The following is a 72,089-nucleotide window of genomic DNA, read 5'->3' as shown; positions in this document are numbered from 1 at the left end:
GAGAAGGCCCACTTAGAACATGCTGTGGGGTAGGAGACGGCGACCAGATCAATTTTTGATTCGGTGGTTTCTTTACAGGGGCCCTGCAGCACCGTTTGAACATGGTTAGAAAATACTGCTGATCGGTCATTGAAACTTCTAAGAATGTTTGAGCCAAACATTATAGCAGAGCCTGCAGCCTGGAATGTACAAGTTATTCTCAAAGTTAGCTGGAAATCACACGCTTCTCTCTACAAGTGAAACGGCAATCCAAAATGACAGTGTCATAAACAGAAAGTCCACTGCTATTGGCCGATTTTAGCATTGTGAGCCGCATAGTCACCGTGGGTGTCACGGGACTCTGCAAAGTGGCCACGGGTGTCTTACACTGGAAGGAAGCTGCATGTTCAAAGAAAAAAATAGAAATCACAGGAGGCTCATGATTCGCGCTCATTAAAGAACGTAGATTCCTGCCTCCATTTCATCTGCATGCGTAGCTTTCAGTGAGCTTGCTTGTACGAAATACGTGCAAGAGCACTTAGAGTACATAAATCCCTGTAACTGCACTCATACTCGACTAATTCTAAAAACTTTTGCAGCAGTCAATTAATGATAAAATAAACTCCTATAATGAATTCACTCTATGAGTACTTAGAAACGTGTTGTAGGGCCTTTTCAATGTGCCCCTAAGTCTAAATGTTGCACAGAGGGTGCACAGACCACAGTACTATTTTCTCAGTACAATACCACACAGAAATGCTGTATGCTGAATACCGGCATGCAAGGAAACCAACTTTCCTCCAAAGTTAAATAACTTTTTCCTCAAAGTTCTTAAATAAACCTTAGGGCTTTGAATGCACTCCATATGCTCATGTATTGTTCCAATGCCGCAGAAGATCTAAAAATTTGTAATTTGACGTTACATAAAGAATTTCAGGAGGCATAATGTCACGAGGCTCCCATCCCAAAATTGCCAAGAGAAAATGGCTTTGCAAGTGGTAGAAACATACACATGACACACACACACTCGGCGTTAGCAACAGAGAGATAAACTCACCGGTGTTTGTGTCGTAGATGTCAACGCTGAACAGCCGCACCCTGTACCTGCCGAACCCACCATACAGGTGGATCGAGTTTCCCACGACAACCGTCTTACAGTGCCTCCTCGGTTCTGGTAAAGTGGCAACACTAACCCACTTCGACAAGACATGGTTCCAACGATACACAGCGGAGTTCCAGTGGCCAGATCCAATTCCGTATTCGCCACAGAGGAAGTAGGCGTCTTTCCCTAAATTTAATACAAAATAAGAAAAAAACATTAACTAATCATGCAAACATCTTGCCGTGTTTACAGTAACACGAGATTAAAACAGCTCCAGCTGGTACAGCCAAATGCCTCCATAATGATGTACACTCCAACCTCGATATAACAAACCAGGATATAACAAAATATCGGCTATAACTAATCAAATGAAAAATAGTCTAACAATGGATATATTGTTAAGAATATACTTCTATAACGAAATTTTATGTATGACAAACTTATTTTCGTGTATTATGAAACTTTGTTATAACGGGGTTTGAGTGTACTCAATGCCTTCACTATGTTACATTGTTGCAGAGCTATATGAAACTGACCGACAATTATGTCAAGGAAAGGGTCTGAGAGGGCATTTGTTGCTTGTAACTGCAGTGAAGTAGCTATAACATGTAGTGCAGTTAATCAAAGGCGATAAAAAGGTCTTCCACAATCGCTGCCTTGGTTAAACTCGGCGACAACTTATCTCGACATTGCAGCGAATCCTGTGAAGGCGAGCTTCTGCACACTCGTGTTGCTCCGCAAGTAGTACGGCAGCTTGCGGTTTATTTCGGTTTTGCTCGCTCGCATCGTTAACCCATTTAGAAGAACATGTACACGAAAAATATGAATAGGAGAAGCATTTTGATTGTTCAGTGTATATTATAGCGTCATATTACATGTATATTGTTCTTTGAGGACTGAACAGTGCGTTTGCAGTGCCAAACTGATGGAGTAGGCCATTGCATTAGAAAATAAGCGTGCTGAAAAGGTGGCACTGCCTAGATATTGAAAGAACAGGAATGCATTTTTGCAAAGTGAACAATAAGTGTATTTAACCTATGACTTCCCACAAGTGTTTGATGTGTAATACAAAAGTTGTGGGTTCAAGCTCTACCAACGAAATGAGTTTTAAAACAGGTCAAAAGCTTTCATGCCACCCTGTCTGAAGACAGATTTTTTTACGTGGAGTATGTAGAGGTGATGCCACCATGTTTGACCCTTGTTGGTGCTCCTCGCTGATTATTTATGTTCGCTTCGTCTTTGTGAGTGTGCTTGAACAACTGTATTTATGATTTAAAAGAGTTTGAAAGTGAGCTCATCGATAAGAATCCACCTGAAAAAATGGCAATACCTTACAAACGGCACCAGTTTTCTCGTGCATGTGTAAAGTAGCACTGTTTCTTTAAATGCAGAGCATTTCTTTGCATAGTGCAGACACTTTAGGCGTTTCTATCTACATATCTGTCTATCTATCTAGCTGCTTACGTCTGGTTGCTCTTGTCACCACCTCCTTAATTTAGTGTGGACCAAAATTACTACGGGAGTATAAGAGGGTTTGACGATTATGACTGTCTATTAATGACATGAATGATGCAAAAACCCCGTCGCATACAATGTCTAACCATTTTATTTGGACACCTGGAGATTCTAGTGTCTGAATTGGTAGCAACATGTTTGAAAAAGTGCCAAGCTGCACCGATAGCTTTATGAAGATGTTGTGTTGTGCTTAACTCTTTCGACAGTTTTCTAGCTACGTGCAAGTATTCTTACCATTCCAAGTCATTTCTGATTTCTAAACACCTGAAGCCCATAACCGTACACCATGGGCCACATTATGCGGGTATGGGACGCAGCTATTCGACATTTCATACCTACCGAGGAATGGCGAGAACAGACGCTAGTAATTTCACTGCGACAGCTTTAAGAAAAAATGACATCAACAGTGTTGACCCGATGAATGCAAAGATAAATGTTATGGTCCCAGTAGGAATCGAAGCCAAGCATTCTTCATAGCAATCAAGCAATCTTCCACAGACCCACGGGAGGTCTCAGAACAGCTTTGAAAAAAGACCATATGCAGGTAGAATGTTGGTCAATTGTGAATTGATATTGCAGTGCTGTCTATATAATGTTATAAACAAAGCTAAAATTTCAGTGACTATGTGTAGAATAATGTATGTTTTTTTTTGTGCTTTTACTTGCGTACTCCAGTTTTTGTACGCTGTCACTGCGTGCTGAACTGTAACCAGCTGGGAAGCCTAGTCAAGCTCAACTGTAGCCTAGTCAACTGTAGTTGAGTGCCATGCATCGAAGTTGGTCTACATAGCACTATCCAAGGCTACCATCCTCGCAAGCACAAGTGCTACAGTTCAGCTTTCTGCTTCTCGTGTTGGCAATACCTGTGTTGCTCTTGGCACCGTTACCGAATGGTAAACAAGCGGTTACATAAAACATATGCATCTCTTCAACATACAAGTCTGTGCATGCAACATTTGTAAATATGTTCTGCATCGTTTCAGTACGTTTCGCTCAGCAAAAAAATTACACCACAGTCACCTTCCCTCCGCACATTTCGCATGACATCAACTCCCACGGTACGTGGCATCTGTCGAATTTTCATATGGTGTTTGCAATCACGTATTTAATTTTATGAAGTTTAGCTGAAGGTTTCTGCTTCTCTCTATTGTGCCATCGCGTTCTTTGCCCACCATTCTCATTGCCCAGAATGTAGTAGAGCGGCAACCATTGGCATGCAAGACAAATGATACAATGGCAAAATCTGCTACAGACTACTAGAGAGGTAAAGAGCAGTTTCTTTGACATCATGCCCTTGGGTGCTCTAGTGTATTACTTGTCGAGTGAACTTAGATGGCCTTCCCAACCTAACGGCCCGTTTCTACAGCACCAGAGCAACGAAAAGTAGACGAGCAGGAAAACCACGCACCGACGGAGCACACGACAAATCCTCGAAGGGGCTCAGGTCGACTAGACGTCGGCAACGCCGAGTGAAACGAGAAGGCGTCCGCGTCGCTCCTCTTGGGCACGTACACGCACAAGTTGGGAACTTCGGGAGACTGCCGACAGAGCCAGGACACTACGACGCCAGGTCTCACGACCTGTAGTCGCGGTGTTGCCGTCTCGCCACCTCGTAAGACTTCGCGCCAGCGTTCCAACGAGTCCTCGTCACCGGCAAGGAGTGAATCGACGAAGGAGCACCACAGCATCGACGCCTGCTCGTGCAGCTGAACGCGTCTGACGCAGGACGCGACTGCTATCACTTCGTCGGCTGTACAGAAGACCGCGTTGCAAGTTAACCACTTCTCCGCCACGTCCCGCACGACTTCCTCGCTGGAGGCGTTCAGCGAGTCCTTGGAGAGTAGACACTCGACCAGAGCGTAGGGGCAGGTAGCCAGAGTCTCGTGCCCCACGAAGTCTTCGAATTGCCAAAGGAGCGTCACCAGGGCGGCCCGACGTAGCTGCCCGACGCCGAAGGCGTCCCCCTTACGCCACGTTTCGACGGCGTTGTCGAGGCATACACTGTGTAGCAGGTGCTCCGTGCAGTCCTTGCGGAGGTGTTCGAACTGAAAGACGCAGCCGGCCTTCAAGAGGCGGTCGACGTTGTCGCTCGACACCTTCACAGGACGACCCTCGGAGACGTCGATAAGAGCCCTCAAGGTCTCCGGTTCTATGTCTCGCATTTCTATCTCGTCACACGAGGACTCTTTCATGCCCGACGCGAACATGGCATCAAAGTAGCGAGAGCAACGGCGCAGCGCTTCGCGGGAGGCCTCGAATTTCTCGCCGCAGGTGGTGATGAGCACACGGTCAGACGCCATTACGTAGTGACGGGTGCTTACGTGATGACCTCACACGGCTCTAATGACAATTCACGAACAAATAACGCGAGGTGCGTCCAAAAAACAAACGAAAGTCGATGCACTGATCAAACGAGCCATTCAAAAACACGCCTTATGACTTCGGCTTGGCTTGTCCTGGCTGTCAGTTTGTCCGACTTCAACAGCTGGACCAACGCCTCCTCTAGAAAGATGCCTGAGGAATGGCTCGCGCTCCCGGCGGAGTTGGCCTGCCTTCAGTTTTCAACAAGCTTCGCGCAGTGGCGCTCGCGACACACACACACACACACACACACACACACACACACACACACACACACACACACACACACACACACACACACACACACACACACACACACACACACACACACACACACACACACACACACACACACACACACACACACACACACACACACACACACACACACACACACACACACACACACACACACACACACACACACACACACACACACACACACACACACACACACACACACACACACACACACACACACACACACACACACACACACACACACACACACACACACACACACACACACACACACACACACACACACACACACACACACACACACACACACACACACACACACACACACACACACACACACACACACACACACACACACACACACACACACACACACACACACACACACACACACACACACACACACACACACACACACACACACACACACACACACACACACACACACACACACACACACACACACACGCACGCACGCACGCACGCACGCACGCACGCACGCACACACACACACACACACACACACACACACACACACACACACACACACACACACACACACAAATAGGGCACTGTGGATATACAATAGGTATGATGTTGTGAGAGGACTATGGAAAGGGGTCATGGTTCCTGGGCTGACGTTCGGCAATGCGGTCTTGCGCATGAGATCAGAAGTTCAAGACAGATTAGAAATTAAGCAACGTGAAATAGGTAGGCTTGCTTTAGGAGCTCACGGGAATACACCAAATCAGGGAGTACAAGGCGATATGGGATGAACATCATTTGATGGCAGGGAGGCTAGCAGCAATATAAAATTTAGAGAAGCGATTGAGAGAAATGGGGGAGGAGCGTTGGGCTAGGAAGGTTTTCGGCTACTTGTACATGAAGAATGTCGATACAAAGTGGAGGAAGCGAACCAGGAAATTGACTGGTAAATACTTAGAAAACAGCAGGTGGCCAAACCAAAAACAACTATTGGTTACGAAGAAAGTTAAGAAAATGGAGACTGACATGTGGAGAATTGGCATGATTAATAAGTCCGCACTAAAGATCTATCGAACTTTTAAGCAGGAAATTGCCAAAGAAAGGATCTATGATAGTACTCGGGGTAGTTCTCTACTGTTTGAGGCCAGGACGGGAGTTTTGCGAACCAAGACATATCGGGCCAAATACGAAGGGGTAGACACAGTATGCAGTGCGTGTGGAGAGGAAGAAGAAACTGCCGAACACTTGATAATGTTCTGTAAAGGGCTTCACCCTATAATTCAGGATGATGGCGCAGAGTTTTTCAACGGACTGGGGTTTAGGGACAGGGAGGGAAAATAGACTTTAAGTGGGTACACTTAACTAGAAGGAGGTTATCTGATTGGTGGCTAAAGTCAAGGCATGAGTGAAAATTAAATCCTTCAGTGCAAAGTATGAATCCTCAACCTCACTATTTAAAGGAAAAAAAAAAAGACAAATCTAATAGTTAGTTCACTAAGTATTACGGCTAGGTGACGTTAGCCGCCGCCCGATCTAAAGGGTACAGCCACATCCATCCATTCATTATCACGGCGAGTGGTGGTACCAGCAAGGACACACAAAACTTGGTTATATATCCTTCTTTGGTAACAGCCAAGCGTTTTTCATCTGCGGCTTATAGGGGCGCGTCAGTCGAAAGTTGTTCAAGACCTGCAATTGTGCACTACTGTTTCGGAGGCTATGCAAAGTGTTGCGTTGTTGCACCGTTCGCCACAAGTGACGCTGGCGACCGAGAACATTTTCAAAATAAAAGAAAGAAAGGGTGTGGCAGCTTTTTTTTTTTTCTCATGCGGCAGGCATCTTTCTAGAGGAGGCGTTAGCTGGAATAACTGAACCGCTACAATTGGCCAAACAAGTGACAAAAGCTTGGCCTCAGAAAACTCACAATTACGGCTCTCAAAGGCCAGGACTCAATATTACATATTATACTTTTTGAAAACTTAATAAAAATTTTTATTTATTCTTTGAACATACAATAACATTTATTTTTATTCTAACTTTTACAAATAGAAAGATGATAAAAAAAACGTGGTGGAGAAAGGATTACTGCAGTCACCGGAACCACCATCTTGTTTTTCATTTGTGTTTTGTTGTGGACAACTAGCGGTGAGCGCGTGTTTTGTTGTTCGGTGCCCATTACCTGCCGTTTGTGACCCCTGAATAGGATTTCAGTGAATCTAAAGTGTGTCGTTTTACTTCGCTAACAGCATAGACTGTGCTGCGTTCTACGTTTACCGCTCGTGAATATACTTTTTAGGTTTTTCTTTTAATTTTGTGCCGGTGGCGTCCGCGTCCCTGCAGTGTGTCCGCTGGCAGCCTGGCAGTGCGTGCGTTTTTACTGAACGATTCCAAGCCGAACTGTCCCGTTACCTTTCTGGACAACGCGCGAAAGTGAGTTAACGAAAGGAAAAAAAAGACAACGCAGTCGGGCTACGCGTGCCTCATTTCTGAACAGCGTTGTTCATCCGTTGTGTGCTCGCGTGCTCATCGGCGGGTTCGCGCGCCTCCACCGAACCGTTCAAGACCGCGAACGCTCGCTAGAATCACCGGTGCTCAACTCGGTCACCAGTGTCGCATCCTCATGAACCCTTCGTGGAATCGGGTTGCCGAAGAGCGCCGTCAGAACGCGGCATCCGCACAAGCTATGATCAACGACCCTGCTTCAACCGCAAGAAGCGGCGGTGGTGGTGCCGACATCGCGGCAGTGACTGGAGGACCAGTCGCTCCCGCGCCCAGAGGACCTACCACCGCTGCCGGCAGCAGCGGCAGCGCCGATGATCAAGCCCGTCGAAAGCCGCGCAAGAAGCGGCGCAGGGTGGACGTCAGGACCGACGGCGACCGCGCCGTCGACGGCACCTCAGACCTCCCTGACGCCGCCGCCGAGAGCGACACGCCCGCCACGCGAACAACCGGCGAGAACGAAGTCGAGAACGAGGTCGAGAGCGATCAGGAAGACCTGAGCGGGCTGGAGGGAGCCGCGTTCCAGAGCCGACTTCCCTTCGACAAGATGACCGCGCAGGAGGCGGCCTGCTTTCCCGACATCGTGCAGAGCGCACTGCAGACGCAAAAGATCTTCCTGCACATCCGCAACCGGCTGCTCCAGCTGTGGCTCGAGAACCCCAAGCAGCAACTGGTGTTCGAGAACGCACTGCCCCAAATGGAGCCGCCGTACAACAGTGACGGCCCCCTGGTGCACCGCATCTTCTCCTACCTAGAGCGCCAGGGACTCATCAACTTTGGCGTCTACGAGAGACCCCGGCCGGGACTTCACAAGAAGCATGGCAAGGTCATCGTCATCGGCGCCGGAATCTCGGGCCTGGCCGCGGCCCAACAGCTGCAGCAGTTCGGTATGGAAGTACTCGTGCTTGAAGCCAGGGACCGTGTCGGAGGTCGCATTGCCACCTTCCGCAAAGGTGGCTACGTAGCCGACCTGGGAGCCATGGTGGTCACGGGTCTTGGAGGAAACCCCATCACCATCCTCAGCAAGCAGATCAAGATGGAACTGCACAAGATCAAGCAGAAGTGCCCACTCTACGAGTCCAATGGCACCACTGTGCCAAAGGACAAGGACGAAATGGTGGAGCGAGAGTTCAACCGCCTTCTCGAGGCTACGTCGTACATGTCGCACCACCTGGACTTCAACTACGTTCAGAACAAGCCTGTGTCACTGGGACAGGCCCTAGAGTGGGTCATCAAGCTTCAAGAGAAGAGTGTCAAGGAAAAGCAGATCGAGCACTGGAAGGCCATCCTGGAGCTGCAGGAAAAGCTCAAGGAAAACCACACAAAGCTCATCGAAGTACGTGAGCGAGTCGAGGAGCTGAATCGGATTTACCGAGAGTCGGCCGCACAGAAGCAGCGCGATGTCACTCAGGAGTTCGTCCACCGAAGTCGCATCCATGACCTAACACTCGTGTGTCGAGAGTGGGACCAGCTCCTCGAGCAGCAGAGGGAGATCGAGGACAAGCTCGAGGAACTGGAGTCGTCGCCGCCCAGTGATGTCTACCTCTCGTCTCGCGATCGCCAGGTCCTGGACTGGCACTTCGCTAACCTAGAGTTTGCCAATGCAACGCCACTCAACAATCTATCTCTAAAGCACTGGGACCAGGATGATGACTTTGAGTTCACAGGAAGCCACTTGACCGTCCGCAATGGCTACTCCTGTGTCCCTGTCGCCTTGGCTGAGGGGTTGGACATTCGCCTCAACACTGCAGTCAAGCATGTCTATCTCTCCGCTACGGGCGTCGAAGTCACAACAACCAACACACGTACCAACACAGGACTGGCCACGTTCAAGGCCGATGCGGTTCTTTGCACCCTGCCACTTGGAGTGCTTAAGCAGTCAATACTCAACAATCCCAATGTACTCAACACTGTACAGTTCGTGCCTCCGTTGCCGGAGTGGAAAGCAGCGGCCATTGCGCGCCTGGGCTTTGGCAACCTGAACAAGGTCGTGCTGTGCTTTGACCGCATCTTCTGGGACCCAAACTCGAATTTGTTTGGACACGTTGGTAGCACAACCGGAAGCAGGGGTGAACTCTTTCTCTTCTGGAACCTCTACAAGGCGCCCGTGCTCCTTGCCCTGGTTGCGGGCGAGGCAGCGACCATCATGGAGAACGTCAGTGACGACGTCATCATCGGCCGCTGCATCGCGGTCCTCAAGGGCATTTTTGGGAACAGCGCCGTGTCACAGCCCAAGGAGACAGTCGTGACAAGGTGGCGCGCTGACCCATGGTCTCGTGGTTCTTACTCGTTCGTGGCAACTGGCTCATCGGGCAACGACTACGACATCCTGGCCGCGCCCGTCACGCCCAGCTCGAACCACATGACACCGGCACTCCCGCGACTCTTCTTTGCCGGGGAGCACACCATTCGAAACTATCCCGCCACGGTTCACGGGGCATTGCTCAGTGGTCTGAGAGAGGCTGGGCGAATCGCTGACCAGTTCCTGGGATGTCCTTATGCACCAAGCTGCAACTAAAGTGGCCTTACTTAAACCTGTCACTGACCACAAATGCACCGTCATACACCAACACTTGTAAAACTTAACTTTTTTGTACAATGTTTGCAAAGTAATGAACCTTGTAACCCAACTGCTTTAGTAGCCCTTAAAAAGTATATTCTATAGTAACAACAGTGAAAGCATCACTGAGAGGCTTAGCTAAGCATAACCATTTCATCTAGACTTCATGTTATTATTAATCATCAAGCTCATCACAAGTCCGTGCCAGTTGTTCGTGTCCATTCTAATGTACCACATGTGCTGTTCGCATTTACAGTCACTTCAAATCATCTGCAAGTCCTGCTGCGCAACGCATTTTGAGCAAAATGAAATTTTTTGCCGTGACCTAGTGTGTCACGCTAATTGCTCAGGACAGCACTGCCTTTTTCCTTTTATCTAAGAAAGAACGGCTTACCCAGAAAGCACAATATTTTAGTTTAGAGCAGCTTTGTGTCATCTACTTCAATACATTGTCTGAGCTCATCTCACTCGAGTACTGCAGCTTTGTGCTTCCATTAAACAAAGGCATGCATGGATGTAAGGAAGAAACATAGTGCCTGGTTGCATGCAGTGCAACACTCACTGTGCAAATCATATTCTAGTTTCGTGCACTGAGTCTTCAAGTGGCATATCATGGTACAAGTATGAAAACATTTCTGGGCAGTGCACAGTTGCTAAACGTTCACCTCTTCATATAGTTTTTGATATTGTGTTGGCATGTTCAGACTAGTGAGAAAGCTGATGTTGCATTGGGAACAACGTTTTTAAATCGGTGCTGGCCTGTAAACACTGATTAAATTGCTTAATCTTTTAACAAGTTTTTTTGGGTGCATAAAAGCTTTTCAAAATCGCATGTATATTTGTCAATTTCTTTTTGAGTTTTTTTTTAACAAGTTTTTTTGGGTGCATAAAAGCTTTTCAAAATCGCATGTATATTTGTCAATTTCTTTTTGAGTTTTTCCCTGCCATCTATAAATGTACAGAAAGGCCAGGAAATGCTTTCTTGGAACCCGCCATATGGTGGTCTAGTGGTTGTTGTGCTCAACTAGTGACCTGCAGGTCACGGGATTGCACCCCGGCCATTGTGGCCCCATTTTTGGTGGAGGCAAAAGTGCTCAGGCCTATGTTCTTGTATCCGACATTGGTTACCGAGTGGTCACTGGGACCTAAAAATGGTGCAGTGTTCTGACAGTCTTTGTTGTTCCAAGTCTGCTGCGGCGTGTGCACTTTGAAGGTTAACAAAGGGCATACCTTTAGAAAATGTGTGCTCTTTCGGTATTTGGCTTGTGAGACATATTTTAGTGCACCCAGGTTAGCAGGTGTAATAATGGTAACTGTGAAACATCTCTCGGCGGCAACCTCAGAAGTCTGGAAAAAGCTCTGCCCACAAAACCACAGAACTCATCGTTCTTTTGTGTTTCAAGGTGGACTTCCCGGAGTTGCCAAGTTTAAAGAAAGTTTCCGTACACTGTGATACAGCGGAAATGAAATAAAATGAATGAAATATTGAAATGTCTCGAATCCGAATAAATTTCACTTTGAGGTGGATGGTGGTTTATTCGTTGTCTCTTTGAATAAGAAACGCAAGAATACGGTAGACTCTCAGTAAACTGCAATCTGTTAAATGGAGCTGCTGCTTGAACGGAACAATGCTTTTGACAAGATTGGTTTCCTTATTGTACTCTGCACCCCTGGTCATCTCTCATTGAATGGAACTCCAGTTAAGGTGGTTGGCCACCTTCAAAAGTCTTTTTTTCACGATATAAATTTTTAGGGTTTTGTTTTCCTTGCACGCCCAAACACTCACATATATGTTGCATCAAAAATTATCCTCCTAGCGTCATTAGTTTGCGAGTTAAAGCAAGTTTTCTATACCCTATGCTCCTATAGCAGAACCGAAACCACATTTCCAACTGTGGTTTCGGTTTAAAAAAATTCTAAGAGCTATGCCGCTGTCAAAGACATGTATAGAAAGGACAGTGTGCAGAAACTGGAATGTATTGTGCATGTCCAGAAGCGTGTTGGCTGTCGCCTCAGAAAACTGAAGAAGACAGTGCGTGGACTCGGTGGTAAGGGAAAGCTCACTGATGCCCTCATCATAAGGGCTAATGTGGGCAACCTTTTTGCAATGAAAAAGGCTACCCTTGCCAGTCTTTTTCATTGCAGCTCTACCGACAAGCAGCCGAGACACGGCCTGTGTCCACTTGGACCGAAAAGCTGGTGCGGATACCAAAGGGTTGAAGCATTCGGCCAAGGGAAATGTGTACACAAAGGAGGACTTCCAAATTATGTGCTCAACAAAGTTAAAACTGTCTACATTGATCTGTGCTCTGATGAACTTCTAATTAAGTGCCTTCATGGAAAGACTCATAATGCTAATGAGTGTTTTAATGGTCTAATATGGCAGCGGGCACCCAAAGAGGTCTACGTAGCCTACAGTAATGTTTGCCTTGCATGATGCTGTGGCACACTTTAATAATGGCAGTGTAAGCACCCTAGATATCCTAGGGAAGCTGACATAGAACCAGGGTACCACACGACGAAAGCTTGCATCGCCAGGGATCACCTGCGCACGCAGAATGCTAAATGCGAGTCAGCGGATGGGACAAAACAGGCCAGGAAGAAAAGATGAACAGCCATCCGAACAAAAGGAGACAATAATGCTTCCGCAGAAGGGCCCAGCTATGAATCTAGTGCATTTTAGGCCTGCATGCAAAGATTGTGACCCTTCTTACAAGCTCAGAAATCTTTATTTACGTTTTTCTGAAAATAACAATTTGCTCCAAATGTTGCGACGCAAACTGTCATAATGTATTTCTCAGCGTATACTTTGAACTGAAATTTTGCACAATGATATACAACATATTTAGCTGTGCAATGAACTAGAATAAAAGAAATTCATCGAATATTTTTCAGTTCACAGCTGTATTCTCTAACAGGCTCAGTCTAAATTGGCTCTTCTTCCCTGTTTTTTTTTGTTTTTTAGCATTACTTCCTTGATATTCACTGCATAATATTTATTCTAGTTCACTGCATAGCTCCAGCCATTAGTTACACAAATGTCAAAGCTTTACTGAATAAAGCCACCCGTTAGTCACTTATCACAGCTGGTGTGGCTAGCACTTTTAATGCAATTTTTGACAAAGATTATCTCCCAATAAATAAATATTCAATATTTTGCACTGTAAATAGCTGGGTAAATTAAATAAGACATGCTGGCTTTGAGAAAAAAGTTATTTCAACGCTGCCTGCCCTTAAAGATTTTTTTGTTTTTGAGTGGCCTACCACCTTCAACAAACCATATTTTTACTGGTCCCTTCAGGGTCTATTTGATGAGTCTACTGTACTATTTGTGGATGTCCTGGTGCAGTTCTGAACAGCACCTAAAAATGTATCGTGAATGGTGAACGTCTTTTAATTTAACGTTATATTTGCATCAGCAGCAATAGATGAGGAGCACCACACAAGGTGTAATAATATAATGCATGCACATAAATCAAATTCTTGTCTTTCGAAAAATACCACCATCAAGAAAAGGGAAGGACACCGAAGGAGTAGATTCCATGAAGAAACTGAAAAATTTCAGGCATAAGTAACATTCAACTTGCACAAGATTAGTGAAAATGCACGTTCATGCTGTCGTGAACATGCATGACCCTTATGTTGGTGACGCAAGACATCCCAACTATTGTAGTACGAAAAGTTGTTGCCAATGTGGCCATCATTTACTAATATATATATATATATATATATATATATATATATATATATATATATATATATATATATATATATATATATATATACGCATGATGGTATTTTTCTCTCCAACCTATCAAGAGTTCTTAATGAAATGAGTAGAATGAAGTGTTTGATTAAGTGCCACATTTTCCCAGACTGGTTTACTTTTTCCAACGCATGCCTTTCGTATGGTACTCAAGCTTGCTTTGCTTGTTTTGTTTCAAAACATCGCATAAAGTCTTGAGAAGTTTGTGCGCAGAAATGGCAGTCTTCGAGGTCATGCAATAGTAGACACTGCTATCTGATTTAATTCTGCAACTCATACAGAGAGGGCGCAATGCGTCAACAAAAGAGGATGTTTCTGCTTTTAATTGATAACTATAAAATGTAGCCCTCCGCTCTACTCCGAAATGCACAAAACAAGTGACATTCAGAAGTTGTGATGAAGGCAAGTCACAATAAAATTGGCATAACTTCATTAATTTTTATGTTAAATTCCAACATAATTCTATTTTTGCTCAGCTTACAATTTACCATTACAAAACAGTTTTACATTTCACATTAATATAATACCTAATTTTCAGTGTTGACAACAATCGCCGCCCCCGTATTAGTCTGTCATTTTTGCTTCTCCACAATAATTTTTTCTCGGTAAAACCAATGCTTTTATCAGACCTTTTGACACATTTCACAATCTAAATGTGGGAATACAAGCACAGACAATCACTTTTATATGCTAACGTTTCATGCTCTTTACAGGCACTGAAGATTTTATCATGAAAATGCACAGTGTACAGAAAACCTGCATCATTTCTCCCCTCTAAAGCTTTGCCTTCAATCAGGTCACATTTGCGTTGTACATAATATGTTGGTATGAATGAGTCTACCAACAATTCAAAAAGATAAAAAAAAATCAGTATTTAAGAAAACGCTGTTCTTCAGACGTAATGAATCACAAGTGCAGATCTATTGAATGGATACTACAGCTTAAGTCAATCCGTAGCTATGTAATTATTTACATGCATTTGCATTTACTACTAGTAAATACTTGAAAGTTATATGCCATTAATAGTTAGTAATTGCTCTACATTTGTGCAGAAGTAATTAGAAATTGTATGCACTTTTGAATTAGTATAATTGTAATTGGTCACCTTTTGTTCCTATGGTCCACATGTCTGACCTGAAGGCTCTTCTGCAGGTGTGTCCATAATCAGAAGTATGCAGGGCAGAAGTTGAAGCTTGGCTCATTGTTTTTAATCAAAAGGAATGTGATTCAAATATATGGAGAATAATGTCCCAAAGTAGAAGATACAGATTATTATCCTAAAGTAAGAAGTTCTGCAACAAGGAAACAGTGCTAAAAAGACAGAACACACGTGAAAGTGCTATCTCTGTGTGTCTTTCAGTGTTTGCCTTTCTTGTGCTGTTTAATCTTCAAATATGAATCAGTTCACCAAAGCAAATCACATTAGTAAGATAATTTCCTTTGATGCCTTACTTCTCCATGAAACTACAAAATGAACGGTGCCGTTCAGACTCGGATTTACATTAACCATTGCATTAGCCAGTTTCAATTTGTCCATCCGAGTTGCACAGTTCTTAAATGCAAAGAATTTCTTTGTGTATTGCAGGCACTTTGACTGTCTCTCTATGTATCTTACTGTCTGGGTGCTCCTTTGATCACCCCCTTAACTTGGGGTGAACAAATGTTAGTTTGGGAGGATAAGGTAAGACGGTTTGACGAATATGACTCACTGGTTATGACATGAATAATGTCACAGTCTTGTCCCATAATCCTGAAGCCTTTTCTGCCAGACGTGTGGCACATAGCCACAGGTAGGATATGTGCCACAGGTGACTAACAATTTATATCTAGTCCAACAGCTGTGATAGACACTTTACCCATAAACGTTGAGATTGGCAGCGTTTACCCAACGAATGCAAAGAATAAATGTCAGGGTCCCAGCAGAAATCGCACCACAGCATTCTGCGTGGCAATCAAGTATTCTACCACACGGCCATGCCAGCTCACGGAACTACTTTTAAAAGAGATCATAATGTTCGTGAAACGTCAATTGTGGTTGCAGTGCTGGCTATCTAATTTTATAAACAATACAAATGTACTCCTATGATGCATCCGTCATGTCGGGTTAACGTCAATTTTAGTTAGGCACCATCCACTAAAGTTGATTCATGTAGCAGTGTGCAGGGCTACCATATCCGTAAGCACCACCGCTTCATATCTAGTTACCACTTTAATGTTGGTAATACCCATGTTGCTGTTGGCATCGTTACCCAACTGTAAACAACTAGTTATACAAAATATATGCGGCTGTTTAACATATGTCTGTGCATGCCTTTGAACATATCTTTAGAGCCACTTTGTAACGTTTCGCTCCATAAAAATATTACAACATAGCCAACTTCCATCCACATGGCTTGCATAACATCAATTTCCAAGGTCCGCGGGTTCTGCTGAATTTTTTATTGTATCCTTTGTCCGCATACTCTGGATATTATGTTTTTGCAAGGTAAACGTTTTCACCATAGCAGTTCTTCTCTCTTACCAAGTTTTTGTGCACTCAATGTGATAAAACATACGAAAATGTCAAATCAAGCTTTCTGGGGTAACAACAGCCAAGTGTTTTTACTATGAAAAGTCACATATGATGTCATCAAGTTTGATGACATGCCAATGAATGCAAAAGCATTTTCATCGAATGTGTGTTAATGCAAAAGACTAAAATTTATAAAAGCACTGTATATCTGCCAAGATATTGTATAAAAAGATGCTGGCTGAGGGCCACAGTATATTATTTTTATGTCTTTGTACTGTAAAAAGTAAAAATCAACACCAAAGGTAAAAGTCTGTGAAAAAGCTAGAAATTGTTAAAGACCCATCATCTTTATGAAGGCATCGACATCACGAACCAGCCAGCGTCTCCTGTGACCTTGGTGCCTTGTTCAGAGCTCAACAGCATTTATCGAGAGTGACAACGCCGCTGTGTTACCTAAACGTGTTCAAGAAGTAGAAAATTGACAAGCTCTTGCCGAGTGATTCTAGAAATATCAGTGTGACATGAATTGGTATCATGTGAGAGCAACATCACTTGCAGTGCCAAAATGGTGATGCTAGCAAGCATACGTGCAGCCTGCTATGTTTTATGTGTGTTCCTCGACATTTTTGCGTGCATTTGAAACGATCAGCTGCGCAATGTGTACAGCCACGGCCACGTCTGTGTAGAGCACGTGAACCGCCAGTTTTTTCTCTGCGGGTCGAAACCTTGGGGCAGTATCAGGCCGAGACGTGGTCAGTCCGACAACTAGGCTGGGCATGCTCCTGATACATTACTTCAGAGCCTGAAACTGCCTCAAGGCTTCGGCCCGCAGAGCGAAAACCGGCTGCTCGAGCGCTCTACACAGACGTGGCCGCGGCTGTACTTGTAATGTGACGTATTTTTGTACCAACTGCTTATCCCATTGCAGCTGATACCGTAAAAGGGAAGATGTGGAACTGCTGCTGCTGCAGTGCTAGAAGCATACGCATTCTAGAAGGCTGTGCAATATTGTGTTATCTTACGTGGGCAAGAGGGTATGGAGAGCCATTTAATTTCTGATCTTACATCGGACACTGGGATGTTTTCATACAACACGTAGTGGCAGTCATCATATATGATGCACACACCTCCAACCCCGTGCCTTTCACACTTGCCCCCTTCCCCCCTGCAGTAGTCTAGCAGCTACTCAATTGCTGGTTCGCAGGTCGCGCGATCGAATCCCGGCTCATTCTCCATGGAGGCAAAAATGCTGTAAGCCCATGTGCTCAGATTTGGGTGCACGTTAAAGAATCCCAGGTGGTTAAAATTTCTGGATTCCTCCACTACAGCGTCTTTCATGATCATATGGTGCTTTTGGGATGTTAGACCCCACATATCAATCAATTCAATCAAGCCTTTCACAGCTCTTTCCTGACATCTCCGTGAAAGCTTGTTGCTAGAAGGCTGTAAAAGGAGCCATGCTTCATATGTAGACTTCAAAATTCAAATGAATTAGCTTTAAGTCACCTGTTCTTTGTCGAAATTTGTCACAGCATTTCTTGAAAGCACACAAAGCCTGCACATTATTCGGTTCCGTGTCAGGTTACTATTCAATTTTGTTGTCTGCACTCCTCTTTAAGTTCTGTCAACTCAACTTCATTAATTCTTTGTGCGTATAAGTGGCACTTTTCACAGCTAATTTTTCAACCATAAAATGCATCAAATAGCATTGCCTGCACAGTGTCAGTGAACCAGTTTATATCAGCTCCCAATCATTATGTAGGTTCCTGTGACATTTGGCATCATAGTCGGCAATACTGTGTAAATGTGTTTGGAATGAGTGAGCACTTCATACTCCTCACAATTTCTCACTTATTTAACACACACACGTGCACAGATAACTGTACACACATACATCACTGCTACTCTTAAAACAGCATAAAAGTGGGGCTATAAAAGTAAAAGCAAATAACGGGAGCTCCAATTAATTGTGACCCTGCTCCAATAGCAGCAAAATTCTACGTTACACCGATTACAGTTTACGTACGAGGTTAAAGGTCAGTTGGTTTGCGCCGCTTAAATAAAAGGTCTCTTATCAGCAGGCATTTTTCAGGTAGCAAGATAACACAATTACACTGTGGCAAGATAACACGATTTCCCTCGATTTCTAGGACCTATGCCCTCTTCCTATACCAGCCGAGATTAGATAAGCAGTAGGCACAAAAACACATTACAAGAGCGCTGTCTGTCGCACAACAAACTCGAGATACGCAGCCCTTTCCAGCGGGCTGTACTACAAAGCAGTCCTGATAACGGCGCGAAAGTGGCTCAACTAGAGTGGAGCCATCGCGTGCAGGACAGCGTGTATCAGCTCTGATACACGTGGCCTGGGCGACTACTTGCGGGCTGCGCACGTTCGCTTTCACCCACGACGCAGAAGGTTCAAGTTCTCAAAAGTAACACAAACATTCAGATATTGGAACCAGCTTCCCGACCACAAATAGTCGGTGGAAAGATGCCTAATTGCCTTGTTGACTAATTAATCAGCCAACTTCAGTCATTGTATACCTTTACTGCTGTCTTTTATTTCTGCGAGGACCTCTACATATTTACTGTATTTATCATTCAACTGACATGCTTATTTTCTCACGTATTACTGCTATAATGCATAACCATGTTAAATTCTCATTCTTTTTGTTTATTCTTGGAGTGATATAATCGTGCACGACAGCCCCTCCCCTCAGCAATGTACTGTGTACATTGAGGGCAATATAAATAAACATGCCCATGATCCAGAACTGGATTCTTCGCACGAGACGAACCAAAATCATGCGCAATGCCTCGGGAGATGTGTGTGCAATAAACAAAGAACGTCCACAACAGAATGACGTGACAGGGGCAACGTTTCTTTATTTGTACAAAAATAAAAAGACAGGCCAGGGACAACACGTCTGCTCTTGGATCGCTTGGGAAGAAAAGAGTCTCACGCGGAGAACTCAACATTATGCGAAGTGCACAAATAAACGAGCAAGGCAAAATGTCCAGCAATGGGCAAGGAATGCACAACCGAGAAAAAAAAATGCAGAGTTACAATCACAGACGCGACGTCGAGAGATTGAGCTTTTTCTCTGCTTCACGACGAAAACACGGGAATGAAGGAAAAAAGGTTGAGGCAGCATTTTTGAAAAATTCAACGAGTCTCCTTGTATCACTCGAGCAACCCTGCCTGCACTCACGATGCAATAACGAGGATTTGAAGGCTCACTCGGCGATAGTCATCTCTATAAACTCTGTCCAGTGGGCCAGGAACATTTGTATAAGAGGTTGTGAAATGTTAACAAACAATCTTTGCGAGCCTGCGTCAAAGCTGTCAATTGTTTCGATTGTGACAGCGTCACTAAAGAGATGGTACACGAGACTTCGAATCAACGCGTCAAGGCAACGAATTCTGTCCACGCTTGTGGACACATAAGTATCAGATTTTCCAGGTTATGGAGATCAGGTTTTACCAATGCATGCCATGAGTTGCGGTTGACGAGTTACAGGCCCTGAAGCTATAACTAAGGGATTTGCAAGAAAAATTTGCAATGGCATATCCCCACTGTGGCACTGTGGAGATTACTGCACATTGAAAGCAAGCCTGTTCTTGCTGTCAAAATAAACAAATCCACCATCACGGACCCCGTGTGTTTAAATGAAACAACAGACTCAGTTCCTTAATCAGACAAACTTGACAAATATCCCCACGAATTTTGTAACCTTGGCTACACTGAATCTTATTAAGTCATGCTGTCGAAGAAATCCCGCAAAAGCTGATAGTCAGCTATTTATTCTAATCGTCTAGCCGTGAAGAAAACATAAGCACACTTGCTGGTTAGAACATGACAAGTACAGTACCAAACCATGCGATGGTCAGTGTACCGTGAATGCCACCTTCATTCGCTCTACTTGTTCTGAATGCGTCATCTCTAGCAAGCATTACCAGCAGCGTTTTTTTAAAATACTTTTTGCATCAAAAACGCTTACTATTTTCAAAAGCCTTGCTTGAAGCCCGGCTTACAGTGCAAATGCAAAATTTTGTCACAAAGTCACTCTATGTGCACACAAAGAAAAATCCCGGCTTTTTACACATAAAAATGCCTTGTAACAAATTTTCTATGAATGCTTCGAGTAGCCTTGTGCGGTTCTGCTATGTTCACAGAAAATTGATTCGACAGAATGTGCTTATCCGCACAGTAAAACTAAGCGGTACGTTACAATGGCAGAACAAAAGCAAAAGCAAGTGCAGACAGGAATTAAAAACAAGCGCTGAGCTAACAATTACTGCAAGTTCACCACCTGCTCTGTGGATTGCCCTGCTCTCCTCCACTGTCACTTTTGCACTGCTATTATAACCAACAACAACATCACGGAGTTTTTTCGCAGCACAACTGAACACTCCAGCCTCTTCCCGAGCAAGCCACTTCTATTCTCTGCACACAGGAAGCGATAACACAACACTGCTCTATGCACACAGCGCTATTGACGGCCAGACACTACTACCATTTCTCATTCGTAGACACTACTACCATTTCTCATTCGTACCATCTGCTTAGCAGTCCTGCGAGGCTTAAGTAGCTCATAATACAAATTGGCAGCACGGGCACCCTCCTACTATAAAAAATAGTGCAGTCATATCATTTTTCTTTTTCCCACAAGGCAACATGAGGGTTACACCTAGTGTATTTTCTACAAACTGCTCATCACATTATCGAGGCAAACAAGACGTAGAATGCAGCGCAGCTGCTTACATGATTAAGACACAGCCTTAAAGTGTTAGTAGCTTTCCGCAGAAAGCGGAGGTCCTATCAATCACATTCGTGAGGCTACCTTCAACTTGCTTTCTCATACCGAGCTTAAGCTCTCCCTTGCGATCTTCTTTATCAGTGGCAGGCCATAAAAGCATGATTGTCTGGTAAAAGATCGGGGATACTGAACTTTCCGAGACCTCCAACGAGCACCAGTTCTGTTTTGCGAATTTTGTCACCACAGAATAAAAGTTGTCTTTAAGGTCTCAGTGATGAAAAGTTGTCTAACAAGGAATGACATCGGAAGTGACTTTTCAACAGGAGGACCTGTATTCATCAGGGCAAGGACAGGTGTGTCCTGACAAGGACATCCAAAATCTAACAGTAAACGGAACAAAAACGTCATTAGGCAAGGTCTGTGTCAACAACTCTCGAACGGACAACACCTGCTTGTAACACGACTTAAGGGTAGCCCCGACGAATGTGAAAGATAAGTCTTACAAATAACTCTACAATAGTGCTGCACGTCTCACCTAGCACTAAACATGTTGAAATGCTTTAACAGCCCTTATGAAAAGGAAACAGAAATAACAGCAGCGAGCATCAACACACACAATGAATAATTTTACATCAAGGTCAGTTTCAAAGCACACAAAATTGGGTTGTTACAGGTGATCAGGGGTTGTACAACAGTCAATGCCAGATAAAATCTACAGACACGCACGTAAATCACCGGCAGTACAGATGTGCAGAAGCGTCAACATCATCCCACAAACATCACATCATGCATGCGTTAAAGGCAAGGGGAGCGTAGAGGAAAAAACGAAGGGCCATATTTTAACAATGCCAGCAGACAGTGACAAACGATCCTTGCATTTTTTTTTTTGTCGTGACACACAAAGCGGATGGCTGTATAGAACGGGAATCACGTGCTCAACAAAGGCTTGTATACGGCACAGTTTCAAGTGGCTTTTACACAGCATACTTGTAAAGCGTTGTTGTTAGACCTGTAATAAGGCAGCTGTACATACACATGCGAGAAAGAATGCCAGCGGAACAACGAGCTCGTTTTGGGAGAAACGTGAAATACATACTGTGAAATACAGAGCAAGCGCTCACCCTACGGTGAAAGAGAATCAAACAAAAATCGGAAGAGGTGCCCTTGCTTGGTCGCGGAACAAAATTCACGATGGTGGAAGAATAGTTACTAAGAATAAAGGATGCACACCCGTGCTTCCAATTAATTACTTCATCGAATAAGCATGCATTTGCTGTTTTCATTTGTCCTCATTGGGCAAATTAACAGTGTATGAAACAGTGAAAATGGTGTGAGAGCACATTTCAAATCTCTTGAAAAATGGAGGGGGCGCCTGCTCGGGTGTTTTATTGTATAGGCAATAAGGTGAGGACAAAACATAGCCCCAAACCCCTTCTGTGTTTCATACAAGCTTAAAAACTCAGTCATGCAGTTTTGCTGTCAAATGTTCTAAATAAGTACAGCTCATTTGTAAAAAGCTGATTCAACCAATGTGTTCGGAACATCGCCACTGCTTCGAAACGAGACACTGTCGGATTAATGGGCCAACTACAGTAAAAACCAGTTTTTCCTCTTTCCAATTACCAACATAGCCCTTGAAATTTAGAAGCAGTGAGTCTGAATGAATGACTCTGCAAAACAACCATGGTTGAGGAGACGTAAGCCGGACATATGCCTGCATGCTTACATAAAATAAGATTGAGCTTAGCTCAAGTGAAAAAATTTTGCCGGAATTCTCTACAACTAAACCTACAACAATCGTCGCAGAGATTACGTCAATGCTGTTACACACCCCAAGCAATGCAGGAAAGCAGCAAACACCACAACACTGGCGAGTGAAGCCTGAATGCGGCAAATATATGACAACAAATTTTTGAAGTCTCTGATGCATAAGGCATCCTCGTTTCTGTTTGAGAACACGCACGTACGATAGCAATACACCACGTCAGAAGAAAATGGACAGGAAAAGGGTTTTAGGGCAGGCGTTGTTGGATGGAATCACTGCAGAGCATCACTACATTACCTGTTATTGTGACACGCGTTTCTGGCACACAAAATGGAATGATGCTGCACTTAAGTGCCACAGCACTTCCATTAACAACTTGCCCTCACAGAAACACATTGTAACAATGAGATGGAAGCTCACCCAAAACAAAAGCATCTAGGGGGAGGAAAAAAATATAAGACAGTATTCATTTGATGAATTACACTCGTGCTACTGAATAATTTTGACGTTCTGTAGCCAGATATGTCCAAAAACTAAAAAAACTGAAAAAGTTGGGAATGAAAAGGCTTAGGAACTAATATCAGAAAAGAAACACAGACGGAGTTAGGACATGTGTGCAAGGTTTGAAACCCTACATTTTACAGCCCAGATGACGATGATGCAGCCCCGACAGCATAACTTTCACTGAAACACTCAGCAGAAAACACACTCTTGTCGGGCTGCATGCAAGATGTGTCCTGACTAATAGATCGTCTTTTTGTACGTTGACTAGCAGCAGCAAATGCTAGGACCGTATGCTACCTGCGATGAGCATGCTTCGCTTAGCTAGCCATCTGAAACCAAGCAAGTGTAAACAAAGTGTTCACATCTCTGCTTAAGAATGAGCCGCTGAGTATACATTTTGAAAGAATAGTCGATAGACCTCATTCTGCCAACCCAAGAGTGAATGCGCCCACCAGAGTTGAAAGAGGAAGATGCAGCATGCCGGAAACTACACCTGCCAACATATACATGAACGTGGGGCATCCCGATCTTTCCAATGGGTTTGAATTGTGCGACAGCGAGGCATTACGGGGTGCATCCCCGTAACGATCTACAACATCGGAGCTTTTATTACGACTATGAGATTTTCATCAAGGCTTCAAAAAACATGATTTCACACATACACAAATGTATAACCTCCCAACTTTAGCACTGGGTTCGAACTTCGCGACACAAAAACACTCTGGGGTGAATTCCCTTAACAATTTACTACACGAGAGCATTTATTACGACAGTGATACCTTCATCAAGGCTACAAGAACACAATTTCACACCTACGTAAATGAAAAACATCCCAATCTTACCATTGGGTTCAAACTTTGCAACACTGAAGCACTGTGCGGTCAATCCCCTTAACGATTTATTACACCGGAGCATTTATAACAAGCACGGAACTTTCACCTAGGCTTTTAAAACACAATTTCGCACGTACACGCGCAGAGAAACAGCAAAACTCACCGGGCATCACAAAAGTGCCGACAGAGGTGCCACGTAACAGATAAACACCTCTAGACCAATCGCAGTGCTATATACATCACACACAAATGCACTTTAGTGTAGTAGGTTTTACGACAGTATTCACAATATTGGTATACAGGGCTACACTTGTAAGGACTTCACTAGGCTTTACGATAGAATGCACTGAAAGATACACTGCAAAAACAGTACAACGCTCATCCAGCCCACAGAGCTAGTCTGCAGCTAGCTCCCCTCCCATTTATATTACACAGCTTTCCCTCTCTCTCATGTGGGTAGCTGTATCCTTCTCATCCTCTGCAACACAGAAGCTAAAAGTGCAGAGATCAGTGGCACACACTGCAGGTGGTCGTGTGCTTGAACAAGCAAGGCATATTTAGCACCGAAGTTTGACCCTCTCATGATTTTTTTTTTCCAACTAAGACCAAAAACCTCGTCCTAACGAAGTCCATTCGGCCCTGAACAGAATATGTTGCACGACAAAAGCTGCGGGCAAACTTGAGCACGAGGCTAAGGTGTCTTTTAGAACTGCTCTAGACGTACGACCAAAAGGACCTTTAGTGATGAGGAGTTGTGGAACAGGGAATGTCACTGAAGCCAATATTGCACAAGACTGGCCCAGATAGCTGTGATGAAAAGGGCTTTTGCATGAGAAAGTAATCTCGCTCTCCCTGCTGCAAGAAACATTCAAGTTATGACCATTACGTCACGTCATCATAACGCAATGTGATGGCACAACATAAAGAGATGTTGTGCCCACACACACATGTCGTAGCAGCACGGGAGACGTGGCGCGGTGCGAGGAGCACCCTTCTGCCAGTGGTAAAGTAGCGAAACGCCTCTTTATCTCTGAAGCGTTTGTTCTCGCTATACTGCTTCTCCTGGTAGCCTCGGGCTACCATGGCAGAAGGCAGACACGAAAATGAAAATGCGGACTGGGTGGCGGAAAATGCATCGCCGCCGGGCTAAGGCCTCGTTTCGTAGGAGAAAGGACCAGTCGACGAGCTAGTGGTTAATCGAGCTGCCCCTGGGTATGCTTGCGTCACTGCTCGTACGAGGGGGATCGGTCGGGCACGGGAATCATTTTTGGAAATTGAGGGTCTCCACGGAGTGCAGTGCGGTAATATTTGAAAAATGTGATCGCCGCGGTCTATTGTACGTGAGCTTGTTCAAGGGGTGCAAAAAAAAGGTTGGAGCCCGTTTTCTGGCTCTTTAAGAAAACCCAGGGATGTGTACACGGCCCAGTCTAGGGTGCGACGCAAGTGGTAGGGCGCTGGTTGCGCAGGTGAGCCTTTTACTACTGACACTGTGCTTGCATGGGCAGCCACAAGCATAAAAACCAACATTTTTTTTTAATATCGAACATTAGCTCTCAATATAAGGTTACTTTCTATAAAGAGATGCAGCCGAAAGGATCTTGCACCTTACTAAAGAGCACAGCCACCAAACACTGACCTCTATGCCCACAGATGTGGTTACAAACCTTCCACCAAGCATGGTGTGCAGCAAACATTAACATCAAATATTGGACATGAATGATGCAACTTCTTCATCGAAGGCAAGTGAAACAAACAAATTTAGGCAAACACAATATACAGTCAACACTCGGCCAAACAGTCCAAAAATGAAATGTGATCAATGTGGCTTGTGAGAATCCTCACTTTCCAGAGACGCAACAAAGACCAGCATTCTGACAGGGCATTGCTCGTTATCTGAGCAACAAACATTTAAATTTAAATCGAATTTTAGGGCGTCTTTTAGATCACTTACTTATACCCATTTGGCTCTAAATTTGAGAGCCTGAAGAATTATCGATTTGCGGTTCTATCAGCTCGAAAGTTGGCTTAACAGAAATTTTGCGGTAGCTTCAATTTTTATATGACGGTATGTGTGACCAAAGCTTACAGATTGTCAACATTGCCTGCATCTCCAATTTTCTAATGCCATCAGGTAGGTGGAAAATATATGGGTATTTTTTAAATTTCTAAATAACTTCCGATTAATGGTTGATCACAAGACATCTGCAAAGGACGGTTACAGCAAAAAAAAAAAAGGCTGCGCTGCTTCATCAATCATACAATGACTCAAAGGATGCATGAGGCTTATGTTCATGCTGTTATGACTGCAGAAACCATGTCACGCTGCTTGAACCATGTTAGGCACTACACCTCCACAAAATGATAGAACTGCTCACTGCAATTATGATAACTTCTCATTGTTATTAGTTGGTTTGCAATACAAACATTAATGCTTCTTCAACTTGTATTTTTGGATAAACTTTGTTTCAATGCCAGACAACAGCTAAAACACTCTGACCTCATCAAGACGCTAGTTTTGCTGCAAACTGCCCATGAACCTTGTGTGCTGCACCAGCCCCCTCTCCCCCCGTGGTTGAAATAACAAGTATGCATTCTTACTACCAACAATGTCACAATCAGTTACATGCGAGAAAATGGGTAGCATTTCGTCGGATGTGGTGTGCTCACAGCTCATTTACCTCAGTTTCCAATATTTCTCAGTGACATGTCAATCTTTAGCAGCAGAAAAAAAAAAAACGAAACCACCGCTAAGCATGACAGGATAAAAATGAATTCTGGGTACCCAATAGAAGCTTTCATTTTAACATGGCCAACAGAGCAATTCGTGTTCGTAGACATGTGCTCAAAAGAGACAGATTTTTTTATGGGTGGTTGGGCAGTCAAAGCTGCCTCATCAATGAGCAGCATTACGGCCACACAAGTTTTTGACTGTAATGGTGGTCGGTTACCCCTGACGTTGTGCTCCAATAACTGCTCACCTCCAAACTTATCTTCAAAAAGCTTGGTACCAAAGGCAGGTCCTCGTGAGAAGGGCATCATCGCTTCATTTTGATTCATCAACTTCGAAGCTTTTTTTTTTTTTTTTCGGACTTGCACAATGGGAAAAAGAAAGATGAAACTTGGCTTCCCCTTTATGGAAAACTCTGCAAACACCTACGTCCACGACCATAAATCTCACAGAAGACCCAGAAGCTAGCGGATGAGTCTGTGCCGCTTTGTACGTCAACTACATGCACAAGCTGTGGAGGCAGGAGACACGGAGGAAAGAGTACCTGAACAGTAGGGCCGGACAGCTCAGCAGCAGAGGAGATCGGGGTGGAAGTCGCACGCTATCGTTCGCAAAGAAGCATTTGATGTAGGTGTTCCAAATGTGCCACTTTCTATCACTGCGACTTCCAAATAATAAGAAAGTGTCTTAGTTACAAGTTTTTATCACAGCACTTTCAGTTTGCGGGACGAACTGTGCTAGCAGTACCGCCTGTAAACTCGATAACAGCCCATTGTGAGCCCACAACGCAAGCTTCCACGTAATCAAAGCTCAGAACTTCATCATCCACCTTAACAACTCATGGAAAAGTACCAAGGTGCACCAACTTCATTGAAACTCTAACAGAAGTTTTGTTCCACCACACAGCAGCAGCGCACACTGCCAGTGAAGCGCCACAGAGCAAGCTCAGGTAGTGTGACCGTCTATTCATTTTGGTGAACTCATAGCAGATGAGAAATGTTTTTTTTTGCCTTTCCTTGTTTTTTTTTTTTTATTCTTTTGCTTTTCCTCTAGACCCAGCTGATTGGATCACTTTCAAACAAGCGAAACAAAAATTCATAAAAGCCCTTGAACGGTTGCGAAATTCCATCAGTAGGCAGAAAAAGTGCAGCTCGCAAGAAACACAAGAGTTCGACCAAGTAGTGATACTGCTCAATAGATGTCAAACGCCAAAACTTTTCCAGCCCAGAAAAAGTGAACGAAGACTTGGAAGTGCCGAACCATTCGGCGGAAGACTGAGCTTTGTGTGGGAGTGCATAAAACGGAGAACACTAATGAAGCGATATGTGCATTCATTGTGCGAGAACTTGAAAACGCGCTCAAAAAAAGTAAAGGGAGTTGCCACGCCACTTTTGCACTAGTAAGAACAGTAAACGTAAAAGGAAGCGGTATTAATTCGAAATCATGGTAGAAAGAGGTGCTTGTTCAGTGCAGTACTAGAAACATTAGCTGATGGATTTTCGCTGTGAGGTGCAACTCCAACCCCACACAGGACATACGAAGCTTTCTGCTTAGAGAGACACATTTTAACGCAGAAAAATATGCCGCAAAAGCTTTTCTGCTGATAACAGCTGGTTAAGACATTGAACTTGTTATACTACATGAAACTCTGTAAACAACTAACACAGGATTAAAGCAAGAAAACCATTACAAGTACAATCCATTTACTTCATGAATAAAGCCAGAGCCCAATGAGTAAAACACATAATTAGTGCCGATTCTATATACTGGTGGTACACAGAAAAACAACACGTATTGAAACATTATTGACACTATCAAAACACATAAAATCCCATGAGTAGAATGTTTAAAAGAACCATTAATACTAGCGAAATGTGTGTTCACACAATGGACAACCTTGTGCAATACCCACCATCAATATAAACAGAAATACAAAGGGAGGGCAAGAATAGTGTATTGAAGTATATCACAACAGCCACTACATCAACGGAAAATGTCAAGTAGCTCTTACAAACTTGAAATCAGAAGTAAAACTTTGCCTAAGGGGCAGCAGGGATACTATTGTAAAAGCTACATTGCCACAGCACAACAACAAAAAACAAGTAATTTTGTTCCATTTGTCGGTGAACCTTACAGAAAGACCTAATAGATAAAGAGAACATGCAAATATTAATCAAGTAGCCCAATACACACATTGCCATGCCTGGAATCCACAGTTATCCTGTTGGGCAAGAGTACTGTTGGGGCATCCAGCATGCTGAAAATTTTTTCCGGCAAACTCGCATAGACAAAGCTTAGGGAGCTGCGCGATACAGAAGATTGTTAGAATAATTATGAAGCAATTTTGAACGTGAAGTGATGCCACGCTCTGAACAGGCAACACGTCACAATAAGATAGTGGCATCCTCGGCAAACCACACCTAGGTGACTTGGCATGCTGTTTCGTTTAATCATCGCGCCTGAAGTTCTTTGGTGGGGTTCGTTGAAGATGCCGGAAGATTTTCGGCGAGTTCGTTCAATTACACATCAACTGCTACGCCAACCGCTACACATGGTGCTCCATAACAATGACACAACCCTTGCTTTGTAAGCCCATGCGCTTCCAAGATACAAAACAAAACGCATATCCGAGATTCGGGTGCAATCACCCAGTCACATCACGGCACGAGTGCGCGTAACTGATCTATCGTAGCGCTAATATGCAATGCGAGCACACGAATGCTTTCGGGCACGACTCTACCTCAAAACCATGCACGGCGGCAAACAATCACAGTCTCTTTGCACGCATGCAAAAATCAAGCCTTCTTGCTTTCTTGTGCAATACAGAAACATTGTAGAACCCACTAAGCTGAAAACCAGTTAAACGTAACTCAAGTGGCAGAAAGTTTCTCTATTTACATGCCTGCACCTTTCATCTACTAACAGCTTCGTAATTCTGCGCAGACAGTCTGTAAAAATGTACTGGACTATGCACACGTTCATCTAGCTTTAGAGCATGTACTTGCCCCGCCACGGTAGTCTAGTGGCTAAGGTACTTGGCTGCTGACCCGCAGGTCGCGGGATCAAATCCCGGCTGTGGGGGCTGCATTTCCGATGGAGGCGGAAATGTTGTAGGCCTGTGTACACAGATTTGGGTGCACATTAAAGAACCCCAGGTGGTCACAATTTTTCGGAGCCCTCCACTACGGCATCTCTCATAATCATATGGTGGTTTTGGGACATTAAACCCCACAAATCAATCAAATTAGAGCATGTATGATGTTTAAGTATGGTGGCTCAGCTGTATACAACATGCAACATCCGTCAAGCTTGCAAATAAGCTAGCCTGCATGAAAAAAATATTCTGCATATCATGCATAGCCATTAATAGATAAGAATTAATACTAATGGGCCGATTGAACAGGAACGACAAGTCAAGTTGCACAAAGGAATGACTGAGCTCGGTCCCCAAGGCCAAACTCTCTCAAGGGCTGTAGATTATTTGTGCTTATTTGTATTGTCCTCATATGTCACATGTCTACTGCATGCTGTCAAAATGTCCATTTTAACAGGTCTTGCACAGCTTTTTCGCAAACTGTTACAGTTAGTTGCAGAACTTGCAACATGAGCGATTCATTGTGCATTGTAAATAAAGAATGAAACCGAAAGTGTGTTCCGACTGTTTTCTTTCTTGGACAATGCACTGAGAGTTATTTATACATATGCAAGACGCCCCAGGTAGAATCACCGTTTCAGCCATGCTGGTCTTAAGTTAGACTTGCAATGGTTGCTTCGAGCCCTTGCAAAGCAAGAAAACTGGCAACGCAGCAATTGGCTGCACCCAACTAATGCTGTTCCAGCTGTTCTTGTGCTAATAACATAACCTCTACGCAAATATCGAACAAGAAAGAGTAGTTTCCTACACTTCCGTGTGTCTGCTAGTTCCTCCAACTTATAGTTGTGAGCCGAAGTCGCACTTAAACTTTAACAAATGTTGTATGCCAACACTTCAGACAGTGCGCAAATGTGACAGCAATGTGGTGCTCTCAATAGCAGTAGTGTACAGACTGCCTGACCGAGCATGTTTCAATGCTTATGGGTATTACTCCTTGTGCGCACCACAGCAGCATCTGAAGACTTCTTGCGTACTAGCCAGCGGCTACCTCTACCTTCACAGACCGACCGCTAGATTTAGTTAACCTTAGTAAAATCGCGTTGGTTGACCCGGATACCCCGGGTGCCTTTGCGCAGCCGCAGCAGCTGCTGCCATCTGGTGCTGCTGTGCAGCTGTCAGGTACGACGAAGGTTTCGGCTGCGGACTGGCTAGCGCCATGGCGGCCGACTGGGCTGCCGGCGAGGCCAGTGTCCGCATGGGCAGCATAGATGGCTGGGAAACGTAAAACTTCTCGTCGTGGAAGCGAGGCTTCTGCAAGCCGTGTGGCGGCTCCAGGGCCTGGGGAACCACGGGTGCCCCAGGGTATCCGGCAGCGGCCGCTGCCGCCGCAGCAGCAGCGGCTGCTTGTTGATGCTGCTGCTGTTGCGCTGCGGCAGCTGCCTGCTGCTGCTGCTGTTGTTGTTGAGCTGCGGCGGCGGCTTGCTGTTGCTGTTGAGCGAGGTGGAAGTTGTGGGTGGCAACCATCTGCTGTTGCTTGGCAACAGCCGCTGCCGCGGCTGCGGCAGCAGCCGCCGACTCGGCGTGATGGTGAGGGAACTGGGGTGTCGGGTAGGCCGGATAGGGCACCGGTGCCGCGGGAGCCATGGCCGCTGGCACCGACCCCTGACCTGGGACGTGCGCGTAGTAGATGGGACCGTGGCCCGGCGCGTACGCCGGGATCAGCTTGGGCGCCCCGTACGCCGCCGAGCCCGGCATCTGAGCCTTGTAGGCGTACGGCTGCTGGGGCGAGAAGCCCGACTGAGGTGGAGTCGCCTGCTGGGACGAAGAGGTCGACGAAGTCGCGGCTTGCGACGACGGAGGAGGGGACGGCGTCAGCGGCCTCTTGAGTGGCGCACGATGCAGGACGCTCGGGTTCTGCGGGATGGGTTGCGCCAGCTTGTACATGGAGTGAGCACGGTTAATGTCCTGTATGTAGAGGTGCTGCGGAATCGCGGCGGCGGCTGCGGCCGCAGCAGCGGCGGCGTGCTGGTGCATGGCGGCGTTGTGTTGCTGTTGTAGGTACGAGTGGTTGAGCGCTGCCATCTCGTTGGCCTCCTTCACTAAGGCCCGTTTCCGGGTGTCGTCTTCGTGCAGTACCTTCTTGAGCTGCATGAAGAGCTGGTGTTTCTCCTCCTTCAGCGTGACCAGCTTCTTCTCGGACTGCTGCACCTGATCGCGGATCTCTTCGAGCGTCATCGCGTCCTGGCGACGCTTGAGCTCGCGTTCGCGTCTCACGCGCTCCGTGGCGGCGTCGGCCTCCTGTTCTTGCTTCTTCTTTTCGCGCTGTCGCATTATGTGGTTCTTGAGCGCGGCCCACATGGCGATGCTCATCTTCGGACGCTCGACTAGCGCAGGCATGGCGCGGTCGCGTGGCAGCGGCGTCGACGATTGGAACCCGCACTTACGCCGCGACTCGCTCGGTTTCTTCACTTTTCTTGTCCGTGCGGTCGACAACCTCAAAAGACAACGAGCACAAAACCTAAACCTCTCTCACGGTGTGCGCTAAGGAAATGAAAAATATATATCTCTGATGATGTCGGTGTCACTACGGGCGACCAGGTTGCGGTGAGCGAACAAGAAAAACTGAGTGTCTTGAGTACTTTTACTTACTACACTCTAAATAAGAGTAGACTTATAAAGTCGACCCCTGCATCTTAGTTTTATGCAATTTTAAAATTTGTTCCGACCCCTACTAACATTTGAAAAAACTATTAACGCATAAACGTTACATTATTTTGTAAAAAATGCTTAGAAAATCGCCACTAGATAGCGCGACAAATTGTTAAAGTAAACTTAGCTGGCAAAAATTGGTCAGTGGTTTGGCTGTTGCTGCGCGACTCAGAATTGTGTATGACTATAGCGGAGATTGCGCAGGAGCGCAACCTGTCGCAAAAAGAAATCTGGGCCACTTCGCGACGCGTCAGTAATAGTAAAAATAGACATACAAAAGCGATACAGAGCGGCAAACACGATCCTTCAATCAGCTGTCGGGTGCGTCAGCTCCCGACACACACAACGCGACAAGAAACGAGCGACAAAACAAACACAAAAAGTAAAGGTGAAGCGAGCGAAATGAGAGCGCGGGAGGGAGCCGGCCTGTTGCTGAATCACCGCGCGGCCTGAGTCCGCGATGTGCGCTTTGTTTTGGTTTACATAACGCGATTTCGTAGACAACGTGGAAATGGAGCGTGCTATTGATGCATCTATCGCTCCATGCCTCGGCGGGTCATCCTCATCTACGCCATCACGTTGCGTCGTTCGCGAGAGCTCCTGACGTAGTAGTAACCTGGCAAGCGCTGGTCGCATGCCAAGACGACACCGACGACACTCCTTTGGCAACGACGGGTTTTTACGGTTGCTCTTTCCTATCGCGTCCGGTCGCTCTAAGGCGCAGTGCTTTCATTTCACCCACTCGGCGCCGTTTGAACAACTTTCTTTTTTAATCATGGGCCAGCAACACAGCATTTTCACGGAGGAAGAGCTCGACGATTATCAGGTGAGGTCCTTATCTCGCACCCGTAGCGCGAAAGGTAAGATCATTGCCAGCGTAGCCCCTATTTTAGCAGACCCTCTAGATATGCGTATTCTTATCTTTCGTTCTTTTCCTGCAGGAGCTGACTTTCTTCACGAAGAGCGAGATAATCGTGTAAGTGATTGACGCGGCTACCTTTCCCGGTTGTTGCGTTTTTCTACATTTTTTACGTACGATATGAGGGCTCCTGCGGTGCGACCCGGAAAACGGGTGGAATGTCGTCGGCGCTCTTCGTAGCGCTTCGACGGAGGGTGTGCGTATTTGACCTCGAGGCTCATTGCCCATTGTGTTTCCATCCCTGCGCCAGTTTGCTCCGGCGTACTGGCTTAGCGGCATTGGCGTTGCGCTGTTAAAAGCGCGCGTGGTCGAAAGTTTACGCCGCTCACATCTCAATGCGTTAACGCCGCGATTATGATTTCGCTGCGCTAAAACTTCACGTCGCGAAGAATTAAAAAAAAAAAAAACGTCTGCGATAAGGCGTGTTCAGAAGCATATATCTTTGTTTTGGCTCCTTAAAGGGGAAGAAATAAAATTTATTTCGTGGAGTAAGCTGATGGCAGATTCGTTCACCGTAATGTGCCTCAAAATGTAACTTTAATAGCTTGCGGATCATCGAGCAGTGTTGTGCACCTGTGCTTTCTTTCTTTTTTTCTTTCGCACAGAAGAAAGAGTTAAATCAGAGCTATTAACCTTTTATTTTGTCATTGTCTGATGTTGTATTGATTAAACTTAATTGTCATTGATAAGCTCAAGTGCCAATTAAACAAAATGTGCGATAAGTATATTGTAAAGCTGTACTAAAAAAGCAATTGAGTAAAAATTAGAATATATTCCCTTGAAGCTCCTTTTCTTTTCCCCAAATAATGTAAACGGCACGCGTGAATATAAGGGAATGTGATTGGAAATGTGAGTAGTGATGGGTGTACATGGCTGTGAATGAGCACAATTGGAAATGCTTATTGTGGCAACCTGTACCACGGTAATGCTACAATGTGCTCCATGACCCAAACACTGAATTTTTGAAAGAAAGTCTTGGGGGGGGGGGGTTCTATTTTGCATCACTCGAAAAAGTACATACCATAGGTATGATCCTCTGCCAAAGAGTTCACCTAAACCGCAAAAATTGAATGTAACAGTCATACCTTTTTGACTTTGCCAGAGAAGGTATTGGCAAGCACAGGGTAGATATGTGCATGTGAATATAGCCAGTAAGGTCATATGCCACATCACGGCTCGAATTGACGACTTAAGGTTTAAGGTGTTTCCTTAGTATGGACACGATTTTAAATTTGCTCAAGTCGATTAGAAATCACACAGTGTTTTAAATAATCAGGTCCTCTGCAATGTTTGTGTGAAGTTAAAAAACACAGCTAAGATAGAACAAATTTCTTCCTTTTGAGCCTCATTTTAGCTATCATTTTGAGCTTGGTCCACTTTTCTAACACTCTCATGCAGAGCTTACGAGAGGTTCAAGCAGTTGGCCCCAGATGTGGTGTCCAAGGACCGAAACGCCAAACTGCCAATGGACAAGATCCTCAACATGCCCGAGCTTGGAGTGAATCCGTTCAGAGACCGGATATGCAAGGTCTTCTCATCTAGCAACGATGGTCACATGACATTTGAGGACTTTTTGGACATGATGTCGGTGTTCAGCGACAAAGCGCCGCGAAGTGTGAAGACTGAATACGCCTTCCAGATATTCGGTGCGTGAATTAAGAGTTGCTAGTCGTAGATATGCGAAAAAAACCCCTAGATTCTTTTTATCTGTGCTGCCAACGCGTAGATGTTTTCAGAATCCCGTGAATTGCCAAACAAGCCACTTTCTCGCCCACATGGGAGATTGTTCATGTATCTATTTTGGTTATGTCATGGTGGCTGCTGGTTCAAAGGAGAGAAAATTAAAGCCCAGCCAAGATTTTAAGAAGAAAGAAAACAAAGTCACCTATGTATGAAATGATTGGATGGTAGTCTTGAGGCCATGAAAAAACTTGCCATTGAGCTTAAAATACTCGTACTAAAAAAATCTCGCGGTGTTGCCAGAAATCATCAATGACATGGTAACACTTAACAACGGAACTTCGAATACTTTGAAATAGTGCCCCTTTAAAATTAGTGCTGAATTGCATGTACGTATGTTTGCATGTTTTGGGATAATCATAAGAAACAAATTCAAGTTGTATCAACCAATCCTACGCTATATTTCACTCTGTTGCTGTCGCAAAGGATGTTGGAGACGATAGTTCTTGATAAAATTAGATGGTGACAACCAGGACAGAAAATTCCCACTTTTACATGTACCATAATTTAAAAATACTTTGTTCTAGTGTCAGACTAGAACACATGCACGGTAGTTGCTTGGTGAGGTAAAAAGATGAAGTCTAAGATAGGGAACTCAGTTCAGGACTTTGCAGCTATGCTGAATTCTCATCATCCTCCAACCCGCTTAAATGAAAAAATAAATAAATGAAGAAAAAATCAGGGGGTATTTTTGCAGTGTTATTTTACTTCAGTATTCAACAAATTGTTCGCTATAAATATAGTGGTAAAGCTAAGACGGCCACAGCCGTAGGGGCATGACTGGTTTGTGTGTGCTCTGAGCCTGCTATGATCGATCTGCATGCTGTATTACCTTGTCTGTATGTTTAAACGCCACTTGTGGAAAGTCAGCGTACTGGTGACAGCGGTTGTGAATTTGGGCTATGCATTTCAGATTTCAACGAGGATGACATGATATCCACCGAGGACCTGAAGCAAGTCATTGGCCGACTGACGCAGCGTGGCGGGCAGGTCTTTGCCGACTACGAAGTCAAGCAGCTGGTTGAAAATGTGAGTGGATTATTGATGGTTATTGCCACCTGCCACAGTGGCTCAGCAACCACGGCCATTGGCAGCCGTTGGACTTGACACTGGTGTGCGCTTCCGGCTTGCGCTTCATCTGTGAAGGGACTAGGAAACACTACTGTGTGGATTACGTCCCAGTGTCGCGTACGCTTGTCCTTAGATTCACTAGATTGGGTGGCAAACGGAATCTTGACCATTCTGTATACCATATCACATTCCAAACTCCGTAGACAACTTTGTGAAGGTCCTCAATGTAGAGCTCTTTGATCGTCTGTAACGTAGACTGTTTGGGCTTTGTAGGAAAAAAGCTTTTGATCATGCAAAGACGTGTTGAGCATTACTGGCACACTTTAATATCTGTCTTGAACTTGTGAGGCCAAGTGAGGCTCTCATCTTTAAAACACATGTGATGTGAAGACTTATGGGGTGTGATCCTGTACACATGCCATCATAGAATATTCATCCTTGCCGCATGCGATTGATTGAGTCTTGGGCAAATGTCATAAACAGGGGATGTGCCTTCGTGACTTGGCATGCGGCGAGGACGAACATTTTATTACGAAATATTTGATTGCACCAACGTGCATAGTGTGTTCTAGCATTTCATAGGATCGTAGGGCATCCTGTATAAGTTACCTGAAAGAGACACGTTAGTGTCGCTAGCCATGTGCACCAGTTCAACACATGCCAAAATGTAACGTTTAAGGTAAAATAAAATCAATATAATATTGAGCTTTTTATTTCAGGTCTTATTTTTAAGATTAAAACTATTTTATTCGATATATAACAATAAAACGGGCATTAATGCTTCAGATTATTTAAAAAAAGCGTATTATCAATCCTCCCGTCATGATCACAAATTTAAAGTACGGCCATACAACCCCAGAACGGATCTTTTTAAGCATTCTTTTTTTCCGCAATCCATTGTTGAATGGAACACGTTACCAGCCGATGTAGTTGGCCGCAAGACTGCGGATTCATTTTATGAGGCTCTGTGCCCCCCGCAATAATGCCTAAGTGGCGCTGCGGGTTTTGTTTCAAATAAAAAAAAAAAACATGAGCACTATAGTATGATAAACATGTTCATGTTCTGTCTCACAATTCAAATGAATGTCTTCTAAATTTTCTAAAATTATCTCCTTGCTTCAAGTGCTGCCATACTCTTCATTCTTTCTCTTGAGACCATGTATTTATGCATTTTGCTTCTAAGGTGTGTTCAGCCACTTTTTTTTTCATACTTCTGTTTTGGATGGATGGTGTTCAGATATGCATTTGGTAATCTGCTGCTAACATCCTATCAGACTGATAGTGAGGTGATACAGCACACACTATCACCAGCACCAGTAGACTTGTTTGGGACAGACGAGTTGCTTCTTTCCCAAGAGCCGACATACAAATACATGTATTGTCAGAAAGTGACAGCGCATTAGGGTTAACAACACATTTTTTGTTGCATCACCTTTTCAGATACTCAAGGAAGCCGATCTGGACGAAGACAGGCTACTAGCGTTCGCCGAGTTTGAACATGCCATCTCGAAAGCACCCGACTTCATGAAGTAAGTGGCAAGTGTGTGCAGGATGACAAATTCTGCGTAGTACAGTGTCATTATGGTGGCAGTAGTGCTATCTAACGATGCAATAATTACCAACATGTCAAGTTGAACTGAACTGGTAATTTTTCGTTGCACGCTCGGTTGGTAATTAATATTACATGTCCTACTGCAAACTGAGTCTAGGCAAGTATGAAAAGGTGCAAAAACAAAAAGCTCCGATAAAGAGTTCTCTCTCTCTGTGCAGTCATGACATAGTCAACAGCTGATCAGTAAACAAGGATTGCATTTCACTACGCTAGGTAATCTGACGGCTCTTTCCAAGCGAAAATAGCCTGATTTCAAAATCTTCTGATAAAGCAGCGCACACAAGGAAACAAAAGCACACACACATAGAGGACATAAACACAAGTGCTGTACTGCTACTGATGATGTATTCTCGAATGACCCAGCTTATGTACACTCACATGTGCACTGACAGCAGTGACCACGATAAAGGCTACAAAAATAATATTTATACAAGCATCTAAAAACATGTAGTGCTAATAAGAAGTTGCAAAAATGCGGGCTGCTTCGTCAAAAGATTATGGATAAACAACTAGCCCATCAGTACATATTAAGTAGTTTCACGAGGTCAAACGTTCTGAACAAAGAAGGTTGTTGCCGTGAACGATTCCTTGTTTAATGAAATTTGAAATTTGACCGCATCAAGCTTCCATCTTGTCCCAAACATGCGTATTGTCCAAATTGCTAATGACATGAAAACACCTTTAAAGGGATCCTGCCACACTTTTTGAGCATGGTCAGATAACGCTACTGGTAGGTAGCGGAGGCACTTGAGAACACATGAGCCAACATTATAGAGCAGCACGCGGCCTGGAATTCTTAATTAATTTTTCAAGTCAGTTAGAAATCGCTTTTTATTTCCTCGACCAATGATGCCATAAAACCGAATGATGGTGTCATAAGCCCAAATGTGTATGGTCATTGGCGGATTTAAAGAATCCGTGTGCTGTATAACCGTAGTTAACGCGGCCGCTCCAGAATGTCGTCACGTGCTTGTGCACTTGCACTCACTTTTACATTAAAGGTAAGCGGCACGCTCAAGGAAAAAAAAAGAGAAAAGGAATCCCACAAGGTCACAACAAGTGCTGAAGAATCAATGTACCTTCCTTGCCCCATTTCACTAATTTGGTACACCCCCCCACCACACACACACACTCATAGCTTTAAGCGCGCTCGCTCGCATGTGTGCGCTCACCAGCATGTGGCAAATCCTCGCAACACCACTCATACTAGATGGAATCTGAAAATTTTTGTGGCCGTTAATATGCGAGGCTATAAACTCCTTTAATGGGGCCATTCATGATTACTCGGAGAAGTTTTGCAAGGCCCCTTTAAAATTCGTGTTGTCCTAACGTGAATGTCATTACGTGAACTTAAACTGCGCTTGGGACGAGACACCAGAGTGAGAATATGGATGAACATCGTAGTATGAACGTGCACCATTGCAGTTCAAGCATGAAATTTGGCGATAGAAACTTGGATCTTCCAATCTTATCGTTAATAGTTAATCTTTCTCTTATCAAATAAAAATACAAATCATCTCCTGAAGAAACCTTTACTACGTTCAAGCAATAAAGTACCGATAGCAGAGCATAAAAACGCGCGACTCTGGACAAGATGGTGATGGTGAGGTTGCAACGCAACAGCTAACTCGTGACTTTTGTATTCCTTGCTGTTTTGCGCCAAGTCGTGCACTTATTTGTTCTGCTTCTAGACCAGCAGAAAATCCTACTAAAATTGCAGTGCTGATTTTACGATTCATTTAGGAAGCAAAACATATACTGTTCTTGTTCAACCTTATCTGATGGTCATTAATATTAATACGTATACTTGGAGACAACTTTTCTTGACAATGAAGAGAAAGATATGGAGTGGAGCTTATGCAAGTGTGTTCCTGTGTGAGGTAGTCCGGTTTGGCGCATTTCCTACTGCCACAGACAGTGATAGCTGCGCGCAGTCGTATGCCCCGCCGCGGTGGTCTAGTGGCTAAGGTACTCGGCTGCTGACCAGCAGGGCGCTGGTTCCAATCGCGGCTGCGGCGGCTGCATTTCCGATGGAGGCAGAAATGTTGTAGGCCCGTGTGCTCAGATTTGGGTGCACGTTAAAGAACCCCAGGTGGTCTAAATTTCCAGAGCCCTCCACTACGGCGTCTCTCATAATCATATAGTGGTTTTGGGACGTTAAACCCCACATATCAAATCAATCATGCGCGCAGTCGTAGTTGCGTACCGATGCAGATGCTGCCTAGCGCTTGCGGTACATGTAAAAGGCGTGATTTTGTCACACATGCAAAAACGCGGAATGACTACTTATAAATCCAAATAAATGGAAATAGCTCATTGGTGTGGGCTGCATCCTCTCACTAAAAGCTACACGTAGAAAATAAAGTAGTTTTTATATCTCGCATAGAAAATATGGACATGATTGTTGAACTACATTCAGTGGGGAAGATACGTGTGAGTCGGCTCTGTAGCCATTCAATAACAAGAAATTTTGTCCGAGAGTAGAGTTCACATTTACATTGATTTTCTTCTTTCTTGCAAGAAGGCGTTGCAGTTCTGGTATACCTTTTAGTCGCTACATCCGTGTATGTGTTTATGTGCATATCCGAGTGCAGTAACTTGGCCAAAAATAGCAGACCTTCAATGTGCGCAGCTATGGAAGTTGTATACTAATGGCTCTTGCACACACAAAACTATCCATGTTTTCAAGCGCCCAATCACGCCTAGATAAGAGCGACGTGTGCGGCCATCAGTATGCAGCCTTCTATCTATATAATAGCCATTCGGGCAGCTGGCAGCAACTTTTCAAAGATAAGAAGTAGTAGTACTATTGCCAAACGGGGGTTATATTGTCACAGGCTAAGTAGATGCCTGAGGATGACGACGACAAAGTGCTGAACGGGAACCTGCTGGGACTGCAGCAGCGTCGTACGCATTAGCTCGCCAGTATATTCGCCAGTACACATTTGCTCACCAGTGTATACTTTATTCCCCGTAACATCATTGGTGGAAGGTGCGGGGTACCACTCGCTATACAGCCCAACGAGCTGGATCTTTGCAGCGGACGACGCATTGCAGCTACCACGATGACTGACCAGGCTACACAATGTCAACAAGATCCGTCAGCCCCGCAGCCGATCGTTGTGGTGCAACCTCGTGACCCAGGTCCATTCAACGGCACAAGTGGCATAGACGTCGATGACTGGCTGGTTCAATATGAGCGCGTCAGCAGCAGCAACCATTGGGGTCCGACGCTTATGTTGGCGAACATCATCTTCTACTTGCATGGCACGGCAAAACTCTGGTACGAGACACATCAAGAAGAGTTGACTAGCTGGGACGTCTGCAAACAGAAATTGCGCTATTTGGGAAACCCATCGGACGTCAAGTGGCCGCAAAGAAAGAGCTTGCGACTCGTGCCCAGACATCCACAGAGCCGTACATCGCGTACATTCAGGACGTGTTGGCTTTGTGCCGCAAGGTCGACAAGGACATGCTCGACGAGGACAAAGTCGGACACATCCTGAAAGGAATTGTGGATGACGCCTTCAATTTTCTCCTGTGCAAGGACTGCTTGACGGTGGAGTCGGTCATCGAAGCATGTCGTCGCTTCGAACAGGCAAAAAGTAGGCGGATAGTTCACCGATTTGACCGCCTTCCCAACACGGCGGCTACATCTTCTTGCGAAGATTTGCCCACACTACACCAACCACCAGCGCCAGAAAACTTCACCAGAATAGTCTGTCGGGAACTCGAGGCTATGGCTCCCGCTATGTCTAGCGTCAGCGCGCCAGAACACAACCTCGATGCTGTTTCAATGATACAGGCCGTGGTTCGCCAAGAGATCGCGAATATGGGCATTTCGCCACCTCATCAAAATGCCCCTGCTATTTCCAGCTCGGCTCCAGTCGTTGCGGCTGCCACTCCGAACCGCACGTTCGCGCCACGACGGAACCCAGCTGAATGGCGCACTCAAGATGATCGGCTCATATGTTTCACGTGCCATCGGATAGGACACATCGCTCGCCATTGCCGCAGCCGTTGGACCTCATCACCTCGACCGAGCTTCTATGATTGGCGGCCTCGCTCTGAACGTGCACCTTATGCCCCGTCCTACCGTGCTGAGACAGGTGCAGAGCATAATCCAGAACGTCGGACCAGCCGCTCGCCATCGCCCGTGCGTCGTCAGTCCCGCTCGCCCCAACCCCGTTGTTCTCGGTCTCCCTACGACCGTCGCTCGGAAAACTAGCCGGTGCAGCCCCCGGAGGTGACGCTGCATACACGACTTGGACTGCAAATCCTCTGATTACTCCCGACCAGCGGTGCAACCTCCTTACAATTCTCGTTGATGGTTTACCTATAACTGCTCTTATTGATACTGGTGCACAAATATCTGTGATGAGCTCAGACCTCCGCCGCCGCCTCCAAAAAGTTCTGACGCCTGCGATTGCACCTACCGTTCGTACAGCGGATGGGAGTACTCCTGCTGTGCTTGGAATGTGCACTGCGCGATTAACAATTTCTGAGCATCAAACTTCAGTTCTGTTTGCTGTATTGGAAAATTGCCCTCATTACCTCATCCTTGGACTCGACTTTCTGACTTCACACGCTGCGCTCATTGACTGTTCCAAAGGTCTCCTTCGGCTCGAACTACCATCCTTTTCGGAGACCGTCTCTACCAGCCCACCTCGTCTACGCTCTGTCGATTTCCTTAGACATCCGCCGCAAGCCGCAGTCCAAGTCCAACTCTCGCCATATCCTGCAGTACCCGATGGTGATTATGTTGCTGCCCCAATTTCTGACGTCGCCATGACACGCAATGTTGCACTCCCCAACACGGTGGTTACCGTTAAGGAGAACCGAACTTCGTTTCCCGTCCTCAATTTCGGCCTCTCAGCGCAAGTTATTCCTCGCGGCATGTCACTTGCGCATCTTACACCACTGGTGAACCACACAGTTTCCGCTCTAACCACCGATTCGGCACCCGATTTTTCATCAACGTCGTTCTCGTCACGTTCCTGTACCGACCTTTTCAAGCCAATGCTATCTGACAAGCTCACCTCTGAACAAGTCTCTGCTTTCTGCCGTGTGCTTGCTTCTTATCAGGACATCTTTGACTTCGGCGACCGTAATTTGGGCCAGACATCTGTGGTAACCCATCGCATCGACACCGGTGACGCTCGACCCATTCGCCGACGACCTTACCGTGTGTCAGCCCCGGAGCGTGCTATTATACAGCGAGAAGTCGATAAAATGCTTGATAAGGGCATAATCGAACCCTCATCTAGTCCCTGGTCCTCACCCGTTGTACTTGTTAAAAAGAAGGACAATAGCTGGAGATTCTGTGTTGATTACCGCCATCTCAACCATATTACCAAGAAAGATGTCTATCCCCTACCGCGCATAGATGATGCACTCGATTGCTTGCACGGTGCCAAATATTTCTCTTCAATAGACCTTCGCTCAGGCTACTGGCAGATGGCTGTGGACGACAAAGACAGAGAGAAGACGGCCTTCGTGACTCCTGATGGACTTTATCAGTTCAAGATGATGCCTTTTGGATTATGCAATGCCCCCGCGACATTTGAGCGCATGATGGAGTCTCTGCTTCGAGGCATGAAGTGGACCATCTGCCTCTGCTATCTTGACGACGTTATTGTTTTTTCGACTACTTTCGACGACCATTTTACCCGTCTGTCCGCAGTGCTTGATGTTTTTCGAGGTGCCAACTTGCAACTTAACTCGTCCAAATGCCGCTTTGGGCTACGCCAAATCTGCGTACTCGGCCATCTTGTTAACGCTGCGGGCGTTCAACCAGACCCTGCGAAAGTCCAAGCAGTTCGCGACTTCCCCACACCCCGCTCAGTCAAGGACGTCCGAAGTTTTCTGGGACTGTGCTCCTATTTCCGTCGTTTTGTCGAGAAGTTCGCTGAAGTAGCCCGTCCTCTAACCTGCCTCCTCAAAACGGATGTCGCATTCACCTGGGGCCAACAGCAAGCAAACGCCTTCTCGTCGCTCGTTGACATTCTCACCAATCCACCAGTCCTAGCACACTTCGACCCATCTGCCGCCACGGAGCTTCGTACTGACGCCAGTGGCCACGGCATAGGCGCAGTGCTCGCGCAACGGCAACAAGGCATGCACCGCGTCGTCGCGTATGCAAGCCGACTGTTGTCGCGCTCGGAACAAAATTATTCCATCACAGAACGCGAGTGCTTAGCTCTCGTCTGGGCCATTGCGAAATTCCGACCGTACCTGTATGGCCGACCATTCTCAGTTATTACGGACCACCATGCGCTTTGCTGGCTCTCCTCACTCAAGGACCCTACGGGACGCCTTGGTCGCTGGGCGCTGCGCTTACAAGAGTACACTTTTTCCGTATCCTATAAATCCGGACAACTTCACAAGGATGCCGACTGCTTGTCTTGTTACCCAGTCGATCCCCCTGACACGAGGGAAGATGAGGAAGAGGCCCTCGTTCTTTCAATTACCGACTTCACCGACATAGCTGCTGAACAACGCCGCGACCCCTCTTTGCGTGCTATTATCAATAGTCTGCACTCTCCCCACCCTGACCACTCCTTACAACTGTTCGTTCTTCACAACGACATCTTGCATCGCTACAACACCCGTCCTGATGGTGCTGAACTTTTACTCGTTGTTCCAGCGCATCTTCGCTCAGACGTTTTGGCCCAGCTCCATGATGCCTCCTCCACTGGACACCTAGGGGTGTCACGCACGTATGACCGCGTTCGCCGCCGATTATTTTGGCCTGGCCTCTACCGTTTTGTGCGACAGTACGTTGTGGCATGCGACATCTGCCAGCGCCGCACGACGCCTGCTCTGGGACCTGCTGGTACCCTCCAGCCCATTGAAGTACCAGATGAGCCATTTTTCCGAGTCGGCCTCGTTCTTCTAGGACCCTTTCTCGTGTCGGACACCGGTAATAAGTGGATTGCTATTGCTACCGACTACGCAACGCGGTATGCCGTTACATGCACCCTCCCCACCAGCTGCGCTAGTGATGTAGCCGATTTCCTTCTTCATGACATCATTCTGCGTCATGGTGCTCCTCGTCAGTTGATCACCGACCGCGGCAGCTGTTTTCTATCTAAAGTAGTCGACGAGCTCCTGCGATCCTGCTCTGCGCACCACAAGTTCACTACAGCGTACCATCCGCAAACCAACGGCCTCATGGAACGCCTCAACCGCACCTTGACGAATATGTTAGCGATGTACATCTCCAAGGATCACAAAGATTGGGACATCCACTTACCTTTCGTTACCTTCGCATACAACAGTTCACATCATGATACAGCTGGATTTTCCCCTTTTTGCCTACTGTTCGGTTATGACCCGCCTTTGCCCATGGACACCATGCTCCAATCTGACGGCCCCTCATCGACTGCTTATGCTCGTGATGCCCTGGCCCGAGCTGACATCGCCCGCCAAGTCGCCCGGGATCGTTTATGTGCCTCGCAGCTTAACCAAAAGAGTGCTTACGATCGCCGGCACTGTGACGTACAGTACTCTCCGGGGTCACTCATCTTGCTGTGGTTACCATCACATCGTGTTGGTCTCAGCGAAAAACTAATGTCCCGTTACGTTGGCCCCTACCGCGTCATACGCAAGGTCACCAGCGTGACCTATGAGATAGCTCCACTCCATACCACGTCAGTACCAGCTTCAGTCCCGACCGATATAGTGCACGTATCACGGCTTAAACCATACTTCTCACGCCTCGAGAATTGATCGCACCGGGACGGTGCTTCTGCCGCCGGCGGGTAATGTCACGGGCTAAGTAGATGCCTGAGGATGACGACGACGAAGTGCTGAACGGGAACGTGCTCGGACTGCAGCAGCGTCGTACGCATTAGCTCGCCAGTATATTCGCCAGTACACATTTGTTCACCAGTGTATACTTTATTCCCCGTAACAATATGTCGTACTTTCCCAGCGATGCCCTGAACCCCTCATAGGCTTCACGTCGTTAGTGCCAGCTAAAATCATTTTCAGTATTAGCGTCACTTCAGTATCGTTATTTTGAAGAGCATATCCTTGTGCGAGTCACTGATGAGCACTCAGAGATACACGGTCAGTTTTACTGCATTTCTGTTACATGAACCATGTGAACACTTTTTTAACATCATAAAACATTACTCACTGTTCTACATTTTTCGACAGCTCATTCAGAATCAACCTGTGAATGCTGTCGTGCCTGCCGAGGAGCGCCGCTTGCCGAGCTTACGACGGAGTATTTCAACAAACTGCCAAAGAATTCCACCGGGTGACATCACATCTTCCTGCGGCATTTGCGTTTCATCGGTACTTCCGAAATGTTCCTCGCTCGGGCATTTTTCCAGCGCTTGATTTTGGAGGCCATATTTACAGTATTTCTTAAAGCAGACTAATTTACAGTTTCATGCAACAAGCAGGTAGATTTTACTGAAGAAAAAGAAAGTACTCATTCAACCAGGAATGAGTAAAAATTCAGCTTTAGCTTTTTCGGGGCAGATTGAACTATACAGCCAGTTCAACAGCGTATCGATGCACTCATGAGAAGTCTTCACAAATGGTTACAGTTTTTCAAGCTCACATTCGGTCGAGACAGGAGCTTATTCTTCAAATGTTTCCAATGTTGGCTCATAGTAATCAATGTTTGTCAAGTTATCCGAAAATTACGGTTGCATTACATGAAAGTGTGGTGTGCTCGCCATGTTAGGGGAAAATGCCGCAAGTTTAAGCAGACCTCCGAATAGTGTATTGCAATGCGTCTTGTGATGTTGCTATGCACATGTGAGGTTTTCATTTTAATACGCAGTTTCTAGGCCTCGTTTCAAGCGTTTTTTCCAGCTGCAAATGTTGCGATGCATCTACGAAACCTTTCAAGCAATAAGCGAGCTTTTGTAAAGTACACCAGGAGAAATGACGCGCGTGTGTTCTTTGTGCGAAATATTGAATGTAAGGAACCTCAAACGTCACTTGAATTATGGTAGTTTACATCTGCAATGGCATCCAGAATCTGATAGTCTGGCTCAGTAATTCCTTATACAGGGTAATTTCTTTTGCTGGCGTGCAAAGTTCTGACAAGTTTTGATATTGTGCCTGCCACAACACAATGACAGCCTGTTCTAATTAAATGCGTGTGTAAAAGTAACCTGCTGTCAATCTCCAAGCACAGATTGTATTCATAAATTAGTTACTACACTAGTTTTTTTTAGTGCTATCAACACTGTGTTGCTGAGCCACGTGTTCAATTTTATTTGTGCCCGACATGTTTGAACAGAAGAAAAGATGATGTGGCCCAGCACAGATTGTCAAAGTATGCACAGCTATGACCATCATATAGCCACCTATGACTTTCATTCTATTTATAAACAAGTACTTTATGATACTTTATAATCATCTAATGTAGCATATTTTATGTGGAGTGGTTGCATCGATGACTCGTGTGGTTTAAATGCACTTTTGAAAGTTGGTATTGAAAAAAAAAAAATGCTTTCTTGATGGTAGAGTATCTGTATCTGTATAAGGATTGCTCATATATTCAGTTGCTCATTATTTAATCTCATAACATTTTTAGGGATGTTTATTGTCTTATTTTTATTTACAATGACTGCATAATTTTGTGCAGTGTGCCTTAAAAGTAGTGTCTTCATACTTAAAACTGTGCTGCAGAGTATTGCAAAACTGTTTAGCGGTTTTGGAGTGCAATCTCGTGTGCAGACCTCTGCAATAATGAAGTCTTGTACCAAGCAAAGTGTACTTGAAAACGTACAACTTGCCATTTTCACGTTTATTAATAGTCCCAGTTGCAATAGTGCAACATATGAAATGCGCATAAAAAATGTCCACATTAATTGGTACACGGTATACTACACGTTGCTGAAATATTGTTTCATAAATTTGTGAAGAGTATCAAGAGCGTGCCAACGTCTCTTAAATAAGATCACACTTTATGGTTAAAGCTTGCCAAAATAATGACTCAACTAGCCCGGTTTTATTCAGATGACTGTGAACTCTTGCAAAGGGTAGAACTTAAGTGTCTGAAAACCCGTCAAGACTTTTAAGGCTAGTTGTCTATGCCAATTCTGGGACCATGGCATTTCAAGCGACTCAGGCATACATAAACAGAAAAATACTATATATATATATATAATATTGACAAAATGGTGTTTAGCTGAAAGTTGGCACATAGTGCAGTATCTGCTTGTATCGCTAGAGCGATATGGTCCAAGACTTGTAGTTTTTCATGATACATCACAGGTTGGCATTTTTTTTTTAGACTTTTAAAATTTTGTTTGACGTACTGTTTGTAGTATTATGTTGTGGTTATTTATTATAAACTGTTATGGCATTATATTTTACTCGATTATCATGACTCCATGCAATTGTCTGAAGGCATTTGTGACGCATCACTTTGGTTATTCTAAAGTGTGCTATCCTAGCCATAGTTTTTGACACAAACATGTAACTTTTCTTGCGTATCATTTGGGCGTTTCATGGGTGCAAACAAAGAAAATGCTGTCGTTGCGACTTCAGAATTGTAAAGAACCAGAAAAAACAGATGAGGATGTCGCAGCTCAGACCAGACAAAAAAGCTCACACAAGCGAGTCGTGCGTGTCGATTTTACAATATGCCTTTTATCATGTATAATAGACAGGTTAATAACAACATGTACATCGGGAAAAAAAATATGTCCGATGCATAAATGGTATATGCACATTCTCAAAGCGACATGCGGTAACTGCCATATATGTATGTATGCCCAACAATAAAGGTACAGTTTTCTTTTGTAATGCTCTTCACAAAATATACTTCCCTTTTCACAACACACACTCTTCCGCAAACATGGCCGTCGTTTCTGCAGAGGACAAAAGCTTAGGCGACTACACCATATGTTTCAGAAAGAGTCACACAGAACTGCAGGTCGTTAATCATTGACCTCGATTGCTCGAAGAGAGGGACACTACTTGCGGAATAAACCAGAATGCACAATTAATAATTACAAAATTTTTCATATTTCAACTATAAAAAATATTTCTTTACGGCGCATATTGCAATACCTTACAATATGGGCCATACCATACAGATTGATGGCACTGCATTTATAAAGCATACCAACTTAAAAAAAAAAATTCAGAGTAACGACAGTTCTCACATGCGCATTTCAAAGCTCCACTGAGAAATGTACTGGTGGCTCGGTCATTTTTGTCTTACAATGCATAAAAAGCAGTTTATTCAAATGAACACAGACTTTTATTGTAAGTATGAAAATGCATATCTCAACATTGATGCAAAATTGAATGTCTCAAATGTATGTGGACTCAGAAATCAGACTTCGGTCGGTAAATTAATATACATAGGCAAAAATGGTTACAAAGAGTTAATTTGTGAAATTTCATAAGATGCACATTGTTACTTTTTACGCAAACAATGTCCGCCTCATCGAGCAGTCCGACAAAGAGACTGGAAATGGGGCTGTCTAGGCATTTTCTAAGAAAGCTTGCATAACCCATTTTGAAACACACCGTATATACATTTCCTCAAACACAGAGATAGTACAGTGAAAGTGCGTATGAGAGTCTGCAATTGAAGACGAAGGATGCAGTCCACAGAGTTCTTTTTTTTTTCTAAGGCCAGTACTGTTGTGGACAGACAAAGCCACAAATCGAACATTTCAAACATAACAAAAAAAATAAGCGTTTTTCAATGACATGGGCTTTGTACAAAGGTCGCAGCTTTGCATCTGCAGCAAAGGATAATATATACTTAACACAAACAGCTAATCAAGTGTGTTAATTAATAGCCCTTTTAACTCGTGAAGTATATTGGGCATTGTCTGTATTTCGTTTGTCCATAACAGTATGTGCATGAAATACTGCTCACAGCTGATGACAAAGTAAGAAGTATGTCTTTATCTGTTATATTTCTAGTACAGTGTTAGGTGTGAGGGTGTCACTTGATTAAACGTCTGAACTGAAGTTCCATTAGCAATGCGTGTAATGTTCATTTCCCATGTGTCCCTTTTCATTCATAGCTGCTTAAAGCATACAATGTGGTTTAGCCACTGCCTCGTTAACATTATGGGCTTGGATTACTTTCCTGTGGTCAGAGAGGTGGAATCTGCTATGTTTTCTCGTGCCTGTATCACCAGTTGATTGGATAACTGAGTGATTATGCCAATTAATTAGGTGACAAAAGTTTTTCACTGACTTGTGCCGGCGTCGAGTGCAAGTGAACTATTACTACCTAGGCCTAACGAAGACTTCCTTCATTGCCCATCGTCTACACGTAGAAGAGCTAGCAAACTACACCTGCATTCTGAAGACGCAAAAATCGAGGCTTTACACGTGCCATTGTGGCTTATCCTAAATTTCATTAGCTTTAGTGTCCCTAATTGGTCTTGGCATGGACGTGCAATGCTCTGCGCATGTTCTGTACATGTGCAGACCAGAGGATCAGAGAAACAGGTTTGACTTCCGTGCTTTTCGTGGCCTCAACATACAGTGCCAAGCTTTTTTTAATATAATGATGAAGACTGTACAGATCTCAACACCAAACTGCTTGCTGAGGCAGTGAAAATGTTTTTTCATCCCCAATTCTGCAGTCCATAGATTCTTTCACTGACTCCATGTCCAATAAAATATGTAAATTACTTTGGCGATGCAGTTGACATTGCATAGAATTGCATACAGAATGTATTACGTGAGTCTACAGAAGTGCTAGGAGGATGGCAGGCTCTTGGCCCTTGTATGGAAATTAGAATTGTACTTGCACTTGCTACAATTTTACTTCGTCAGCGATGCCACCAGTCGGGAAGCACGGGGTCATAAATGAGCGTGCACAACTTTTTCACGGTTGTCTTCCTGTTAACAAGCTGGATAAAGATGTAAAGCTGCAAATTACTAATAGCAACATGGAAGTATGTAAACAGACTTAAGTCAGGCGTGTTACAGGCTAACACCAGTGAAGTTCACAAAAGCATATGATGCAGCATGCATTAAAAAAGAAATGAAAAAAAAAATAACATACCATTTCAGACTGTGGCTGTATATTGTAAAAGAGATTTGAGCCGTGGTTTTGACGTACCGTCACCATCTGTTATAAGGTCAGTTGCATTCTTGAGTGGTACTACTACTACCAACTAATCTGACCTCTCTCTACATCTCTTATGGTGTACACTCAAACCTCGATATAATGAACCCAGATATAACAAAATATTGGTTATAACGAAGTGATTGGACAACAGTTTTGCCATAGATACAGTGCTAAGAATACGCCTTTATAACGAAATTTCAGATATAAAGGACTTATTTTTTTGTGAAGTGCAACTTTGTTATAATGAGGCTGAAGTGTTATTGCCATACATCTATCTGGTTTTGCAGCATGCATTTGTGCACTTTTGTATTAAAAAGTTGTTAAACAGGAAACGGCGTGTGGGCTGCACACACACACGTAGCAGTCAACAGGCCTGTGAAGGAGTGCGGAAACGACCTTAAAGGTACATGAACCACACATACTGTTATTTGATAGTATATTGATCTAATAGCTTCAATTTCACTGCACCATATTATACATCTCGAAATTGGGCCAATGCAGCATTTCCTATAGCCTGTGTTTCACAGCCAAACAGGAAGAAAATTTAGTTTTTCAATTTCTCTATCACTAAATTAGTTAAAGCCAACTGAGTCGCACACTTACATATTGATTGGATCAAACGCCACATTTTTCCTGTTGCTCCAAGCAGGTGATGCGTTGGAGATCTGCTACCCATCTTATCTTTCATATACAAAAGATGCCTGGCAACGCTAGCCATGACCGCACGAGTCATTTGTCTGGCAAACACCACACGAGTTGTTGGTGCACACTCATTCTTCAGCAAACCCTTTTGCGTGTAATTAAAATTGTTCCCTTTAAAAGATATTTCTCTCCCTTTTTACCAGCATTAGTTGAAAAATGATTGAAAATTATAGCAAAGCAAAAGAAGTTCTTTTTCTTCAATATCAAACCAAGCGCAAAGACAGGCACTCTGTGTGGTCATTTTCTACGCCTGTGCAAGTTAGTGAAAAAAGCAAGAATCACTTGTCCTAAAAGAGAGCTTGCAAGTTGAACCTATACTAAATATGCTAGCACCTTGTCTAAAATCTCACTGACTCCCTTGGACATTAAGTCAAAAAGTTTTAAGTATGAAATTCTGAGATCTATGCAGAAGTAAGTTTCAGTATTAAAGTACCACCAACACGCAATGCTCATCTATTTCAATGTTCCAAAATTGCCCGATATGCACAAGTTCAGTCACTCTGAAGGGATGCGAGTGCGATGGGCCATGCCAGCTTTTCGTGTCTTGCATATTTTACATCTGTTGCACCTCGTCTTAGACATGTAGACTGCACGGAAACATGTTAATATAGCTTCAGCTAAGTCTAAGGTGAACACCTTGTAGCCCATCTAGACTGCACATCTGTTTGGTTCTTTCTGTACGTGTGCAACTTTCACAACGCACTCCTGAGGCTGTAACAGATGGCGCAAGATTGTGGCACCTACGGGCAAGTGGCACTGTCTAGAAAAGACAACGCAAGTTCGTGTCGTCTGTTCCCTTTCCCTTTCCTCCACTGACTATGTGCACAGCAACAGTGCCGTGTGCATTACCGAGACCAGTTGAACATAACGCGGCAACTTCTTTCTCTTTTCTTGCGCAGAACTTCACAGTGCACACGAGACATTTCAACGACACACAAAACATGTTTTTATATGAGACATGTTCCTTCATGAGCAGACAGGCTCCAGCTACTTCCACTGCTGAGCACTGAGCCACCTGAGCTTTGTGTATGTAACTACCCTTTGCGTCTCCCACTGCTGTCATTTGTCTCTTCTGCCATACGAACTTTGCGTCGAAAAGAACACGAGGCATTTGAAATCGCTCATGCTCTTTATAATGCAGTGCCAGACACAAATGTCGTTCTGTCAGGCGCATGGATACTTGAATTACTTCGCTGAGGCTCCTTTGCTGTGCGTTAATAGCTACAACCACCACAGCTCCGGGAAAACTTTACCCTTGTTGTTCAAGACGTCATGGAGACAGTGCTAGTTCAAAAATATTGTAGTTGAAAAACAGCTTCAGCATCGTCTTCCTTCTTGTTTTTTGAAATGGATTGAAATGATTCGTTACTCAAACCTTGACATCACATGTGTGGATAGTTCTAGTATAAATTCTTATCTAGCAGGAAATGACAAAAGAGAACAGAGGGAGTTACATGTTAGCTGCCGTGACAAGTCTGCCAAACGACATTTCAGTCAATTCAAGCCAGCTTTGTGGATGGGAACATTGAACTGAACCTTTAAGCACTCTGAGACATGCGTTTAGTACAAGTTGTTATTGACGTCACTGGCTGAATCAAAATTGATTACACAGAAGTGATGCAGAATCATAAATCCTCCTATGCACTAAGATCTCGGGTGGTGCCTGTTGCACCACCCTCACCTGTCTGGAAATCCCTACGAACGATTTTTCGGGGCTCTGTTGACATTACCCGATACAACAACCTTCAGAGCTCGATATAATGCTATCAGTAACACAGCTTTCATAAGCGATGCTGGATGGGCATGCATTCCAACGGGTCATGCCATACACCAATACACAATACTCAAATGTGCCAACCGAAATTGGACTGTATTACTCGCAAAAGAAAAAGAAACAGTTGATAAGCATATGATAACATTTACAGGTACTGTTTAAATACAAAGCTTAGGATGATGAGCATGCAGATGTGCACTTGGCAAACAGACTCTTTCAATATTGTTCATCACGCACAAACTCGATCAGTTGGAGCACTCCTGCAGGCACACATGGCCAAGTTAATGGCCGCACATGACAAGTCTACACTTGAAGTGACGTTACCGCGCTACCAGCATGGCTTTGCAAAGCAACAAACTTCAGAACAGTTAACGCTGCTGCAACAATGATGCGGTTCCCAAGGCTTTGAGTGCAGTTTATTCTGCATTGGGCACGAGCGACGTGTGGCTAGAAGGGCATGACGGTGCTTCGGGATGCGAAATAGGGACCTACATACCATCTACTGCTAATGGACTTGGCATATAATCAGTTCATGCTGGTACAAAAATGAGATAATGAGCAATCAACTAGCTAGACAACCTCATTGGCATCAACACCAGCATTGTTTTAAGTTGATCAGTTGATTGCTCAGTGCCACTACGCATCATTTCCAGCGGCTAAATGCAGAAATCGGGTTACTCTCATTGCAGGGGGGCACTGCTAGTTGAAAAAGATAGTAATTGAACAAATTCAGCCTCTTACTTCTTTTTTTTTTTGAAATTGACTGTATAACAAAATATTGTTTATAACAAAGTAAGTGAAAAATAGTCTTGCTATAGCTATAGTGTCAGTAATTACCTATATAAGAAATTTTCGGATACAACGAAGTTATTTTTGTGTAAGATGCAATTCTGTTATGAGGTTCGAGCTTACATCTATTGCAGGTCATTGAACTATCCCGCATTCTATGAAACCTGGAGAAGTGGTTTAAATTGCAATGGATTTCTCAGCAGCAAGAACAGACATGTCTACTTGATGCTAGCCAGCTTGGGAAATGCGCGCAGCTGTCAACCATCATAGGACGTTTTGGTGCTTTCTGTAGTGACAGAAAGCACATGAACATAAGTCATAAGCTCCTTAGAGCATATAAGTAGAATTTATCGTCCCTGATGGTCGGGAAAATGATGCGCCAAATTACTTTTTCTGAACAACCGGCTCCCTCTTTCAGGGCACGTCACTTTGCATACATGAACAACAAATAAATTGCGTGCAACAGTGCCTAGAACAATTGCCATAAGAATACCCAGGTACTGAAACAACCGATAATCTGTGCAGCTCAGTGAATCGCGACGACGAAAAAACTATGTTCAACTATTTCCGAAACTCTTTCAAACTTCAGAAATTATTTTTTTTAAAGTAGCTTACAAAGATGGTTTTCTTGAACGGCTTGCACAAATGACATATGAGAACGTAGAGTTATTTATATAGTAATTTAAGGGGATGGTTAATGTTGCATTGTTAATGAAAATAACTGGCTGATTAAGCACTTAATATGCACATATTCTTTAAAGCAATATGAAAGCACTCACATAAACAGTCACAGTGGGTAAATCCTGCCTAGCACCAAAACACTCAACTAGACCAAACGATTAACAAAAGAGCCACTTATCATACTCCACTGACACGTCAGATTAAGTTAATGGAACAAAAGTGACCATTGCTCAAAAATGAATAGGACGTCCCCTCTCACAATTGCTCTACATAAACTCCATTGCAAAACAACTCAAATTTCAAAGACCACACTCAAGGAAATGCCACACATGTGAAGATGCATCACAATCCAATTACTTGTCCTTAATAATGCATATAAATACAATGAAAAATGGGCATATGCAATAACACGCAAGCTTGTCACATACATTGATTGCACACACGTAATGCCATAATGCAGCGGTTGTTTTGCGTAACATACACCTCCACGAGAAAGAGAACTTAACTATGTATTTACTAGTACAAATGTGTCAAAATTTTACAGTACAAAATAAATAGGAAGTTGCCACTTTAATCGCATATTCTTGATAAGGCCTAAATAGTTTAAGTACACTACACGTAATGCTTTCTTAATGGTACGATATTGAAGAAAGTACAACGCAGTGTTGGTCAAATGATTATGATAATGACTTCCTGCTTTCACAACATAAATGACACTGAAAAACTGAAATGACAAGTGACTACAATGCGTGCTTTTTTGCTGGTGTACCGCTGCTTAGATTCATGTGAAACAGTCAGGCACAAATGTTCACGGGGCACTGTATTCGCAGAAGCATTTCGTTCGTGTAAAGCCTGGGCACATAGCCTCCTATCCAATGTTTGCACGTGAAAATATTAAATATTTACAAAGTGGCTTGTTAATTTATATGTTTCACGACTTAACAGGAGCAAAAACTTATATTTCACATTGCATCCGTGTCACGTGAATATCCCTGGCCAGCTCTACAATTTAGGCCGCAATATTCCAGGCACCAGGAGCAGTGAAATGACCTTAATGAAATGCCGTAGCACGTAAAGATTTCTTTCAACTGAACAGTCAACTCAATTACAAAGCGGCCTGCAAGAAACACGCACTTTTGCAATATAACGTGATGCAGTCCTTCTTTAGTGTGATAAGTTGTGTGCATTATTAAGATACACATGCAATTCACCGGCACAACTTGTTCCACACGCCATGAGAAACTGATTTCAATCAGCTTTCCAGTTGTGTTGATGCGTATTTCATCAATTCATACAATTTGTAGCTTTGTAGATTATCAATTGAGCGCATTGAAATCATTCAATGATATGATACAATTTTCCTTGCGAGAGAATGAAGTAATGGTGAACTCTAAATTACATATTTTAATGTTAAGCACAACTGCTTACACAGGGAAGTCGCCTGAACGATGAAGATATCAACATCCTGATGCGCTTGCCACACTGTTAATTAGCGTAGTGGATGGCAATGATTAGTTAAGTAAATGAGAATAAAAGTTCGACATCAATAAACAGTCACGATGCTTCCAAGAGCAGAGGAGGAAAAAAACTGACTGAAAATACATTTTAACAAAACGTCAATGAATAAACTGTCAACACACCATGCCTGAATTTGAGAACAATACGACACGAACATAGTGTAGTTTGGGCAAGAAGATAGCTATGGAAGATGCACGAGCGAGATAAAAGAACATAACATGCTGCAAATGACACACACGTGAAACGCAAAGCAACAAAAATCACAGCTACCAGCTTCACATCCACTAACAAGTGCATAACTGCATTTATATAACGTACTGATCCTGAGGCTGTTTCTGTTTGTATATTACTCCACCATTACTTCTGCAGTCCTGTCTTACACTATCATCATTATTCAGACACATACGTTACAACACTACTTAATGTTGTGTGTTTGCAGGTGTTGATGATAATGATGGTGGGAGGAAAGGAAAAGATAGTAGGATTTTCACCGCTGGTGATGAAAAAGTGATGAGCCGTCTACTTCTTGTGCAATTCAAGTACTGAGCCAGCTTTTACATTTTACGAGGGAAAAGACTAAGGTGCTTGTACAACATAAAAAGATGTTAGGTAACACTTTCATGAGGTCCGAAAATTTTGTCTGTGCAGAACCACTGATACAAAACATCTACAAATATGAATAAACAGAAAAAGGCATTCACTCCCAACTGAAACAGCCATGTGGCTCAGCACAGGTGACAAGTTTCTCCGCACAAAGTGGCTCCGAAGCCTGGCATTAGCAAGTAACCTAAACTGGTGTCAAACACTCAGGCGGCTAAATTTGAACCGAATCTCTAAGCTGTAAGCCTTTTTTTTCCTGTTTTCACTTAATCCTAACCTTGTAGCGCAGCGGCACTTTCATATCAAACAGGGCCCATTGGGAGAAATTCTCACGTCTTTCCATCTTTTTCGTGCTTCATTGCTTGGCTTGCACGATGCCACGTTCAGCTTGTCTACAAAAGAAGCCAGTCAGCCCCACAAGTGATCAGAAATTATTAGTGTTGTAATAGTATTATACAACATAATAGTATACAATACAATACTATATAATACAATAGTATTGGACATGTCCTTGCAATGAAAGTATCTTCAGTTCCTGCAATGCAAGTTAAAACTGGGGTACCAGCACAGTCTGGCTTATGATCTGGTGTACAGTTTCATGCACCGACAGCCACAGTCAACAGTTTTCCACTGGCTCATTTTCCCAGCAACTGGAATTGCCATATTTCATGCTCGTACGACGTGGCATCATTATGTACCATCACGTCAGGCATTGTGTCATGCAACATGGGTCCTGCTTAACCTTAATAAATATCTGCACATGCTCTCATAAAACTTTAATGCTCTGAAACAAATATAATCATTTCATGCTTGTTTGATCTTCCAAATTTATCACTATTTCTTTGCATATCAAAATAGGGACTGGCAGTCTATGCATACCACTGCTATGTGGCAACATGAACATGGTAGTACTAATATGAATGTAAGTGAATGTATGTATAGATAGATAACCAGCTTCTAGTAGATACTGCAACTTGAATTCGAAATGGAGCAGTTTCACATCACCATTAAAGAAATATACAGATTCACCATGAAAGGATACAATAACATGTTCTTTTTTCAATAGATGCTAATGCATAATTGAAATATGACTATTTTTTAATGTCACCGAAATTTATGCCTAAAAACTGCATTATAGATGAGTGTTGCATCAATGAGGAAAAAAACAAAAAACAATAAGCACCACTGCTTCTAAAATAAATAAGGACATCAGTAACAAAGTAACAAAGGTAAAAAAAGATGTCGGTAAAATGAAGGTACTATTTGCTTTCGGCAGATCTCTTCGATGCACCAAAGACACATGACTAAGACACCATCACAACCGTTCACCTTGCAAACAAGATGTTAGGCACGAAGCCACAACCATACCTGGATTTCCTTTTTTGATTTTTTTCTGTTTTCTTCTAACTACTTCATAAGTGTAAAAAGCCTTTCAACACAGCTTAAATCTGACCGTGACTTCACAAAGTCGTACTATATGCCGTTGGAGCAGTCTACCTACGCCGTAATTAAGCTCTAATCGCACCACCATGAGTTTTCATCAGAGACTTCAGCTCGTATGATGAACTTTGCTAGTTTTGTAAAGGAATCTTTAAACATACAAATTAAGAAGCCCAAACAACTGTTGCACATTGTGATGTTACATTTCTTTCCTATGAGGTTACCAGCTTCTTTGTTTAAAATTTATTGCAACTTGAGCTGGTTTTTCTTGGGCAGATAAGTTTTGATAATCAGTATGGTCAATTTAGCTGAAATACTCTACAGCCAGACTAGTGGTGGGACATACGAGTGATTTTTGAGTGCAACAAATTATCACAAAAATGTTCTACACATCAAGGCTAAACCTCATAAACGCAAAAATGCATGGGACAGCGATGAGCGATGCTATAAGCGATGAAACAGGGCGTTCGCGCGACGTGTCGCGTGGTAGTTTTCGCACAATCGCTCAATTCTCCAGATTTGGAACCCATCGCCCGGAAGTGCTGTGCTGAAAGCAGCGGAACAGGATGTAGATGAATGACGTACTGCCGGTTCTATTCATGTGCCACGAAATTGCCACCTCCTCTCACTCACCTGTCCGCCCGAGTCACGCGTGCACAACGAAGAAATAACATAATGTTTATGCACTAGCACATAAAAAAAAGTGCTGCAAGGCAGTAATAAACACTTTCCGTTCAGTACACAAAAATACATCTTAATTTTAAATTGCATACCGCTCACTACGCGGTTTTCTTGGTACGAGTAGACGGCCTCATGCAAACAATGGTGGAGTTCGCTCGGCCGTCGCGTGAATGAGGTTTGCCTGCGCTAGCGATTGTTCGCGCGAAGGCAATCTACGTCGCGTTGCTTGTCGCTGTCGCGAGCATTTTCGCGGTTATGAGGTTTGACTTTAATGCTTCCCAGCAAAGCAAGTGTTAACATTTGGTTAATTAAGGTTAGTAACTTATTCTTACTGACAGCAATGCTTTGTCAGTCTGAGAACACTCCATAAATTCTTGTGCTCGCTCTTTCAAGACAAACAAAGTTATAGAAAAAAAAGAACAAAAGAGACGCTGGTGTTTCTTGGCACCATTTCAAGCAAACACTAGAAAGAATCCACAGCACATGGCTTACCAGGAAAAATGGTATGTTGACACAAAATAAAATGGAAAGCTCTTTTTTTACGCTACAGCCGACCAAAAATGAATACGCGCTGCAGTGCACAAACGTCGGCTTGGAAGAGCCCAGCTGGTGATACATCAGCTGAATTTGTATGCAGTTAGTAGTGTGTAGCTCTGTGGATCACTTGGCAGCGACGTAGTAGCCGAGTTGGAGAAAGAATGCACCTGCATGGCCCGGGCATCTTCACAGCATGACCTAAAATTGTGTGGTGCACACAACTGGCGATTCCAAGAGTAGTCCCATGTGTGGAAGATGCACGCAATGTGTACGCACACAGTGGAGCGAGTGTTACAGATGGCCTGCCAGGCATTGTTGCAGACGGTGCTGCATATGACGTTGCAGATGTCACTCTGAAAGTTACAGACGACATTGCAGCTGCCACTGCAAGCAACATTGCAGACAACACTGTGGGAAATGTTGCAGATGACCTGACAGTTGCCACTACCTGGTTGCAGACACCCGCAAAGCTTGCAGATTCATCTCAGTCCTCTTTTTTCTCTTTGTGCTGTACCTAACCATCGATCATCGAGCAGCACATGACAGTAGCAGAGGTACATCAACAATGCAGACGACCACAGCTGCAAAAGACACTGCTTGCAACACAGCTGGAAGTGTGTTCAAGCGAGCCAAAAATTGTTCCTCCATTCAGCGTCCCACGGAAGCCATAATTAAGTTAGGTGCTTCGTACACTCATTGCACAACACGAGGCTGTCAACAAGGTCTGGTGAAAGCTGGCGAGAATACCAGACGATAAGAATGAAGACGGGCACCGGCACACGGTTCATTCCTTACACCGTGCTCCGTCGTGAGCTTGTCTCAAGACTCGTACAGAAGACGTTGGTAGTGCGGGTATATCTGCCACGTGGGGAGGTGCAACGAAAACTCCAGGGCCACCAGAACACCAAACTCGAAATCGAGCAGCTCCTTTCGGTTCAGCCGGAAGCCGCACTCGAGTTTCTGGTGAAAGGAAACAAACCATTGTTTCCCTCATGCACTGATGTCATTACAGGCCATTATGCAAAACTTCCCCAAGGTATATTACAGGGGCACTGCAGTACTTTTTGAGCATGGTCAGAAAACACTGGCGATTGGTAGTAGAGGATAATGAGAACACGAGAGCCAGAAATGATAGCGCAGTGCGCTGCCTGTGATTCACAATAATTTCTCATAGTCAGCTAAAAAATCTATTTCCTCTCTTCTCGGCAAATCGTACTAAATAATACCCAAAAATTGTTGCACCACAGGCCCAAGTATGACGCCATTGGCTGACCTGAACACAGCCCGCTTGGGAGTTACTGTCGCCAACACGGGAGACCGCGACGTGTCCGCATGTGGGGCCGCAATCGCACGAAAAGTCGCGGATTCGAAGAAAAAAAAAAAGAAAAATAAAGTGGTCAAGGTCACAAGGCACGCTTAATGTACCCTTTTTTACCCCGTGCCATCCCTCCCCGCTTAGCATCCCAGCACTTTCAATGAGACGAGAGAAGAGAGGAAGCAACTGCACGGTGCAACTAATTCTTGCGCTGGACAGATCCTAAAAATGTTCGCGGTGGTCAATTCGCAAAATAATAAGCTCGTTTAGTGAATCCATTCCATGGCTACTTGGAAAAAGCCTTGCAGGGCCCCTTTAAAGGGGCCCTGAAACAATTTTTGAGCATGGTCAGAAAGTGCTGCTGATCGGTAATAGAGGCTCCCGACAACACGCGAGCCGAATATTAGAGAGCAGCACGCGGCTTGGAATTCACAATAAATTATCAAAATCAGCTAAAAATTGCTTTCTCTTCTCTCAACAAATCACGGAATAAGCCCAAAAATCACTCGTAGTAAGCCCACCTATTAGCCATTGGCTGATTTGAACACGGCGCGCTCGATCGTTACAGAGATTGCCGCGGGAGGCCGCGACTTGTCCACGTGTGCACGCACGATCACACTGAAAAAGCCGCGTAATCGAAGAAAAAAAAGTGCTCAAGGTCACAGGGCGTGCATGACGTTTTTCTTTGCGCCTGTCATCCCTCCCTGCTTAGCTTCCACCGCTTTCGTCGGGACGAGAAAAGAGAGAACGCAATTGCAGCATGCGACGAATCTTTGTAACTCCACTCGGACTGGACGGATCTTTAAAAATTTCACGCTGTTTATATCGTGAGGCAATAAGCTCTTCCAGAGATTTAATTCCATGGTTACCTGAAAAAGTGTTTCAGGGCCCCCTTAAGAGGGAACGCCCTTTAGCATTGTCCCTTTTTATGAAACAAAGCAAGAATTTCAGCAAGAACTGCAATTTGTGCAGACTGCAACTGATTTAAATATTAGCAGGAGTGGTTTTGAAAAAGCACCGAAATATGCTGTTTCCCAAAAAGCATGCGACAGGAAGGGCCCACTTGGCATCTTGGTCGCATGGTCAGAAAGCTACAGATTAAAATGAATGTTGTGCAATAACGGCTGCAATAATCGGTACACAATGCTCTCAACGAATTGATGTCACAATTATACAGTTGAACTTGCAGCCGCAAATGTCTCTTTCAGTTTGGACTCTCTTCTGGCTGCAAAAACAGCAATACTTTATGACACTGTTTTGTCAGATTTGACAGAGATATAAATCACACTGTCTACGGTGTGTCATTATATATTTATGTTTATTTTCTTAGAATATATGACAGTCGTGGATGTTGGAAGAAGTGTAAGCTGAAAGTACGTCAAACAGCACAGCATAAATGAATACTAGAAAAGCATAAGCCAGTGGTTCTCAAATGATAGTTCACAACGCCATTCTCTAGTCTGCAGAACCCATTCTCGAAAAAAATAATAAAGGCGTTTTCTGTAGGCACGTTACATGTTCAATGACAGTGGCCCGCTTCTAAGTTTTGATATTATTATTCTCCCCATAACAGTTCTGAATTACGTCGGTGCTGATTTATGTTTCCCCATTTCTATAAGATGGGGCTAAAGCCTTTGTTGCGGTTTTCTATGATGTATGCACCCGAGCATACTTTTTCTAGGCTTGCACATTTGAAGAGCAAACATAACTAGAAACAGGTTGGATGCGGCAGCAGACTGCACAACTTAAAGTCAAGCTGTTGAAATCGAACTGATATGACTCTTGACCAATTTTTGCCAGGTAGAAATAAAAAGCCACTATTTCGTGCTGCATGTTGCAATTTTCTTTCACAGAAAGGGATCGCTCTTCACTTCCATAGGTGCACAAGTGTTCCTCAAACTATCCACGGATGAGAACCGCTGGCATAGGCTAAAAGATAATGTGACATAAACGGCTTCTTCAAAACAGACAAAAGCTGAGATAAGCTATGGAAGGACAGGCAAGCAATACATAGCAAGCTCTTTGGCTGTCAGTTTCCTCCAGTAAATGAATCGGATCAACTCGTATGCTCCCCTGCTTTGAAGCAGTCAATTTTCTGTAGAATAGGGACTACTACCAATCAAAGTGAACTCTCAGTAAACGAAAATCTGTTAAACAGAACCACTGGTTAAACGGAACTATCGCCTCTGCAATGCTTGGTTTCGGGCTTGTATTCTGCACCCATGTTCACCTCTCAGTAAAGGGAACTCCTGCTAATGGAACATACTTTCCCAGTCCCTTCAGGTTTCGTTTACTGAGAATCTACTGTATAGCACTTTAATTCACATTGTTGAAAAGGTTTTGCGTGAACATGTAAAACTGAAAAAAAAAAAAGAAGGAAGAAAGATGACTGTGCAGCAGCTGAGAAAGACCACGACAATCAAACATAAAAATTTAATAAGCAGTAGACAACCAAACAAACCAACCAACAAGAACACACACTTCCTAGGGCAACAATTATTGCTTTAAGAGAAATTGTGTTGGGTGCATTGGTGTATGCTTATAGTAATAGATTTTAGGGTGGTGAAGAAACACAATCACAAGAAAAGACATGGGACATATGTTAGTGGCACTCTGTCCCGTGTTCTCTCTAATAATTGTGCTTTTTCATGCCTTCAAATCAATTATTGGTGCCACAGACAAACCGGCAAACTGCACTCCAAAGCCTGTCACCCAATCATTGCGGTAGTCGACAAACAAGTTCAGTGCAATCGAATCGTTTTCTCGGCTGAAAATAAGTGTAAGTCATATGTCGAATCACACAAAAACATGAAAAAGAGATGCAAATATGGAAGCAAAATTTGTAACGAAAGCCAAGCGTATGATATATATCGAACGTATTGATTGATATGTGGGGCTTGAGGTCCTAAAGCCACCATATGCTTATGAGAGACGCCATAGTGGAGGGCTCCGCGAATTTCGACCACCTGGGGTTCTTTAACGTGCACCCACATCTGAGCACCCGGGCCTACAGCATTTTCGGCTACATCTAAAATGCAGCCGCCGCAGCCGGGATTCGATCCTGCGACCTGCGGGATCGAACGTACATGTGGCTGTTACTAAATCTAGCACTATGTAGCTGTTCCCAAGCGTGTGCTTGATAAATGGGGCAGCACGTTAAAAGCACACACTTCAAACTAGTGCCATCCGTCACACATACAGCAAATATACAACAGATAAGTGCCACCGTCTTTCATGCCTTTAAATCTCGTACCATCTCGCATACAATTACTAACAGCTAAAAACATATTTTAGATAAATGGTATCGTTTTTTAAGGAAACAGTTGGACCTATAACCACTTAGCATACATTTAACTGCTCCCAAGTCTATGCTAGATGGTCTCGCCAAGCTTTTTGGTGCTGATAGTACGAATGTGAGCTTGCTCGAACCACGTCTTACCTCTATGAGGGTGCGCATTTCGTTGCCTTTGACGTCGTTAAGCTTGGCCGACAGCATGAGGCACGCTCCTGCACACAACTTGCGGTTGTGCTTGTGAATCAGCAGCTGAAGTTGAGAGAAAGAATGGAAAAAAAAGAGGCGAAATTGGCAAGCCGTATTTATTCACTAGTAAAATACTTGTATAGAGGATAAGTCCTCTTCGCTTTGATAGCAGCTAATGACAAATGGCTTTAAGAAGCCCTCAAGCATAACAAGGCGAGCTTCGATCAAAGGCTTACATTACTGGTTACAGAAACATTAGCAAATATCAAGCATCTTGCATTACTTATAGACACTGCTTCATTGGTAGGCTGTAAATGGAAAAAACAGACAAAAAGAATGCCTACAGGTTGGCAAACCTTGGCTAAAATAATAGAAAGCATACCTAATTTTTTTTTGCACCATAGAGTATCAACTAGCAGCATGAACAACATGCCACCATCCGCCACCACAAGAGCAATTCAGAATAAAATCACCCCCACCCCCACTCATACAGCACCCTTTGATGTTAAATATGTATGTCTCCTTTTTATTTAAACTCTAGTGGCCAATACTTGTAGCATACTGAAATTTTCTTAAAAGCGAAGAATGGCAAGCGAGCTTCCAGGCAAGGATGTTTTGCCATATGGCAGGTAAAGCAGCGCCAGCAAAGGCTTCATAAGCAAAATAAAGCTCTCCAGCTCGCACGGCCAGACAGGGATTATTTAGCCAACAATAAATCTTACGTGCATTTGAAGCAGGCCTATAGCATTCTCAAGTTTTGAGCATTCACGCAGAGAGCTCGTGTTTCCTGCCAGTACAGGCGTACAACGTCTCAGGCGTACAACGTCTCATCTGTCTCAATTCACAGAAATATTCACCGCTTCAAGCATCGCGGTTGAAAGGACAGGCAGGACGCTTACTTCACTGCGGGGCAGATTTGATCGAATCTTGCAGCACAGACAGACAGGTGCCGAGAAGTATAGATTCCCTGTTCACAGATGAACAGAGTAACACCTGTAGTCAAGAGGTTTACTTTTTGCTTCAAGATTGTTCGTGTTAGCCTAAATGTTTGAATGAATCACTGGCCCATACTAACTGGTCTAATTCATTCATGTATTTACTGAGGACACAAACTGCCCTGTTGTTCGAAGAAGACCCCATTCTTCTCACTCTGGATGCTAGCTTGTCCCAATTTTTCTGGTGATACCAAAACAAAATTAACATACCATCATTAGCATGATTACCTCATCTGCCATATCTCTATTATCAGCTTGTCTACCATATCTGCTCTACCATATGCCTACTTCTAGCAGTAATCTCTGGTTACCCTTGCCTATGTCAGCTCACTTCATCCAGTGGATGTTATCTTTTTGAATTCCATCAAACCACCCACACCTCCGCTGCAATTGACAGCTCTTTTTTTCTCTTGCATCACTAAGCATAATCTACTGAGCACCAATTATAAATCTTAATCTCTGCTAGTTTATCAGCAAGACCAGCTTACTGATGATCATAACTCGTTAAACAGTCATGCAATACTCCACGTACCTTAAGGATGAGTTTCTCAAAGAACACATAAGCTTGGGCCACTGTTAACAAGTCGATTCCGCACTGAAACAAGGCAAAAATCAGCACTTATACTTGGTTTCAAGATATTCTGCACTACACTGCTGTGGTTTCAACTACAATAAAAATCAAATGCAAATAAAACATTTTCAATCCATTTATTACCAATTTCATTAAGGGCTCATTAATTAAGAAAGTTCAAAAGTATATTAGTCCTGTCAACTCATGAAGAAAGGCTAGAAGAAACAGGACTGCCTTTGCATCTCATGCGAAGGTTAATCTAACCACCAAATTGTTCTACTCACTGTCAACTATGCAAATATGTGTAACATTTATACAACTTGCAATAACCAAATACAGTTAGTCCTGACGAAGCATACTGTGTGTTTTATATGTCTTGGAGATTTGCAAGCATGCAATATTTTGTTTCCCATGACAGGTTATTCATATTTTCTATGGTTCCTATTGTGTGTGTTATGCTTACATGTGCAAGAAAAAAAATAATAAACAGGAAATCCAACGTTTACTGCAGTTCACCAGCCATTTTCCTATGTACTTTACTCTCTTAGAACCAAGGGAAAAAAATGTCAGCTTCGCTTGCAGCCACCACTGTCCATCCCACACAAAAATTACGCAGGTTGTCCATCCAATAGCTATTACTCATTATTTTGGCATCCAGCACTTCTAGGGTCAGACACACGTGTCACTAGTTTTAGCTCAGAAACAAGCTTGAAGATCCTGGTCCACTCCGTCAGGGATTCCGACATTACTGATCAGCACTATTAACAGAGAACTTTTAACTCCTAATATGCGTAGTTTTACATTAGCCGAAAAAGGTACCTACAGGTTAAGTGGAAAGCAGCCAGCACGACTGTCTTTCACACGTGAAAGGCAGGCGTGCAGCAATTTTGTGGGCGGTGCTTATAGTTGTTCTTAGGTTGTAAACTTCTTTATAATATTCATAAACACATCTGCATTAGGATATGAGGAGCGAGTAAGACAGCAAGAAAATGACTCACCTCTCCACAGGCGATTTTACACATTTCCCTCTTCAAACTGAAGGACCCCAGGACAGCGAAAAGAGAGAGAAAAAGAACAGCAATACATCAGAAATGCCGCATGTTGGCAGAACATCCTCACACACAAGGCAACCGAAATTCTTCCATTCCGGCAGAATCCAGTGACATTTTCCCACCCAATACATTTCTTTTAACAAGTTGTCATGTTTATCACTCCTTCGTATTTGTCACAACATTAACTTATGCAAAGTACTATATGTACATTTTTTAGCGTTCCAAATAATAACATTTCTTGAGAACGCATGAATCATTAGCTTATTTTACATTAAGCAAGGCCCGTTAATAGACCGTTGTCATGTCTTATAATTCACAAATAGACTGCCTCACAGAAATCTGACAAAAACACAAAGTTGACAAAGGCATCTCAGTATGCCAGCCAGCACCGTTTTGTTAATGCGATTGGCTTTTACACAAGACAACACAGGCAAACACAAGAGCTCGAAGCCTAGACTACTCCGAGACAGTTTGCCCTGCCTGTGCTTTTAGCACACACACAAGCAAAGCGCACACTAAATTTGGCTTGCATTTCCACATAATCACTTCTCGCCATACGATTTTAGTGTTTACAAGTATGTAATCTACTTTATATGAAGTTGCATAGTTCTTGTTTTCTACCATATATAAATACACCTCCTTTTGGACACACTTTTTCTACCGCTAAACTTTTATTTTTATGAGCCATTAATAGCACATATTGCTCCACACTAAACGTAGAATGTAAATAACTATCAGGAATGCGTGCATACTACAATTAAATGATCAAGAAAAAATGTAATGAGAGAAGTCTCAAAATTCCCGTGTACTAACTGCCCGCTTGAAGTTTGTAATAAGTATATGTGATATCAGGTTTTAAAAAACATAATTGCACTCTTCACATACTAATTCTTTTTTGACAAAAGTTTCATCCCAATTTGGCGATAAAAAGTGCCAAAAACGTGATGTCTAAACTCAAGAACTTTCCTAAATTGCATCATGAGAAAAATGCATTTTAAATGTAGAAATGAAAGCTCATCTATGTGGCAAGCATTTGTTTTTAAAATGATTCATTTCATTATGAGAGTTTAGTAATCATGGTTATTTCGCACATGTGGCTTTGGTGAACTCAAGGTGAAAGCAGTGGCAAGCAGCCAGGTGACAATATCCAGGAGGCTCTAGACAATCAGCTCTGTTAGTGTTTTAGTGTTTTTAATAGCCACCTCGCATTCCTTAAAATCAATTTTAGGCTACTTCGGACATAAATACAATCTTAACTTTTCTTTTTTGGCCGTGAAAGTAGAGAAACAAAACTTGCAAATGCAAGTAAAAACAAAAATTTGTCATTTTGGTAAAAACTTGCATTTTTTTAGTAGTACCTCCCCTTAAACACTGAAGCTGGTGGCACTTACGTGTCTGGTCTCCACTTTCGGCAACTGTCAGTGTGCCATTCCCACTCTCTCAACAGCACCACCTGTGCCTGAACCTGCGCTACCATTGGCCGACTCCTCTCACCGGCACAGCCAACCACTTTCCTGCTACCTTTCCTCCTTCCCTCACTACTTGCTCCGCTGCCACCATAGCTCTGCCTTCACTCTCCTCTACACAGTTACACCCTCTCCAGTTCACTGCCTTTTCTCTACCAGACTCAACTCACTACACTATGGTTCTCTCTCACCCACTTAGCTTTACTCATGCTCTCCACTTCGCCATATTTCAGTTTCACAGCTGGGCTAGAATGCACGGACGACGAATCTCAAGGGATTTATCTCGGCTTTAATGGGACACTAAAGACAAATATTAAGTCGATGTTGATTGCTGAAGTAGCGGTACAGAAACCTCGTAGTGCTAGTTTTGTGCCAAGGCAGTGCTTAATTTAAAATATAGTCATGTTTTAGTTGGTACGCTTAACGTTTGCACACATCGAATCCTCCGCCTCAAAGCGGCCCCATCTCACGTCAATGTCGCCATGCACAACATTGCCCGGCTTTACTGCGCGGCCGTCGACACTAGTATCAGCAGAGCGAAAGTAACGGCAGCCACAGCTACAACAATGACCACTGAAGAATCCTTGCTTGCTTGGTTCAAACGAGCCCCGCTAGAAGGCACCACTTATCCGGCCTAACCAGGCAAAAACGAAATTTTCGAACCACTCGTGCCATTCCCCATAGTAACACTAGGCGATTCCTTTTTCTATAAGTCAAACAGAAATGGACAAGTAGCATTTTATTACGTCTCTTAATGCATGAAAGGTTCTTTCTTTATTGTAGCTAGTTTAATTACTAGTGATTAATTGTAGTTGAACGCTCTCGTGTCATCTGGATCATTCACAAGAAAACTCACTTGTGGCGCCCGTCATGTGGTACATTTAGCTTAATTTCTTGGTAAGTAGGGAACTGTTGTTGATAATATTGCCGTTTTAGACTGTGTCATACATTGAGCTTTCGCTCTGAAATAAACTGCTATTTGCCTTTAGTGTCCTTTGAACTGCTCCGCTACTAAAATAAATGCAATAAGTCAATCGACACACACTCACCTTCTCAGTTTGCTTAGGGTGAGCTGGATGTGTGGGAACTTGCTACGAAACTTGTCGTTTAGCTCTTTCTTCAAGTCCGACGGCTTCACGTAGTCAATAATGGATGTCTGTGAAAAGAAAAAAGCATCATTATAACGAAGTTGCACTTTACACAAAATAAGTCTCTAATATCCAAAAATTCATTATAAAAGTATATTCCTAACACTTTATATATTGCAAGAGTATTTTTAATTTACTTTGTTATAACCAATATTTTGTTATATCTGGGTTCGTTACATTGAGTTTTGAGTGTATCTGTATTAGAGTGCATGGTTATAATTCATCATGATGTTAAGTCATGTGGCAAACGAAAAGCGAAAAAAAATTCAGCTTTTGCCTTACTGAGAAAATAGGGGTAAGTGAAGAATGAAATGCGAGTTCTTACTTGCTTTCTTCTTTGTTTGTATCGCATTGTGCAACGCTCCTTGTTTGCTCAGTCCTAGAAACTGAATCTTATTCAGGCGCTTAGCAACGCATCCCTTCAGTTGCCACAGGCAACAACAACGGTCATGCATTCATACGTAGGCAAAAAATTAAATGTGCCAACTTGATAAGTGACTTCGATAAGAGACCAAATCAGACAGCAATTGCTCGAGAATGCTGCACCCTTCTTGTCCAGACTACACTACCGTGCAATGAACACTACCTATGTGAAAAGTCTGAGTGGGAACAAGCAAACGTTTGATCGGTTGGTCTCTTGCGCAACATGTTTTTCTTGCTCAAGCGAAGCCTTAAAATACAGCGCTAAGCAAAAGTGTCGGTTTACCAATAGTGGAATATGATATTGGACTGTTTATATATGTTAATACTACACTCAAACCTCATTAAAACGAAGTTGCATCCTACACAAAAATTACTTCTTTATAACATAAACTTCATTATAAATGTGTATTGCCAATGCTATATCTATTGCAAGCCAATATTTCGTGATATCCTGGTTCGTTATATCAAGGTTTGAGTGTAATTGCATATTATTTTGCATAACATGATTAGACAACTCACAATGTATGAAGGGAAGCTGAGCATGGTACTGTGCTTTCCCGCTATCAGCTCTGGGTTGTCAAGGAGGTCTGGGCTGTACGGCGCGGATGACCCACAACACGGAAGAAGGCTCCCGTCCTCCTTGCTATTCCACTCGAAACCTGCACAGTCAACTGAAAGGCATTGAAAAATCCACACAGAATCTTCTTTACAAGTTGTCCAACTGATGTGTAAGTGCCGCAGTAAGTAGACATTTTCTGTGGAACGTAGTTATCGGATTGCATCAACATGGCGTCTTCCCTCCAACACTCAAGCGTATACAATTTGACAGCGTCTGTAACCTGCTGTCCCGTTCTAGGTACCGCCTTGTGACCACTGAAGCGCATGTCTGGTATCAAAATTTTGCAGAGTTTGTATTATCCCGATGTTTACCGTCCTCTCGGCCGGCTTTAAATCGGGTCCTGCAAAGTGCTTTTATTTCCCTTCTAAGAAACTCAACATAGCCTTCGCAGCAAGTTTTATCTTGCTACATTTGTACTGCATTGGGGTAACAAGGTGCAGATGTAGGTCACACGAACCATCAGCGTCAAATGAGACCCGAACAGTGGTAAGCCTTCACGATAGTAGTATTAGGCATGCCTTCCACTTATCACCAAAAACAGGCACGCATATTATGCGCAGAGCTGCCGAATAACAAGACTCGTGCACCTGTAAATGGTGAAAACTCGATGGCACGCACTACACTATCGTAAAGGCTTGCTGCTGTTCGGTTTTCATTTGACACTGAGAGCGCAAGTACGAAAGTATAGTGTAGTGGTTAAGACACTCGCCTTTGGAGCGTTAGGTCGCTGGCTCAAACCCAAGCACCAGTGAAAACCTATCTTCTTCTATTCATCTATTTCTTCATAGCAATGATCGCATCACATAACAGGCAGAGCGACGAGCAGTTTTCTCGTTGAGTTGGCATGGACATGCTAACACACTTAAAACACTAACTCACTTCTTGCTGTCATTCTTTTGCAATCATTGGAGCAGTGCAACTGCACGAGATCGACGTG

General features: G+C 43.9%; 4 protein-coding genes and 1 pseudogene across 6 annotated transcripts in view; 2 read left to right on the top strand and 3 right to left on the bottom strand.

The window, feature by feature from the left end:
• LOC119163730 (ectoderm-neural cortex protein 1-like) overlaps positions 1-5,041 on the bottom strand; it is a 6,167-nt gene extending 1,126 nt beyond the window's left edge. Inside the window, exons 1-2 of the mRNA XM_037415792.2 lie at positions 4,005-5,041; positions 1,037-1,267 (exon numbers count right to left, since the gene is read on the bottom strand). Of these exons, the coding sequence (XP_037271689.2) occupies positions 1,037-1,267; positions 4,005-4,896 (1,123 nt within the window). The 5' untranslated portion in view covers positions 4,897-5,041. The remainder of the gene's footprint in view (positions 1-1,036; positions 1,268-4,004) is intronic.
• Positions 5,042-7,325: 2,284 nt separating this feature from the next.
• Positions 7,326-11,789, top strand: LOC119163729 (lysine-specific histone demethylase 1A pseudogene; annotated as a pseudogene).
• Positions 11,790-30,643: 18,854 nt separating this feature from the next.
• LOC119163728 (uncharacterized) lies at positions 30,644-32,769 on the bottom strand. The gene has a single exon (XM_037415790.2). It carries the CDS (start codon positions 32,623-32,625, stop codon positions 31,315-31,317), a length of 1,311 nt encoding a protein of 436 aa, XP_037271687.2. The 5' UTR covers positions 32,626-32,769; the 3' UTR covers positions 30,644-31,314.
• Positions 32,770-33,395: 626 nt separating this feature from the next.
• LOC119163725 (calcium and integrin-binding family member 2) lies at positions 33,396-46,615 on the top strand. The gene is made up of 6 exons (XM_037415789.2): positions 33,396-33,763; positions 33,879-33,913; positions 35,255-35,502; positions 36,510-36,625; positions 38,108-38,196; positions 46,443-46,615. Exons 1-6 carry the CDS (start codon positions 33,572-33,574, stop codon positions 46,462-46,464), a joined length of 702 nt encoding a protein of 233 aa, XP_037271686.2. The 5' UTR covers positions 33,396-33,571; the 3' UTR covers positions 46,465-46,615.
• Positions 46,616-57,653: 11,038 nt separating this feature from the next.
• The window catches only part of LOC119163724 (CDK5 and ABL1 enzyme substrate 2), a 137,367-nt gene continuing 122,931 nt past the window's right edge, over positions 57,654-72,089 (bottom strand). Inside the window, exons 8-13 of one of the 3 annotated variants that reach the window (XM_075873465.1) lie at positions 71,053-71,204; positions 70,012-70,118; positions 67,443-67,479; positions 66,406-66,468; positions 64,837-64,941; positions 57,654-57,816 (exon numbers count right to left, since the gene is read on the bottom strand). In XM_075873465.1, coding sequence (XP_075729580.1) covers positions 57,808-57,816; positions 64,837-64,941; positions 66,406-66,468; positions 67,443-67,479; positions 70,012-70,118; positions 71,053-71,204 — 473 coding nt within the window. In that variant the 3' untranslated portion in view covers positions 57,654-57,807. Of the gene's footprint in view, positions 57,817-60,551; positions 61,043-64,836; positions 64,942-66,405; positions 66,469-67,442; positions 67,480-70,011; positions 70,119-71,052; positions 71,205-72,089 lie in introns of those variants that run through there. The other 2 variants (XM_075873466.1, XM_037415788.2) reach the window with 2 other exon arrangements.

This window comes from Rhipicephalus microplus, chromosome 9, assembly GCF_043290135.1.
Source record: "Rhipicephalus microplus isolate Deutch F79 chromosome 9, USDA_Rmic, whole genome shotgun sequence".
NCBI classification, from domain to species: domain Eukaryota; kingdom Metazoa; phylum Arthropoda; class Arachnida; order Ixodida; family Ixodidae; genus Rhipicephalus; species Rhipicephalus microplus.
This window is presented reverse-complemented; position numbering and strand designations above follow the sequence as displayed.

What these genes read in the sequence shown, in the direction of transcription:
- LOC119163728 (XM_037415790.2), bottom strand. Translation starts at nt 32,625, where the DNA reads ATGCCTGCGCTAGTCGAGCGTCCGAAGATGAGCATCGCCATGTGGGCC.
- LOC119163725 (XM_037415789.2), top strand. Translation starts at nt 33,572, where the DNA reads ATGCCAAGACGACACCGACGACACTCCTTTGGCAACGACGGGTTTTTA. An exon ending in ATACGCCTTCCAGATATTCG is followed by an intron (nt 35,503 to 36,509) that starts GTGCGTGAATTA and finishes TATGCATTTCAG; the next exon opens with ATTTCAACGAGGATGACATG. An exon ending in TCAAGCAGCTGGTTGAAAAT is followed by an intron (nt 36,626 to 38,107) that starts GTGAGTGGATTA and finishes TCACCTTTTCAG; the next exon opens with ATACTCAAGGAAGCCGATCT.